This window comes from Oratosquilla oratoria, chromosome 43 (assembly GCF_046742065.1).
Source record: "Oratosquilla oratoria isolate Oo_2021 chromosome 43, ASM4674206v1, whole genome shotgun sequence".
Taxonomy (NCBI): domain Eukaryota; kingdom Metazoa; phylum Arthropoda; class Malacostraca; order Stomatopoda; family Squillidae; genus Oratosquilla; species Oratosquilla oratoria.
Genome location: NC_134819.1, coordinates 25749529 through 25814366, shown reverse-complemented (window position 1 = coordinate 25814366; position 64838 = coordinate 25749529). Strand labels below are relative to the sequence as shown.

The 64838-nt window shown below is 40.6% G+C and overlaps 2 protein-coding genes across 2 annotated transcripts in view; one reads left to right on the top strand and one right to left on the bottom strand.

The window, feature by feature from the left end:
- Positions 1–8409: 8409 nt before the first annotated feature.
- On the top strand, positions 8410–46814 carry LOC143021863 (all-trans-retinol 13,14-reductase-like). The gene is given in 15 exon segments (XM_076179634.1): positions 8410–8449; positions 24811–24984; positions 25097–25227; positions 26621–26765; positions 28699–28831; positions 29688–29850; positions 31301–31340; positions 31343–31420; positions 34298–34392; positions 37201–37306; positions 38882–39075; positions 41765–41879; positions 42162–42322; positions 42746–42896; positions 46466–46814. Coding segments are annotated over 15 exon segments (1866 nt in total). The 5' UTR covers positions 8410–8424; the 3' UTR covers positions 46621–46814.
- Positions 46815–52141: 5327 nt separating this feature from the next.
- Positions 52142–64838, bottom strand: part of LOC143021811 (uncharacterized) — a 217647-nt gene continuing 204950 nt past the window's right edge. The window contains exons 13-15 of the mRNA XM_076179551.1: positions 60035–60085; positions 59831–59926; positions 52142–55264 (exon numbers count right to left, since the gene is read on the bottom strand). Of these exons, the coding sequence (XP_076035666.1) occupies positions 54320–55264; positions 59831–59926; positions 60035–60085 (1092 nt within the window). The 3' untranslated portion in view covers positions 52142–54319. The remainder of the gene's footprint in view (positions 55265–59830; positions 59927–60034; positions 60086–64838) is intronic.

Sequence of the window (64838 nt, the reverse complement as noted above, 5' to 3'; positions counted from 1 at the left end):
GAACATTCAAGTAGTGACTGGCGAATACCACAGTGGGTTGTCGTCTGCCGGTGTCAGGGTGAGGTGTAGAAGTGCAGAGACCAAAAGAGATTGCATCAGGAGGACGGAAATAGACTTGCAGTAAGTGTTATGACTTAAAACTCTTTTGAAATTTTAGGTACACTTGTTTGAATTTCACATCAAACCCATTTCATGAACACTTGATTGTGATACTATAACCCTTCAAGTTCTTGTTATTTTGCAACACAAACAACACTACTCAGGTAGGTGGGGACGAGGTAAGACGATGCCAGTATGTGGGATAGCATTACATAATTTTTTGTAGTTACTGATAGATTAGTTATAGTTGATGTAAAATGAATATGTCCACAGATAATGTGTGTTGCTGTATTTAGTAATTTACTTCCAAATGACCGTGCATATTTTAGGGATAACATTTCCAATTAAATTAAACTTCAAAAATGCATAAAATGTTATTTTTTTCAGCATATGTGGCATTTATTGATTAATACGTAATTTTATCCTCAGGGGTTTTGTGATATTTTATGAACTGCGTAGAACTGTGTAATAACATGAGTGACTAAAGGAATATTGAAGTTTAGTGAATATGTAAAACATTGCATATACTATATAGAATATACATCAGTCAAAAAAGTACTTAGTATTCACATGAGACTTGTATTCATTTTAGCTTGTATAGTCAGGAATTTGAAAGATATTCTTTTACAATTGTAACTTTCTGTATACAATTTAATTATTGGCAAAAGTTTCCCTAACTACATGTTTGTTTCTATATTATGATCCTTAACCAATAACATATTATTCAGAGAGGATTTCCACTTTAGCTTGATTACAATAATGACAGTAATATAAAAGTTGGTTTAATCCTGGTGTTTGTTTCCTCTGAACCAGAGAAACTTGCATAATGTAATTTTGAAATTGATCATAATAGGTGCAGGAACCATGATATGTATATGATTATCATTCTAGGAATAATCTTACTTGGAAGTATGTTCTCCAATGTCTTCTTTTCTTTAATTTGTTTTGTTCTAGTGTCATGTACTCTCTGACTGGTGTACTGGTAATTGTTTTTCTATTGTAGAGACCTTACAGGTAGTCTGTGGATTATTCAAGTGATTAGGATCATTAACAGATTGTTAAATATTTACCCATTGCATATTAGTGGTTTACAGGAGTAAGACTAACCTCTTCATGTTCCATCTGTTACAAATCTCAAAGTTATAGTTATTATAGACTGAACATTGAGAAGCTCTACAAAAGTAGAGGATAATATTTGGATGGTTCCTAAAGGTAGAAAATGAGTATAATATAACACATGATCCTCTTGACGTAAGAATTAGTCTGTATGGGTGAAATGATATGATGACCAATAATAGATTGAGAATGTTGCTGTGTGATTAAACAAAACTGGGATCTAAAACCATACATCATTGGAAATAATATTTCTTTGTCGCGGCTCGTGCCGCTTAAATTCTTCTTATCGGCTTAAGAAACCTGCACAGCGAAGCTATAGCGATAATCCCATACCACACTCCTGGTCATATGGCCATTTCCCGAAGGTTGAGTGTGGTTTGAATTTTCCGCCAAAATCATCGGAAATTTAAAATTCCCGGCTCTGTGCAGGCATGCGCATTGTCGACCCCACCTCCCCCTCCCTATTCCCTCCCTTCTTACCCGGCTAGCTCGAGCCGGACGTCGCGTCACTTCAATGAGAAATGAAGGCTTCGCCTGTGGGAGGAGGGAGGGACCCTAAATCTGTGCAGGTTTCTTAAGCCGATAAGAAGAATTTAAGCGGCACGAGCCGCGACAAAGAAATATTATCGGCTGAAAGAAACCTGCACAGCGAAGCTATGCATGAGACGAGGACAGGTGGGAGGAGAGGTGAAGCCTGAATCAAACCGTTATTACGTGTGTCTTTCCTATGGGAGACTTATTCATTTTATCACTCAGTAGAGGGGAGACAGAAACGTCAAGTACCCACGCCGAAGAATGTGACATGCACAACATTGCACTGTTCACACAATGCGTAAATTATACGAAATTTGTATCCTGTTCAACGGTTCCTGGCCCCTCCCCACTCCTCGGTCGCCCTTGCCCCCTCCACTTTTTTGAGATGAGAGGGGTGGAGCCGTTTCCATGGCGACACATGGGACAGGGGCGACTGAGTGGTAGAGACACCGTGTCCCCAAGGGAGTCGTCGATGTCCAGTCCCTAGGTCCCGCACCCGCTCCACAGAGTGGGTGCGGAGAAACTCCAGCGACCGGCGTAGGGCCCCCGACCGAAGCCAGGGACGCAACAACCTGTGGAGTGCTGAGGGTATCGGCCCGGGCAGGTCACGCGGGAGAAGCAGTATGCTCCTGTCGACCTCCCGTACCAGCCGTCGGCGCCCCAAGCGGCTCAGTGGAAGGGCCGGGGTCGCGAAGTTGAGGCCCCCCCCCCCCCGCCACCGAAGGAGGGAGGACGTGTGAGAGAAGCACGCTCTTTTGGCGCAGGGGAGCACCCGAAGGACGCTGACTGTGTCCCACTCAATCCCGAGCCAATAAAGTCTGTGTGGGAGCAAGGGCAGACCCGTCCCAGTCCACCCCGAACTCCACGTCCGCCAACACACTCAGAGTCATTGAGATGTCGGCCGATGCACCCTCCCCGGTGGGCAAATGCATCCACTAGCCGTCTAGGAACATGAGTGTGGAGACGCTTGCTTCCGTCCAACGTACGCCTACCACTCTCACTAGTTTCGTGAAGATCCTCGGGGTAAGCGAGAAACCGAAAGGGAGTATGCGAGGCCAAGTTCGTTTCCGAGCGACCTCGTCCGTGGGCGTTAGTCAAGAGGCTTCGTCCTGGGTGAAGACGTTCCCTGAGCGTCTCCCACGAAGACGGGCCTGGACCCTCGGTATGTATCCAACTCACCCCAAGTCTTCCCGCGGGAAGTTCTCGAAGCCCGTGGCGAGCGTCTTCATCCAATAGTGTGCTATGGCAATTTGTGACGTCTCGTCACCCACAAGCGGACTTCTATATGTTTAATACCTAGTGACATCATGTGATTGTACTGTGACGTCACCGGATTGATCATGGCGCCATAGGATCGTCTCGTGACGTCACAGGGACACAAATTGACGTCATAGGACTACATGGTGACGTCAATTTATCACAATGACGTCATCATACCGTGACATCACTGAGTCACAGTGAGCGTTGAAATAAATTTTGACGTGGTAAAATTCTGGACCATCATGACTGTAGATTAAATTAAGTTGAATAGGAAAAGTCATGTTCATTTCGACCTAAGTCACAGTGAGCGTCGAAATTAATTTTAACATGGTAAAATTCTCGACCATCATGACTGTAGATTAAATTAAGTTGAATAGGAAAAGTCATGTTCATGTTGACCTGAGTCACAGTGGGCGTTGAATTAGTTTAACATGGTAAAATTCTTGACCATCATGACTACAGATTAGCTTAAGTTGAATAGGAAAAGTCATGGTCATTTCGACCTAAGTCACAGTGAGCGTCGAAATTAATTTTAACATGGTAAAATTCTCGACCATCATGACTGTAGATTAAATTAAGTTGAATAGGAAAAGTCATGTTCATGTTGACCTGAGTCACAGTGGGCGTTGAATTAGTTTAACATGGTAAAATTCTTGACCATCATGACTACAGATTAGCTTAAGTTGAATAGGAAAAGTCATGGTCATTTCGACCTAAGTCACAGTGAGCGTCGAAATTAATTTTAACATGGTAAAATTCTCGACCATCATGACTGTAGATTAAATTAAGTTGAATAGAAAAAGTCATGTTCATGTCGACCTGAGTCACAGTGGGCGTTGAATTAGTTTAACATGGTAAAATTCTTGACCATCATGACTACAGATTAGCTTAAGTTGAATAGGAAAAGTCATGGTCATTTCGACCTAAGTCACAGTGAGCGTCGAAATTAATTTTAACATGGTAAAATTCTCGACCATCATGACTGTAGATTAAATTAAGTTGAATAGGAAAAGTCATGTTCATGTCGACCTGAGTCACAGTGGGCGTTGAATTAGTTTAACATGGTAAAATTCTTGACCATCATGACTACAGATTAGCTTAAGTTGAATAGGAAAAGTCATGGTCATTTCGACCTAAGTCACAGTGAGCGTCGAAATTAATTTTAACATGGTAAAATTCTCGACCATCATGACTGTAGATTAAATTAAGTTGAATAGGAAAAGTCATGTTCATGTCGACCTGAGTCACAGTGGGCGTTGAATTAGTTTAACATGGTAAAATTCTTGACCATCATGACTACAGATTAGCTTAAGTTGAATAGGAAAAGTCATGGTCATTTCGACCTAAGTCACAGTGAGCGTCGAAATCAATTTTAACATGGTAAAATTCTCGACCATCATGACTGTAGATTAGCTCAAGTTGAATAGGAAAAGTCATGTCCATTTCCACCTGAGTCACGGTGAGCGTCGAAATTAATTTCAACATGGTAAAATTCTCGACCATCATGACTGTAGATTAGCTCAAGTTGAATAGGAAAAGTCATGGTCATTTCGACCTGAGTCACAGTGAGCGTTGAAATTAATTTCAACATGGTAAAGTTCTTGACCATCATGACTATAGATTAGCTTAAGTTGAATAGGAGAAGTCATGTCCATTTCGACCTGTTTTTTTTTTTTTTTTTTTTTACTTATATCGATATCAATATCAATATATATATATATTCATTTATTTATTTATTTTTTATAAAATAATATTGTACAATTCACATAGTGCATAAATTCTATGTAGAATATTGTATCTTGCTCAGCGGTTCCTGGGCCTTCCCCTACCCCTCGGTCGCCCTTTGCCCCCCCTTCTTTTGCGAAGAGGGGTGGAGCCGTTCCCATGGCGACATGGGACAGGGGTGATCGAGTGGTAGAGATACCGTGTCCTGAAGGAAGTTGCTGATGCCCAGCCCCCGAGGTCCTGCACCCGTTCCACAGAGTGGGTGCGGAGAAACGCCAGCGATGCCGCGAGGCCTCTGATGTTGTGGGCGTGGGGGGCATGGCCCGGGTCGGCCTTCCGGTGCCCTGTTGGTGGTGTCAGCTAGCCAAGACAGGAAGTCCAGAACTGTGCTAGCGGAGATGGTCACTATCGCGTGTCTCCGAAGGAAGTCCTGGAATCTCCGGTTGGGAGGGTTGTTGGATCTGGATGACGGTCGGGACCGTAGCGAAGACGCGGTCTGTCGCTTCCTGGTCGAACAGACCACGGGAAAGGGGAGCTGCTCTCACCACGCCCCGGCGAGCTATCTCCGGGGCCGACCGCGCTGCAGACTGACGAGCTGCCAGACGAGCCGCGGTGAAGGCCCTCGCTGCTGGGGGTAGGGCTGATGACGCCATGTTGGCTGTACCCTCTGCCACGGTAGAGAGTGCCGCCAGGGTGTCTCTGCATACAGAAAACACGCGAATCAAATTAGTAGGGCGAGAAGGATCCCGATCCCCGGAGGGTGTAATAAAGTCACATCGCTCAATTGTAGAACGTATAACATATGCGAAGCCGAGGTCGTTTCCGAACGACCTCGTCCTCGGGCGCTAGTCAAGAGGCTCCGTCCTGGGTGAAGACGCTACCCGAGCGTCTCTCGCCAGGACAGGTCTGGACCCTCTATAGATTGAAATATCCCACTCACCTCAATTCTTCCCGCGGGAAGTCCTCAAAGCTCGTGGCGAGCGTCGTCAGCCAGTTCCTCATCATCGCCATTGCCGTGACGGTCGAGATGGTAGAGGCAAGGTCTTGTCTGGTCGAGGCCTCCGTCGTCAGCAACTTAGCCTCCGGTTCACTAAGTTGCTGGGGGAGGGCGGGGTCCCTGCCCGAGTGCCACAAGCAATCGCGCAGGCCCTCCGGCGCGAAGGGTGGTGGCAGGACGACGGGGAATGATGAAGGGATATGCCGTCGAGGAGGAACCGTCTTGGGTTGGTCTTGGGCCCGCTCGAGAGCAGGGATGTCTAAGGCTTTCTCCCCTTTCTCCTGCGGGAACCAGGCGTTTGGGGAGAGTGCTACCGCCGGTGAGTCCCCCGACCTGTCGACAAACATATGCCCATCAGGGTTTAAACGAGGGTTCTCCAGGAGAGCACCTAATGCGTCCAGAGTGTTAGAGGTGGAAATCCTGGAGGGCGTGGAGGCCGGGGCGGAGAGGGGTCGAATCTTATATAGAACCTTAGCCCCCTCCGCGTCGTTGGCCCACTTTAGGATAACGTCATCTCTCCTCCTCCAGCCCTCCAGTAGCGAGTAGTCGGGAGACCAGGCCACTAGCTTGTGATCTTCTCCAAACGAGTACTCCCAGGACCGGGGAAGGTCACACCATGAGAAGGGGTGAACTCAAGAGTCCGTCATGGTAGGAGGATAAGGTAAAGAAGAACTGTAGTGGTCCTCCACCCCGTCCAACCCGACGGACGTCTGATTGGGGGGTTCCTCCTGAGAGGGGCCTTCTAGTCCTATACCTGTCGCCGGCACGGAGGGGCGGAGGGAAGGACCAGGAGGGAGAGTGGGAGGGGGGGCTAGAGCCGTAGGTTCAATAGGAGGTTGCTCTGGAGAGGGGTGCGTTATGATTTGCGCGGTCTGAAAGGCCGGATAATGTGATAGGGCCGATTCAAGGACGGGGCCTATCAGGGACGGAAGGAGGGCAGCCACTTGGGCAGCCAGAGTTCCCTCTCCCCTCGTTTCGTCCCCCGGCTCCCTGCCCTTGTGGGATTTACGGCGAGGAAAAGGAGAGCGAGGAAGGGAGGGTGAGTTGGGGGGAGAGGCTGTGGAGGGTGGGGACAAGCTGAGCGTCCTGGACCTCGGTGAGGCAGACCTCTTTTTCGAGCGAGATTTCCTGCCGGGTTCACGTGAGTGAACTAGGGAGGAAGACGAGTTCGTGGGGGTGCTTGACAAAGCAAGCCGTAAGGGTTTTAAGGACCCTTGATGGTCGGATGTATGGGGCTGCCGAGAGGCCTGAGGACGCTCGGGGACACCATACTCCGTAACATCAGACTCGTCCCCTTGTACTCCGAGAGGCCCAGGTTGTCCACCAACGGAAGTCTCGGAGACATAGGGAGACGGATGGCGAGGGCGAACGAGGCCCAATTCCACGCCTAACGCCGGATCCGCCCACACCAGGGGGGGGGGGTCGTCAGCGGATTTCAATTTCCGAGCTCTGCGCCATGCCTCCCGAAGAAGTTCGAGGGCGGCTAGCTTGGAACGGGTTTTGGGAGGAGCAGCACGAATCTCCTCAACCCGCGCTTTGCACACAACGCAGGCTAGGGGGTTAAAGCCAGCTTGTGAGAAACAAGGGGCATGGCGGGAGCAGGGGTGTCCCAAAGGTGTCTGGACACAACACCGAAGGGGAAAAACTGCAGGAGAACAGGTAGGGCTCCCTACGAGAACACACGAGCACGAGCAGGAACCAGACTTACCGGCATGAAAAGAAGGTGGGTTGTGGAGTGACCGACTCGTCTGGTTCCGCGATTCTAAGTGACGCGACGTCCGGCTCGAGCTAGCCGGGTAAGAAGGGAGGGAATAGGGAGGGGGAGGTGGGGTCGACAATGCGCATGCCTGCACAGAGCCGGGAATTTTAAATTTCCGATGATTTTGGCGGAAAATTCAAACCACACTCAACCTTCGGGAAATGGCCATATGACCAGGAGTGTGGTATGGGATTATCGCTATAGCTTCGCTGTGCAGGTTTCTTTCAGCCGATAATACTCATATTTTCCTTGAATGTGTATTCCATAGGTGGAGAGATGTGATTTTATGCACTCATATTTTTGTTTTAATATGTGACCTTCCATGTTTCAGTATTCTGACTGCTGCTGGGCTTTCATCTATGTGGCATTCATTGAGTAGTGAAAGGGTTGTAGTTATCTTGTTAATTCCTTCAATACTAGATGGTATTTTTCCTTTTATTTTAGCTGCTGCTAGGGTGTGTTGTTCACGTGTCCAGAATTAACTCACAGCTAATTATAATTCATTTACAGCATGGAAGTGCATCTTACACTGATAAGATAAAATCTGTCAACATTGTGAAGGGATAAGGGTCTGTAGATAAGCTAGGATGCAACCAGTCTTGAAAAGATTGTATATAATGGAGATATGATATCAAGAAGATATATAATGGAGATATGCTATCAAGATAAGCCAGGAAAAGTATCATGTAATGACAAAGTCCTTATAGATACAACATTTTACTTGTTTAAACTTAATGAAGCACTTAATAAAGCTTGAAAGTGCAAAATGTTGTATCAAGAAATATTTCATCCTTGCATGCTACTTTTCTTGACTTGCTTATCGGCAATTGCTCTTCTCTTTCAAGATATCAGATTCATTCAGTCACTCCATTGACCCGGGTCTTTGGCTCCCAGGTAACCGGGAACAACCACCAGATTGACCCATAAATCACTCATGGAAGAGATATTGTTTTGTCTAAGTAAGGCTAGAGTGGGACATTGTAGAATGAGTTGTTCAGTGTCTTAGATTGTATCTGGTGCCTCTGTTAATATTGATTTAAGGCTGAATGGTGATCTGAATGTACTTGTGCCAGTGGAGTTCTTGCTGTGGGAAGTATTTCTGGAGAAATCTGGTAGAGTAGGAAATGTGGCTGTTGATTTTTTAGTGCTTGCTTTGTGATTACTAGTTTGTTACATAAAAAGAAGTAAAATAATTTTAGAATATATTCACAGTTGTATGCATCTTAGCATTGTGCGATGGTAAGACCTTTTTGTCCAGGTAGCTCATAAAGTAATGCTTTTTTCATGCATGAGTGACCAAGTTCAAACCCCAGGGGCAGACATGAAAAATTTTGCTGGTAGTAAGGCTACACATAAAAACACCACATGTGGTAGTATGCTGTCACCCTGTCATGCTTGTCTGAAGTCTTGTTCAGACAACACTTGTACAAAGCCAGCCTGACACTTTGCTACCACATATACACTACCTTTACACTAAAGTCTTTTGGGTTAAGGCAGGCTATGCCTGTGTGGCAGGACAGAACACCCATTCAACCCTAGGGTTTCCCCTAGTGTTAACTACCTTGGTGGATGTATTTCCCTAATTGTGATTTGCTATATATCAAGGGCCTCCTCTTAGAAAAGAGGTCGCTAGTCAAGACATGCATCCACTCCCATCCACTACCCACTGTTTCCCTTGCATCCTACTGTAGCTCCTCCTGGATGAAGGGTCATCTCTGTCTGCTGTCCAGTACCTGACTCGGGAAAGGATCTACAATTGTGTGGTCCTGTCTTTCTTCATCAATGAAACTTGGCTTTGAATTTATTATTATTATTATTATGTTTATATTTCTTATTTATTTATTTATTACAATTACTATTTTATTATTATTTTTAGGATATTCCATGAATTGACGCATCAATACTGAAAACTGTTGGTTGATATCTTTCAGGCATGATACTTTTATTCGTCCCAGTGCTACCACTACCCATTTCTCTTACTAATAGTTACTTTTCTGTTTCTGTTCCCCTGTAGTTACTATACAAGTAATATACTTTTTTCTAGTGTTTCATAAGATGGATTAAAAGGAACCATGGCATATAGTCAGTTCAGCAAGGAAGAATGTTAGAGTTGAGTGAATGGAGGGAGATTGTGAAGTGATGAAAGGATGATACAGTCCAGAAGGATAATTTCATATATTTCACAATTAATTTTGAGTGGATGAGGAAGGGTTTGGCGATATGGTGAAGTGGCAGGGGTAAACCAGTTCAAGCCCTGCTGTGGAAGGGCTGTGCCTTGTTGCATGGCTTTTGACACAATCAGTGTGGTAGGGGACAGGGCAATCCTTCATCCCGGAGATGTTGAGGTGAGAGGGGTAATTGATTGAGCAGTATTGTATTTACCTAGTTGTATTTTACGGGAAGGGGAGCTATGCTCATGGTGTCCCGTCTTCATATCTCATTTTATCTAAACTGTTTTTAAAATCATGTATTGTTTTTCCACACACCACTTTCTCATCTAATTTATTCCAAATGTCTATTACTCTGTGAGGAAAGCTGTTCTTTTTCAGATCTCTTCTATAGCTGTCTTTCTTGATATACTTTCCATGTCCTCTTGTATTTCTATCATCCCATTTTATTAGATCCTCTCTATCAATAGTTTCTATGCCTTTCATGATTCTGTAAATAGTTATCAGATCTCCTTTCTCTCTTCTTTGCTCTAATGTTTGTAGCTCAAGTTTTGCTAGTCTCTCTTCATATGATAGTTTTGAGAGTGTTGGTGCCAATTTTGTAATTACTCTTTGTATTCTTTCAAGTTTTGTTATACATTTTTTTGTACTTAGTGACCACATCATTGCTGCATATTCCAATCTTGGTCTTATCAAAGTGATTAGTATTTTCTTCACCATTTCTTCATCCAGGTATGTTTATACCACTTTGATTGTTCTTATTAAATTATAAGTTTCTCCAAAGATCTTGTTTATATGTTTCTCAGGTGACATTTTCATAATAATGACTCCCAGGTACTTCTCATTTTCTACTTATTTTATTCCTTCCCCCCAATTTATATGATCCTATTATTTTTTTTTTTGCTTTTTCCAAATTCCATTATACTACACTTCATAGTATTGAACTCCATCTCCCACTTCCTACTCCATTCCCATACTTTATTGAGATCACTCTGTAGTGACTCACAATCTTCTTCAGTGTTCACTTTTTTAACAGTTTTGCATCATCTGCAAAGAAGCTCATATAACTTTCAATTTCTTCTTCCATATCATTAATATATATAGCAAACATTGGGACCAGGACTGTTCCTTGTGGAACACCACTTATTACTTCATCCCAATTAGTGTTTGTCTCTTATCACTCCTCCCATTTTTCTTTCTTGCAAAAAGTCTTCCATCCATTTAAGCAATTTGCCCTGTATTCCTCCTTCAGTTTCTAATTTCTTAAGCAACTTTTTATGTGGTACTTTGTCAAAAGCTTTTTTTTTTTAGGTCTAGAAATGAACAATCAGCCCATCCATCTCTTTCTTGTATTTTATCTATTGGCCTTGAATAGAAACATTAAATTGGTGACACATGATTGTCCTTGTCTGAATCCAAATTGTCTTGGATTTAGCATGTTTTTTTTTTTTTTCTAAATATTTTACCCATCTACTTTTGATAATTCTTTCACAAATATTTTATATTGTACTTGTTAGAGAGACTGGTCTATAGTTGGTAGGGTCTTCTTTATTTCCTCCTTTATATATAGGTACTATATTTGCTTTTTTTCCAATCTTTTGGAACTTTTCCTTCTTTCAAGGAACTGTTTATTATGCTATGTATTTTGTCTGCCAGTTCATTCCTGCATTCTTTCAAAATCCAGTTTGCTATTTCATCTGGTCCATGCAATTTTCTGACATCTAGATTACTCAAGTGTTTCATTATTTCATTCTTTGTTACTTCTATTTCTTTCATAGGGGGGGGACTTTCTCTTCCCATTCGATCTCATGAGGTTGTATGTTCTCCCTGTAAACACCAATTTAAAATGCTTGTTCATAATTTCTGCCATTTCTATTTCCTCTGTGTATTCAATTCCTTGTCTTAATTTCTCTAATTCTTGTTTATTTTTCAGTTTATTGTTTACAAATCTGTAAAATAGTTTTGGTTGATCTTGACATTTTTCTATGACATCTTTTTCATATTTTCTCTTTTCCTCTCTGCACACTTGTACATATTCATTTCTATAACAAGTATATATTTTCCATTTTTCAGGTCATTTGTCTTCCATTTGGTCCAAGCTTTATCTCTTTTGTCTTTTAACTCCCTACAACTTTTGTTGTACCAGCACTTTACATTTTCTTTTTCTTGCTTTTGTCTTGGGACATACTTTTCCACTCCTTTATAAATTTTTGTCAAAATATTCCAATTCTCTTCAACTGTTGTTTCCTCTTTGTATATTCTTTCCCAGTTTTCTTTTTGGAAGAATTCTCTTATTTAATCAAAATTTGTTTTTTCATACATCAATCTTCCTTTTCTATATTGTTAATTTCTTTTCATGTATTTTTCCTCAGTTCCAGTTCAATCAATATGTGGTCACTTTTACTTATTGGTATCTTATATTCAATCTTTTCCACTATTTCAGGTTCTTATGTGATTATTAGGTCTAGTCTCGATGGTTCTTCTTAATTTCTATGCCTAGTGTTCTCTTGAATCCATTGTGTCATTTATGGTCAATAATCATCTCAAGTAGAACATTTCCCCATGAGTCAACTCCACCCTTTACTGTCATCTCTTCCCAGCAGACTTCTTTGCAATTAAAGTCTCCCATCATAATTATTCTTCCTCCATCTTCCATTATTTCATTTAATGTTATCCTTGTGTCTTCGAACATACTTTTATGTTCACTCTCTTCCCATGAGGCTGTTTTTGGAGGCACACAATTTATTACAAACTTTCTGCTCTTCTTATCTCTGTCTTCCACTTCGATCATAATCATCTCTACTGTATTCTTTCCATATGTGACACTCCTCACATTTATATCCTTCTTAGTCAGGAACATAACTCCAGCTCCTTTTTTTTGTCAGTGTTTCTAATCCAATAATTATATGCATCATGTCCTACACTGTTGGGTGGTAGTGGACCTTTTAATTTCGTTTCTACCATTCCCATTATGTCCGGTTCTTTTTCCTTTAGATAATCATTCAGTTCATTCAATCCTGTTATTGATCCATCTATATTTGTGTAAGACACTCTTAATTTTCTGCTACTTCCATTGTATTTTCTGTTTCCCTTTTGTTTTTCTCTGGTATGGCCCATTTCCTCACTTTCATATTCACTACTCTCCAATAGAATTCCTCTTTTTCTGACTGTTCTGTTCTCGTTTTTTTCCTTAGCTTCATGTCTTTTCATTTTTTCCTCTCTTTCCTCTTTATTCATTTCCTTTTTTATCCATACCTTTTTATATTGTTCACTTGCTGCTAGTTTCCCTGTTTTTGCAAAGAGATTCTCTGCTGTCGTTTGTGACATGAAATTAACCTTAATTGGTCTGGTCTTATCTGTACTATATTTCCCGACCCTGTACATTTCTTCAATTTGTTTCCCGATTTCTGGTTCATCTTCCTGAAGTAATTCTAGTAAACTGCTTACTTTTTCTTTTTCCTCTTTGATTCTTGTGGTTCTATTTAGATTATACTTCTTCCATTCCTAATATAATTATACATTTCTTTTTATCTGCAAAGTCTCTTACTGTATTCTCCTTCTGTCTCATCACTTAAATAACTGTATCTTCAGTTGTTTCATCTGTTGTTTTACTATATCATTAAATGAAATTTTGCTGTTCTCTTGGATTTTTTTTTCCAACCCTGTGCTTCTTTTGCAATGGACTCTTTATTATTCTTTAATTCCTCATTCTCATTTTTTATTTATTTTAACTGTCTTTTTAATACTTCTATTTCTTTAGTTTTTGGTTCACCTTCTCTAATTCTTCCAGTTTTTCAACTCTCTGCGTGATCTTCGTGAGTTCACCGAACCTATCCTCCCAATGTTTGACAATTTTCTCAAGTTTTTCTTCTAGGCTTGCTAATCGGGGAGGGTTGGCTTCCCCCCCCCCCACATTAAATCCTTGGAAATTGTTATCTTCACCTTCCATTGTGCTGCTCTTATCTATATTTCTAATCTTTACATTTTTGTTAGTCCCTTCATCGTCACTAAATTGATCTGGCCCGCGTTTGTTTATATGGCGTCTGCCTGCCTGGACTAAGTCCTCCCCTTCCTCATTCCCTCAGCAATCCCTCCCCTTCTTTTTCATCACCTTCCCACTACACCACGAGCTTTCCCCTTCCCTATAAATACAACACAGGTACTTCCTTGTCGTTGTGATCCTCGAAATTCTTGGATAACTCCGGAGTCCGAACTTCGCTGTCTCTTTGTCCGACGTGTGTGTGTGATAATAATAAATTATACATTTATTTGGCAAAGAATCAATGTACATGAAGTGCAGATAATGACAAGAACACATAGTTCGAAATAATAATTGCAAATTGCCGAGGATAACGCAAAAAAGCATGTAAGCTTATTTCCATCGTGGTCCTCAAATGTGCATGTGTTGAGGTCCATGGGTCTCCAACAAGAGAAACCAGGGACAATGGATTAATCGACAGAATGTGTTGTGTCTTGACCAACCCCCATATAAGGAGGAAAAGGCTTTTGGTTCATATCATTATCTAATTATTGCCTTGATTTTTTTTTTCTCCAAAATTCCTAATAATCAAATTCTAAAACTCAATCAGTAAATCCTATTTGCACAATGGATGCACAAACAAAATAGATATATACATTAAGCAATCCATGAGCCATTTGGAGTCCATTTTTGATCAGACCCCTTCTATGACTCCGCCAATATGTGCTTCGTCATTGCTATAAATTTCACGGTCTCGTTGCTTCCTCCACCTGTCTTCCCCCATTTTTTGCCGTTTCACTTCGCGATGATCTGTCGGCCTCTTGCCCTGTCTCCCATCATCCTCTCCGACTGTCTTGTTTGCCCAATTCCATTTCCTCTTCATTATTGCCTCCGCCATACATTTCACACCAGTCCCCTTAAAATTTTAGTCGTCCTGTCTCTTAGCCTAGCACTGATCTCCAGTCTGCTATGTACTGCTTAGCTTTGTTTCCCTCGCCTTCGACAATTTTTAAGTCTCACACCCGTAGGTCATAGCTGGGATTGTAACATCCCAAGTAACAAGAAATATAAGAGTTGATCATCCTTTGCGTTGAGGGAGCTGTTGATCGTAACTGTAGAATGAACCCAAGGTCCTTGGAATGCATGGGTGACTGATGAGTAATATCCGTAACTTACTGTTGAAGACAACAAATGTTTTACCATAGTTTGTATACACGCCAATTATTTGCATTTTAAAGCACACTATCGCGATATTATATTCTGCCTAGTATTGGATGGGCAAAATCAGCCAAAGCTTGTTTTTGGACCAAGACGTTCGAAAATGGAAAAATCTACTGGCACCAAGTAGTGAACTTAACTTTATATACATTATCTTTTTCTTTTACAGGAGTGGATAGGATAAATATCCTTGTAATGCTGTATATTTGGTTCAGTGATGTGTTGGAAAACTTGGTGTAGATCACGGGTGATGCTTGTAGGCGTTTTTGCACGCGGACGCGGAGAAATTGGCTGGTGGAAGCTTTCCGTTATATTGGTGGAAAACGGGAACGATCACTCTCTTTATTCGTTTATTTCATTCTTTGGTACATTTAGGAAATTTTATTTTCAAAGGTAACACACACACACACACACACACACACACACACACACACACACACACACACACACATATATATATATATATATATATATATATATATATAATCACTAGAACATAATATATGGTGCAGTTCCTTATGGAAAATATCATCTGGCCGTCACCAGAATAAAATTAGCAACGTCATCGGATCTTGTGGGATTTGTCTATTTTATTAATCAAAACAGACTGTGTTTGGAAATAGACTTTTACTGACACGCAGGTACATGTTTATTGTAACGGGGGTCGGGTGTGTGGAGGCGTTCAGTTGACCTGTAAGGCGTGAAAAACGAAGGGGGGGGGGACACGGTGAACGGCCGCGTTCGCTTTGGTCGCGTTGGCTCAGGTATGTGTAGGTCGGCGCCCTCGATCGCGGCCGCTTTCCATGGTTTTCCCTACAAAAGACGTCGATTTAAACTCGCGTTGTACAGTTAAGTATTCCGACATCTCGCTTGTTTATGTTGACATTGAAAAGGTTGAGATCTTGTGGTTGAAAGATTGCCTGCTTAGATGAGAGAAAGTAATTTTTTTTTTTCGTGACTTAATTCCTACGACGGTTTTCTCCAGTTTTACCAGATGTCAACACTGCACGCGAGAAGCGCTGAAGAATCTCGCTGGATCTCACTTCCGCAAGCATGCTGGCAGCGTTTTTCCGAGAAATTTGCTTTACCTGATTAATATTCATACGCAGTTGCTAACAAAATTACACTTCAACTTCGTATTAACAAAAGTAAAATATGTTACAGGCGACACCATAACGATGGGGTCCGAAGGTCGTGGGAACAAGCTAAAAAAAAACAAACAAAAAAAAAACGAATAAATAAAAAAGTGAAAAAAGTCCATAAATATGCGTCAAATCTGGAATAGCTTAGAATATGATGTAGCCCAAGACTTAATTATACATTTAAAACGAGGTATAGTAATTGGTGGAAAAAATACGAGCATAGCTACTTTATTCTTCAATGAGGTAAATACATTCAGATAAATACTGGTGTATATATACTTAAAACAGCGTTTTCCAACATTTTCCGACCATAGCACCCCCTGTTGTCATGTCTAAACAGAAGGATAAAAGAAAGTGAAGTGTACTGCTTGATGATTTATTTTCTCGATTCCTTAGAACTGAAGCAAATTGACTATTTTTGTACAAGAAATAAAAACAAAATAGCATGGGAAAAGTCAAATATGCACAACTGGGTAATCAATGATACATATATCAATGTGATTTTTGTGTGCATCACTTCTCAGCACCCCCTGTAACTGATTTCAGCACCCCCAGGTTGGAAAACTGATTTAAAACTACTCCGGTGGTCGCCAGGGTTTGCAACACCGATGAAATCCACTCTGTCTCGACTGAAAAAAAATCTCGTTAGCCAGAATGAAATCTGTAATGATCACTGTCCTCGCATGGAACTGAGTAAATTGGCCTGGCGTTAGCTAAAATAAAACATTTCATTGCAACACGAACGAAGTAAGTCGCACATTCGAGACGATCGTGGTAAAAGTTGTCCACCTTACTTGAAGAGATTATCGTGTTGAAACCTAGATAGTGTACCAGATTTTTAATTCATTGTTATTCGAGTGGTATATTATAGTTAGGAAAAATATTGCAATTGCGAACTCGGCTTACCACTTAAAAATTTCGCTTTTAATTCCACGATATTCTTGCGTGTTTGTCCTCAAGACTCCTAAAGTCTGTCTCTCTCTCTCTCTCTCTCTCTCTCTCTCTCTCTCTATTTTTTTGTGTTTGTATCGTTAAGAGTGAATAGACATGTTTGTTTTACTGAAATCTCGAGTGCAGCTCAAGGACACATTGACATTCAGACCTTATCTTCGTTTTTTACAATACGTAGTACTTAACAGTAGTTAAACCTGCGATAACACCGAACAGGGGATATGAACGACGTCGAAACCGATAAGGCAGCGTCGAAGGCCTTTCTCTGCTGTGACTCACATGAGAAATATTGTTATGGCTAATGCAAGACGATTTTGTTGTTGTTGTCGTTCCCTAGGCTGTCTGTCCGAGCAGTCCCGTCTCCCCAAGGAATGCCACTGCCGAAACTGGGTTTTCCCACAAATCCTTTAGAGAGTGTATGCTGTGTTGCTTGCGTGCATGATTGTGTATAATGCAGTCTTCCATTATGTGTTGTATGGTATGGGGTGAAGTGTTACATCCTGGGCAGCTGTTCACAATGCGGTCATCCAGCCTCTTATGGTAGCTTAGAAGTGCTGGGTGGTGGCCGCACCGCAGTAGACGATTTTGTTCATTTGTGGGGTGGATTAAGCAACCCCGAGGATTTTATACATATGTGGCAGGAGCTAACATTTCTCCTAGGACATGGTCATTGAAATTATATGACTGTAGCAGACTGATAAAAAAAAAGTTGAAAACTGGTAAATGACAACGAAATTTTATATACGTTTTCAGGATGTATACCGAACTAGGATCCTGATTAAAATACCAGAAAACAACATGCCATAAGAATTTAGTTATTTGGATATATTTCGATGCAATACACGGCAACGTCATCCATAACCACTTGCCATACATGCTGTTAGGCGTCCAATGGTGTTTATGGAAGTCTCACGGGCAGGCCCCCAGTCCATCCACACTTCTCGACCTGCAACAGTCATGGCAGTGCACGAATGTATTTGTAAACACTTGAGCCCATCTGGTAAAGTCTTATAAGTGTGGGCCTAAAGGTCACCCGGCGCCTACGCACGCGAGATAACAACGGAACGGGTGGCTGCTGCTTGGTCTGAAAAAAATTATTATTAATTTTATTGTCACCAAAATGTGGCGTTGAATGATCACGCTTAGCTGTATATCACTGGACAGTTGTGAATCATAATTAAGGAAATTACTGTAAAATGGTAACGAGAAGTACATAGAAGTGGCAATACCCTACTTTACTACAAAACAAGGAAATAAGTAAACTGGAGAAATCTTCAGTGGGACGGTGAGAGTTAGTCTGCTTAATAAGATGAAAAAAGTGAAGTCTGAGAGAAAAAGGCTGGTGTAAAAGTGAAAGTAGCAGCTGATGTGGAAGAATGCGCCGAGGTAGTGAAATTTTATATATATAATATATATATATATATATATTTATATATATATATATATATATTTATATATATATATATATATTTATATATATAATTTTTTTTTCAGTGGTACCATTGCTTGGGTAATGTTCAGAAATACCAAGTAAACATTATCCCATATTAGGTAGTGATATTAATGTACATAAATGAAACTTACGTGCTTAACATAGCAGTTGTTTACAAACAACAATGGAGGTCGTTTTCATCGACTGAATGACGGCAACATATAGATTCAAAGTTAAACTCTAAAATTGTTACCTTGAACAAGTAATGCGTGGTAAACTAAATGAAGAAGGAAAAACTGAAACTGAGGTAACTGGCTCTTGTACGAACAAGGTGAAAAAGAAACCACAAGTAATGAAAAGTCTATGAGGAGCAAGGTGGAGAATGTTAAATGCACCAAATATTGTTTACAAGGTCAATTGATATTAAGTTTTGATGTCACTGTCAGACTGGAAAAGACAAAATTATATTGAAGATTGAAAGGATGAGAAAAAAGTATTACTCTAAGAAAAACAAAATCTGGTGTTCCTGAAGTTGACAATGAGATGTCAAGATCAAGAGTAACCAAATGACGCGCAAGTGGCTTGGGAACTTAAGAAAGAAGATGAAACTTGTGCGAAGTGTCAAGATAACGAGGAATATCATTGCACCCTAAAACACGTTCATCATAAGAACAACGATTTTGACCTCTGGCCAAATCAATTAATGAGCAGAAATGGGCTAGGTGTGCTTATAATCACAAACTTTATGAACACAAGACAAATTTATAGAAATGTATAAACGGCACATGCAAGAACAATGCAAACGACAAACGCATGGCATTAACAGATGTCCGTTATATCAAGAGGAAATATGAAAAATCAGGAACAGAATGAATTATGATTTTTTAAAGAAATATGTTCATAGATAACATGCATGTTTGCATGCACTAGACACGCCGTAGAAGTGTAGATTGCAGTCCAGAAAAAAAAGAGAGAAAAGAATTTACAAATCTGAAAACGTTTCTGTTAAAAATATGCAACGACTTAAAAAGTTTGGTAACGCATGGACACTGAGAATAGGTAGAAAGCAAAATAATGACATACACCATCAGTGACGGCTACAGACTTCTGTTAGGAGGGCGGAAAAGAAACTCCAGATTTTAAGACAAATGCTATCAGTGATGTTCAGATATCAGGGCGCTATGGAAACAGTATAGCAGATTCGATCATCTCCGTTGGTATGGCGGCATTTTGAAAACCTCAGCTGTTTGCTAATACTTATTCCCTATCCAACATGACCTAACCAGACCTCATTGGTAAACAAACGAATAATGAAAAAAAGATACATAATTATACAAATACCAAAGGCTTTTTCCCTCTTACAAGAGAGGTAGCCCCTTCCTCACCCTATTGCCAGAACCATGACGTTGCACGAATTCGTCGTGACCGTTGACGCTCCACGGATCTGATCGTCGTGCAGACCAAGGTCTAAGTAAACAGGTCTAATCGCTGGGGTAGTTCTGCGCAGCTTCTGACGTCATTTAGATGCGTCCATTTTCTCTTTGTGATACATTGAAGAAAACTGTGAAACGCCAAGGAAGACAGGAACTATAATATTTTATATATTATATATATATATATTATATATCATATATATTATATATTCATATATATAGACAGGAACTATAATATTTTATATATATTATATATATATATTTTATATAATATTTGTCAGAATATAAATAATTGAGTGGAGCGGTGCGAGCGAAGGCGACGTCATTTTCGAACGACGGACCAACTTCAACTGACAGCTATAGGACCCGCTAACCCCACTTTGAACAGCCAAGTGACGTTCACGGGCTCGCTGCGCCAACTCCCTCGAAATTCGGTCGGAAGTGGTTAGACCTTATATTCTTAGATCTTGGTGCAGACGATTAGACGCGTGCTCGGCTTGCTGAAGAGGCAAGTGTCGAAGGCTTCCGACGACGCAGATCCGAGATCGGGCCTTCGTTAGGGCTTCAAAGTTTCACAAACACTGCAAGCCAAAGTGTGTGTGTGAAGTTAGTGATTGCGCCTTGATCGCTGTCGGACTCGGTATGTGGTTAAAGCTATGAGAACCAAAAGCAGTTTGGCGTGTTTCTCGCATTGCAGGTTGTTGCTTCCAAGCTCACAAACATTATTTTTTATCTGTCGCTTGTCATCGAAGGATTAATCGTGATTATATCTTTATACGTCAGCTGGGAGTGGGAATGTGGGTGGTATTCCTCTGTCGTTTTGCAGTAGGCACAAATCTACACATGTCCGGTCGTCGTCGTCGTTGTTCTTCATAAACAATCCCTGTCATCAAAGGGATAATCAACAAATGATTTTACCCTTAACAGCAGGGGGAAGGGCTCAACTGAATTAAATCGTTTGGTGGTGATCAGTGACCATTTATGGTATAATGAGTGCGGGATCATAATATTCAAGTCTGTATTTGGACTATGGTTTAAAAAAATCTTCACTTAAGTTACTATCACAAATGTCGTGGGGAATTATGATGAAAATAATCAGAAAAAAAGGGGGAGGAACATGAAAGAAATAACTAAAGGTAGCAATTACATACGTGCACAGGCCAAAATAAATGCAAGTAATACTGCCTTTTCTCCCTATAGGAAGGGTGACAGAGTCGAAGCATGCACCTGTAGTCAGTGCAACGAGAAGTGACCGCTAAGGCGGGGTTAGGAGATTTCCCGGTGTTGCCACATCACAGATAACACGGCCCGCACGGCTCACACACAATGCAGTATAAGGGGGGCGGGGCCAGAGAATAGATGTAGCGGCAACGTCGCTCTCTTGCTCATATGCCATGTCTATGACTAGAGGTTGGAGCTATTTTGAGTCTGTGATGAACCATGTGTTGAGTGTGTCAAGGCATGGTTCATCACAGACTCAAAATAGCTCCAACCAAATCTACAGCAACACTTCTCACCAACTGGACAAAAGAACACAAATACATACCTCATCTCTACATCAACAACACTCTAATACCACACACAAACACACCGAAAATTCTTGGTGTAACATACGATACATCCATGTCATTCAAACAACACATCACAAGCATAAAAAAACAAATGCACACCCAGACTTAACGCACTAAGTCAATCACTGGAACAACATTTGGACAAAACAAAGAAACTAATATAACAATATACAAACAATGCATACGCTCAGTGTTGAATTATGCGAGTCCTGCATGGGCTCCTAATCTCAGTGAGACACACCACAACACCCTTCAAACCATACAAAACAAAGCCCTAAAAACAATTACAGGCTGCACAAATACAACACCTACAGACCATTTACACCATGAAATAAAAGTCCTCAAAGTCAAGGACCACCTCGACATGAGAGGCACACAAACACTTGCCGCAGCCACCACAAACACATTACACCCGCTACACTACATAGCAAAACACCCACACACACCAAGAAACATTAAAACAACACCCAAAGACCTTTATCACGCACAGATACTCTCTTCTCTTCCTCCACAACCACCAAATACCAGCCTCCGGAAACATATTCATAATCATATCACTCACCGCTCCATTAACACACTGAAAGACAACACACTGCTGCATGCCAGACCCCCTGATATCCACCCTTCTGAATCCTCTCTCCCACGAAAGGACAGAGTCCACCTGGCCAGACTGCGGTGCGGTCACCACCCAGCACTTCTAAGCTACCAGAAGAGGCTGGATGACCGCGTTGTGAACAGCTGCCCAGGATGTAACACTTCACCCCATACCATACAATACATAATGGAAGACTGCATTATACACAATCATGCACGCAAACAACGCAACATACGCTCTATAAAGGATTTGTGGGAAAACCCAGTTTCGGCTATGGCATTCCTTGGGGAGACGGGACTGCTCGGACAGACAGTCTAGGGAACGACAACAACAACGTATATCATAACGGATTTGGGGTAGGAAAAAGAAAATGGCAAATGCTGTACAGGAAGAGGGAACACAAAAGACGAGAACACCGTGAACACAACTAGGGGAAGGCATTTGTAAAGGAAAAGTTACATGATTACATTGAATGAATGGAGTCTATTCTGTGTTACAAACTGTTACAGAGTTTATTTTTTACTAAAGGCGCTGGGTACTTGGATTTAATTTGTCCTGGAGTTGTGTAACAACACACGAAATGTTGAAGTTACAATAAGACACGTCATATTAGTCGTTACCCCCGTGTTGTGAAGTGATTGAAATGGGTTTGTGTCCACATCGTGTATTGCGTTTCGTCGACGTTTAATTAATTATCAGCGTTTCTACCGTTGGGGGCAATATAACGCAAGAAGGTGGAGTCATAGAAGTCATAAAGGAGAGAGCAAGGTAGGAGAAGAGAGGAATAGCCGAAGTTAAAACTGATCAGCTTTCATCTCTCTCTCTCTCTCTCTCTCTCTCTCTCTCTCTCTCTCTCTCTCTCTCTCTCTCTCTCTCTCTCTCTCGTGCAGATCGCGAGGATGCATGTGACTGTGATGTAATGGGACACCTACGTGCTCAGATTTGCAGTGACATGATTAATGGATTCAGATATTTTGGAGCGGCATTCTCCCTAACCTATAAATTTGGGGGAACGTTGGGAAACCTGAGTTCGGACAGGCATGCGGCACTAAAGCACATGATAAATATAAATTGCATAAACGTTCATGTATTTTAATTTACAAAATTAATTATCAATTTTCTATTGCTATATCGCACCCATGGGCGAAACTGAACATTAGATTATATATAGAATATATATATATATAGAAATATGTAGAAATATATATATAGAAATATATATATATAGAATATATATATATACATATACATATATATATACATAATATATACATATATATATATACACATATATATATATACATATATATACATATATACATATATATACATATATATATACATATACATATATATACATATACATATATATACATATATATATACATATACATATATACATATATATATATACATATATATAAACGTACCAGTGTACGTTTCAGCTGTGCCCCCCCCGTTCATATTTGAGATATGGTTCCTAAAATAAAATCTGACCTTGAAACCCTCTGCTCCGTCTGTCGAGTGTGACGAATGAACTCCATTAATCAGAGCCCGAAACAAACAGCTCCAACAACCCAACCCGGAAAACAAAGACGTGATCCTTATTAAAATAAAATATTACTGTTCGATGCTAAAGCAGAAAACGTGGAAGCGAACTGACAAACTATATATAACCGCTAGAAATAGAGAGCAACCAAAGCCCGAAATTAAACGAAACGAAACCCAAAACGGACGAAGGGTGCCGAAGCACCTGAAACTGTCACTATTGGCAAAAGCCGGTGTTTCGTAATGCGAGACCCACAAGGTCACAGATGTATTGCCTGATCTTGGCGCTCTTTACTTTTCTTCGACAGGATTAGATATTTAGCAATAGTCCCAGAAGCATATTCCTTATTTTGTACATTTGTGACCAAAATGGTTTGCTATATAAAAAAATGATTTAGCGGGTGATGTAAAGTCTGTTGGACGTTGGTGATTTATTTTCAGGTTCTGGAAATATGTACAAAGGGAAAAAACGGTAAAAAATTAATTGTGCACACCTACGTGATATAACAATAGAAACTTAATTATTAATTTTGTAAATTATAATACATCAACATAATATGCGATTTTCTTTGCGAAAATCATTAACAAAAATTTTGCTAAAAACCAATTAGTACTAACCAGGGATGGGGAGTCGGAGTCGGAAACTAAAGTCCAAGGAAGCCAAGGAATTGTTTTTGTAACAGCGCTTATCATCTGTAGTTGGAGAAAACCCGGTCCACAACGTGAAAACCATCGCCTAACTGACCGTGACTGGACTGGACAGATGGCAGCATGGCGTCCGTACCATATCCTGGCGGCGTCGTTCTTTAGTAGACATGCTTGTAGCAATTTTTTTTTTTGTTATTTCCGCCAAAAAAATGGCATAATTTTTATAATGCTATATCGCGTAGGTGTGCACAACTAAAATAATACCGAAAAGACCCCTGGTGATAAGGGAGAACGTCTTCTTACCTCTACTGCTAGGGCACAGCCGTCGTTTAAATAATGGAAAGGCACTTAGGTGCATGTTGGTGTAGGTTGCTATATGGGAAATGTATTAGTCATTAAACATACATTGTGCAGATACTAGTTCTATTGTACGGGGTTTAGTTACATTATTGGTGGATGTGGCTCGGTCAAAGGTCCTGTTTTTCCATGGAGAGGTGAGCCAGCAGTGTGAACGTAGTGTGGCCTCACGGAACCACCTCTGACTGATCAGAGAATGAACACAGATTGTAGTATCTCACATTTTAGGCCACATGGGCATTTTCATTTTACTCATTAATTTTATTTTTCATTTGCAGCAATGGGGTTAGTAAGCTTGATAACTGCTGTTGCCATAGGGGTAATAGTGTACAAGCTATACAAATCCTTGTGGTCTAAGCAACCAGCACCAAACCCATTTGAGGAAGATGGCCGTCTGCCCCCAAAACCAAAGGAAATTGACCAAAAAAAGAGAGATGACGTGTTAAAGCAAAGTAAGTTCTTATGTTTTTGCATGAAGAGATATATGAACTCGTACAAAAATATATGAGGTAGGTAGATTGTTTGTTACTAGATAGTAACAATTTTGCATAAATTCACTGCCAGGTTTCAATGGTGACAAAGTACCCCAGGACTTGGATGCATTGATAATTGGAAGTGGAATTGGAGGTATGACAACAGCAGCGATTATGGCAAAAGCTGGGAAAAAGGTTCTTGTTTTAGAACAACATGATCAGGTAAGTTCACCCAATATGCTCGATTTTGCTCCATTAGTTAGAAAATTAAAATAAAAGACACGGAACATGTTATACCACACTGGCCCACATTAACTTTTTCCATTGAGCTCCACAGAATCTTGGCTTTATGAGGCCATGAGAACAAATTGAGGAAGACCACATGACTAAAGAATGTGAAGAAAAACATTGTTCAATATAGATACATGAATACTTTGAATAACATAGAAGGTGGTATTGCCTAAGGTAGAACAATGCACAAATTCAAATCTAATTATGATGATTTGAAATCAAAGATGTAGAATAAATTGGAACTGTACATGAATTTGAGACTAAGTAAAATAAATTGGGGAGTAGGAGACAGGACCCATTAAGTATTAGGTAAATTATTGCTGAATGACTTGCAGCCTGACCTGTTGATTGTGGTTGGTTTTCTAGAGGCTGCTGACCCCTGTGAAGAGATTATTAATGGACTGATTAATTGATAACTCTTGAATTATAATTTAATTACACTGTCGGGCCCTGCTGTGAAACTGTACCTTACTGTGTTGCTTTTGATCCAAGCAGTATGGTGGGGGATGGAGTGACCCTTCATCCCCAAGGTGTCAAGGTGGGAGGGAGGGATGGTTGAACACATATACATACATACACATATGTGCACTAATTCAGTGGTCCAAGTTCGAATCCCTCCCAGGGTTGAAATAATTTCAGTATCGCTGGGCTGCAAGCTGGTACTTCAACTCTTAGGCAGGTGTTCACAACACGGTCGTCCAGCCTCTTCTGGTAGCTTAGAAGTGCTCGGTGACCGCATCGCATTCTGGCCAAGTGGACTCTGTCCTTTCGTGGGAGAGAGGATTCAGAAGGGTGGATATCAGGGGGTCTGGCATGCAGCAGTGTGTTGTCTTTCAGTGTGGAAGACTGCATTATACACAATCATGCACGCAAACAACACAACATACACTCTATAAAGGATTTGTGGGAAAACCCAGTTTCGGCTGTGGCCTTCCTTGGGGAGACGGGACTGCTCGGACAGACAGTCTAGGGAACGACAACAACAACAACAACTCTTAGGCAGGGAGTTGGGTGTGTGTGTAAAGTTACAGTATTACTCATAAATCAGTCATATATGAGCTCTGAGCTCTCATTTGGAAGGGTAATAACTCAATCACAGCCAGAAAAAGTTGGGAATGCAATAGGCCAGCCAAGTGGTGTCATGATCAATGTTGCTGTCAACTGGTGTCATGATAAATCTTGCTGTCAACTGGTGTCATATTACACATGCACACATGTTTTATATATATATAATATAGTATGATAGTATGACATAATTCATATGGCAAGTGTGGCTATTTGCATTAAGGACTTGTAATCTCAGTAATCCATTGATTTCCCACAGGCTGGTGGTTGCTGCCACACTTTCATTGACAAAGGATATGAGTTTGATGTTGGCATTCATTACATCGGAGAGATGACATATCAGTCTGTCACCAAGACTTTGGTGGATCAGATTTCTGAAGGACAGATTGAATGGGAACATCTTGGTAAGTAACCTTTTCTTTATATTTCCTTATTCAACATATTCTTTACATAGTGGATTTTAAGTTACAGTAAAGCCTCGGTATTCACAGAGGTTTGGGGTCATAGACCACCGCAGGTAATTCTATGAGGCCCCACCTATCCTGACATTTTACAATTAATCATTCACCCTATGTCCTGCCTTCTCCCTTCTTTCCTTATCAGACATTCCCCTCTTGCTTAATGCCCCCTTCACCCCATCCATCCGTCTCCTCAGTCATCCCCTAGAGTTCACTCCCTCCACCTCTGCCTTCCACACCTCTTTTACTAATCTTTCTTCACTCATTCTTTCCATTTGTCCAAACCATCCCAATACTCTTTCTCCTTGTAACACCTACCATACTTCTCAGACATTTCATCTCAAACATGTCAAACTTCATGTCTTCTCAAACTTATCCTCTCTGCCTCCCATAGATTCCAAGTCTCTGCTCCAGACAGTGCTGTTTGCACAATCACCCCTTCATATAGTCTCCTCTTTCCATCCATTCCCAGATGCTTGTTTCTCATGACATTTTTTAATTCCCCAAGGCATTTACTTCCTTCTCTCAATGTACCTCCAATTCCATTTCCTTTTTTTTGGCCACATGCAATCCCCAAATATCTAAAACTATCCACTTCCTCCAGCATCTCTCCTTTAAGACTTACTTCCATCTTGCTGCTATCCTCTCCCCTTGTACATCTCATCACCTTACTTTCACCCATATTTACCTTCAACTTTCTCCTATCGCATACCTTCCTAAACTCTTTCATTAACTGCCCTGCCACAAGTAGTGTCATCAGCAAACAACAACTGGTTCACCTCCCACTTTTCTCCATTTTCTTTAACCATCTCCAATCTTCTGCCCATTACCCTCATATTTACCTCCCACACCACCCCATCCATGTATATTTTGAAGAGCCATGGCAACATGACACATCCCTGATGCAATCCCATCTTTACCTCTGACCACTCTTTCCATTTCCAGTTCTAACACAGGCTCTACTCTAGTAAAAACTCTTGACTGCCCTTAACAATTTTCCCCCAGTCCCATATATATATCTGCAAAACCTCCCACAATGCCCTCCTGTCTACTCTGTCAAAAGCCTTTTCTAAATCCATAAATGCCAAAAAACATCTGTACCTCTTCCTAATGCTATCTCACATATCTGCTTTACCACAAAACTGATCCTAACCCATGGCTTTCCTTAACCCACTCTATTCCTTCACAATTATTCCCTCTGTTCCTTTACTAATCCAATGAATTAAAACCCTCCCATAAGCCTTCCCAACTACTCTCAATAAACTGATCCCTCTAAAACTACACTTACATTTGTTCCCTTTTCCATTGTAAAGTGGAACTATACATGCACACCTCCAGTCCTCCAGTACTCTAATCTTCCATAAACACACAAGCAACCTCACTAGCCAGTGTACTATTACTGTACCTCCCTTCTTTAGACACTTTGCATGATACCCATCTAACACAGGTGCTTTACCTGCTCTCATCATTTTCAAAACTACTTGCATCTCATCTTTTCTCATTTCTTCATTTTCCTTTCCCTTCACCATCATTTTCTTAGTGCCTCCCACTGCTACCACCAATCCTTCCCTCTCCTCCTCCACATTCAACAGCTCTCTAAAATACTCTGCCCATCTTCTCCTTACCGCCTCCTCTTCCATTAACATCAGTCCATCTGTGCCTTTTACCTTTTCTTATCCACTTGACTCTCCTCCACTTCCCCAATTAACTTCCTTCCAAAACATCTTTTTATTACTTTAGAAGATAATAATTAGGAAAAAGGTGTGTAGTACTTTGTAATATTTACTCCATTGAAACATAACCTTATTTTAGCATGTACAAAATTTTAATTATGTATGTCTAGATAATTTCATCTGAAGTCCTCTGATTTTTACTACAGATGAAGAGTTTGATGAAGTTGTTTTTGCTGAAGAAGGAAAGCCCCTTCGCCGATATCCAGTTTGCCAAGGAAAAGGAAAATGGCAACAGGCTCTACACAAACAATTTCCAGACGAAATAGAAAATATTGACAAGTGAGTCATGTGTGTGATTTTTTTTTTATGTGGAATACACATTTCTAAATGGTTAAGCTGTATGTACTAAATAATTCTCTTTGTGATCCTTTACTCTTGGGGGGTATCTAGTTAGATGAACTGTCTGTCATTAAACAGAACAAAATTAAGTGTTTACCTCAAAATATAATGAAATTGTTACAAATTTATTAAAGCTAAAGGTCAAGTTTGAATACAAGGGATGATAAGAACATTTTCTTTAGAATTTAAAATTATCTTACAAGATTAATTTTTTTTTTTTTTTTTTTTTTTTTCTTTGATTCATTTTCATCATTTCAGTATTTACATTTGTTTTTACTTGTATTGCCTTTCTGTATATTTATTGATCCCATTTCACTCATGGAGAATGCAGGTTTAAAATTGATAAATGGATCCCCAAAATAGTTAAGTCAGTTACGAGAGCAGAGAAAGGCAGCTTCCAACCAGTAAGTTGGATAAAGCACAATGTGAGGACAAAGTCTATTAGTACAATGTTTTGTTCATTCAAGCTTAAGTACTCGATAAAGCTTGAGTGAGCAAAATGATGTACCAAGAAAGATTTTGTCTTCACACGGTGCTTTTCCAGACCCAACATGAGTAGAGCATGAATTGAATTCTTTAAGGTTCATTTAAACTACCAACTGTGTTGTAGTGTGGTTAATGTATGATGGGATCAGATATCTAGATTTACACAAAAATGTTGTTACAGTTACAATATTAAGTAGGTCTTCTTGTATGAAAATGAATCTTTGTAGTCTTTGAAGAGGTAGCATACATAAGTAATATTCAAAGAATATGGAAATAACTAAACTTGTTAACGTAATCATCCATTGTCCAGGTTCTTTAAACAGCTGGAAGAAGTTCGTGCTAGCACAGTTCCAACTGTCCTCATCAAAATGTTTCCACTTTGGCTTGTTAAGATTTTGGATGTCACTGGACTCCTGCGCCTTATCTCTAGCTACTGGACTTGGAATAACAAGACAGTGAAGCAAGTATTGGAGGTAAGATGTGCTCTGCTTGAAAACATGCGAGTGAATCAGAATTCTTCATCAAAAAGCCAAAGAAGTTGTTAAGGAGTAATAATGATAGTTGTTGCTTTGCTTTTATTGTACTTGAAATCCACAGTATTGCACTAGCTGGCAATGGTTCTTGGACTTTCCTATAGATTATTTTGAGAAGTAGCTTTGGGCAGTTGTTTGTGTTGCATTAATGTGGGTTAGTTTCTGTTGCTGGCTAGCAGGAGAGGAACAGTTGCTGTTTGTCAGATTTCCTCATGGGAACAAGTGTGAGGTGAGTGGAATAGTTAAAGGAGACAGAGCTTAGTCATAGGTCAATAAGTTGGAGGTAAATCTTAAAGGTGGGGATTACGAGGATGGATAGAGTGAGAAATGAGGTGAGGAGGAGATGAGTGGTGGAAAGGGAACTAGCAGATATGGCTGATGAAAGAATACTGGGATTGTTGGGCACAGAAAGAATGTATGAGGAAAGACAAAGCAAAATGAGTTTGTAAGGCAGGGGTAGATGAAGTGAACTTGTGAGGAAGACTGAGAATAAAATGGATGGATGGGGTGAATGGGGGACCATTAGTGAAAGGGGAATGTCTGTTGAGCAGAGAAGAGAGAAGACAATAGATAGGTGTGAGTGGCGAATATTTGAATGACTGTCCAAAGGGATTTCTCCTCATCTTTTCTATTTTCACATGAAGGGACGAGGAAGTAGGGTTACCATGGAAATGAAGTGCTGGGGCCCTGCTGTGGATGTGCCAGGTCTTGCTGTATTGGTTCTGATCCAGGCAGTGGGTGGGGGACAAGGATGACTCTTCATCCACAAGGAGCTAAGATAAAAGGGAGATAATGGGTGATGGATAGGAGTGGAAAGGGTGGGGGTGGGGTGCATGCCTGGACTGGCAACCAAAATTATAAGGGGGGACAAGCATTTGGTATATAGATAGTAACACATATCATGTTGATCACACACTTCATCTAAAAAATATTCACACTCTTCCTTTCTGCCTCCCATATATTCTGCTCCATGCCATACCATGGGTACTGTAGCTCCATACAACCTTTATATGGCTGGAAGTAAACCATAGTTGTCAGGCCCTATTGTGGAGGCACTGTGTCTTACTGCATTGTCTTTGACTCAGGCTTTGTGGCAGGGGGACGGGATGACCCTTCATTCATGAGGTGCTAAGTTAGGAGGGAAGACAAATGGATTTTGGTGGGTGTGGGGTGGGCGTATGCTTTAAGTCAGCCATCTCTTTTGTAAAAGGGAGAAGCTTTGATATGTAAGTATATATTAAAATGAAAGAGGATTTTACTGATGTGTTTATACATATTTGTTCATATGTGTGTTGATATAAATTTAGAAAACACCGATTTGAACTATATATTTCCATTCATGCTTGTATGACTTAATTTTATTACTAAGATTTGTTTTGGTTTTGTGCAGGAATTGACCTCTAACCAAGAACTCAGGGATGTGCTGTGTTACAACTTGGTGATTTTGGTACTTTGCCAAGCAGGGCTGGATTCCCCATGCAAGCACTACTCCACACACACTTCATGAGAGGCAAGGATTTTGTTTATTATATCTTTTGTATGTAATTTGATAGCATGAAAGTAATGAGAGTATGACAATGTTAGTTTAGGGTATTCACAGAACTTAATGGAGGAACATCTTAGCAAGGTACTTGTTCTATGAGAGGACAGGGATGAAACAACAGTAATACTGGGAAAGTGATAAGGTGTTAGCTACATGTTTTTTAAGTACATGCCTACATATACCAAGGGTTTTTCCCCTTACAAGGGAGGTAGCCATAGTCAAAAGGCACAATCCCACTCCCACCCACTTCATCCCCATTCACCACCCTTCCCTTCCTCCCTCTCATCTTGGCTCCTCCTAGATGATGAGCCATCTCTGCATTTTTTAAGTAGGAATGAATGAAATGTATATATGTGATGGGATTGAAAAGTGCAAAGATATTTTCTGTTACATGCCTTGTCACCTTGCTTTGCAGGTAATATCTGTTTTGTTTGATGATAATATAATGGTTACCTCAAGTTTCATTGAATGGAAACCCAGAGCACCACAGTAGCTGGCACGTCCCCAGGCCTTCCCATAGCCCTCACTAGGGAGAAACACTGGAGTGTTGTCAGTGTTGTATTAGTGTGGGACCAGTTCATAGTAGGAGGTTGAAAGCAGTTGCCAGTTGTCTGCTCTTCTTATGTGAAAAGGTTAAAGAAATACAGTGAAGTTGATGAAGAATGTGGACCAGGTCTGGAGACTGAGTGCCAGCCCATTGGGGCAGCACCTCCACATGGAGGTGAGGGGGTTGACAGAGTTTCAGGATGCAGATGGTTTTCTCTTATGTTTGTCTTGCAGGACCACCACTTACATACTTGTCAATTGATCCATGACATGGAGACAGTGTAGAAGTAACATTACTAGTTTAAGGTATTGATAGAATTTAATGAGAGAGCAAATTATTATTAGTGTTATTAATATTCAATGTGTACATGGATGGGGGTGGTGCCGGAGATAAATGCAAAGGTAATGGGCAGGGGACTGGAGAGGTTAAAGGCATCCACTCATCCATGCCCATTTCACTCCCATCCATCACCCATTTGTTTCCTTTTTATATTAGTTCCTTGTGTTTAAAGGGTCATCCCTGTCCTCTGCCCACTGCCTGGGTTGGAAGCAATATAACTAGACACAGCAGGGCTGCTTCACTTTCATGGCAACCCCCCCTCTGTTCTCCTTGTACAGAAAATAGAGAAGACAGGGAGAAATCCCTTTGGGCTGCTTCAGAAATCATCCATAGATGACCATTTTCCACTCATTCCTATCCCCTGCCCTCTCCCTTTATTGCTCATTAGACATTCCCCTCTTGCTCATAGCTCCTTTCACCCCATCCATCCATCTCATCCTCGGATGGCCCCTCAAGTTCACTCCATCCACCTATGCCTTTCACACCTCTTTTGTTAATCTTTCTTCACTCATTCTTTCCTGATGTCCAAACCATCCTAGTTCTCATTCATCAGCCCTATCTTGTAACCCCTATCATACTTCTCAGACATTGTATCTCAGACAAAAATTTTCCTTTCTGCCTCTCTTAAATTGCAAGTCTCAATCCTATACGGTGTTGTAGGCACAATCACACCTTCAAATAATCTCTTTGCATCCATTCCCAGATGTCTATTTTTCATGTCTGTTGAGGAATGACAGGAGGGGACAGAAGACAGGGGTGCATGGAGAACGGTTGTATATAGATGATGTGATGCATGAGGTGGAATGGGTGGGGGGTGAGGTATTATTATTATTTTATTATTATTATAGGTTTATTCAACAATATTAAATACAATTAGACATACATATATACATTTTTTTTTTTTACAAAATTGGTAGTTGAAAAGGGAGAGCGAGAAGCAAAGCTTATGGGGAGTTGCTCTCCCTTAAGGAAAAAATTATTTTCATTTATTTATTTTTGTTACATGGTAGTATGGTACATACACATCTATACACATATATACACGATTGTAGGACAACTCGTCCACGGACACCCCGCCCACGGACAACCCGTCCACAAAACCGCAAAGCAGGACAACCCGTCCACAGACACCACCATGGGTGGTCAACTCGTCCACGGACAAGATTTCAAAAAACTTTTAGACAATTATTTTATTACCTTTTTTTAATGATATTTCATGTTATTTCATTAAAATTTGCTTTAGATGATATATTCTGGTAAGTAATAGATGTGTTTATAAATGTTATGGACATGCTTATTTTAACACCCTAGAATAGCTCCAACTATGATAAAAAAATAAATAATCACACCTGTATTCTGTATATATAAATATGTAAATAAAGTTTGATTGTTCTGCAAATTATGTTTATTATTATTAAAAAAAAAAGTCATTGGACGAGATGTCCATATTCCCGTGGACGAGCCGTCCCACCTCCCAGTCCCGCGGACGAGCCGTCCGCGAACGAGCCGCCCGCGAACGAGCTGTCCGTCCACGATATACACACATACATGCATACACATATATACACACACACAATGGCATGCGTCACGACGTCCGCTAACTCCGACCTCATGTGTGAGAAAATTTTGACGCAGCCCAAAGGGATTTCTCCCTGTCTTCTCCTTTTCTGCATGAGGGGACAGAGAGAGGGGTTGCTAATTTAATGAAGCGGCCTTCCTGTGGATGTGCTGTCTTTTGTGACACTGCTTCTGACCCAGGGCAGTGGGCAAGATGCAGGGATGACCCATCATCCAGGAGGTGCCAAGATAAGAGGTTGGAGGGGAGTTGAGTGTGATAGGTATGGAATGGGCGGAAGTGGTTTTTGTGCCTTTGTTTTCTGGCTACCTCCCTTATAAGGGGGAAAAAAGCCTTTGGTATATGTGTTATCATTATTATTAATGATGGTTTCCTGTTGCAGGTGCTTCATACCCAGTAGGTGGGGCTTCAGAAATTGCACACAGTATCATCCCAGTTATAGAAGCTTCTGGTGGTAGAGTTTTAGTTAGGGCTGAGGTAAGATTTCTACCTATATATCAATCTATATACCAAGGGCTGTTTCACCCCTTATAAGGGAAGTAGCCAGGGTAAGACTTGGTAAAGTAACATTAATTAGGTTTACAATATATAGAGAAGTTTGAGGAATGCATGTGATATAAAATGATGAAATTGTTGCCTCAAGTTTTGCTTAATGGAAAACCTGCAGCCCAACAATGGCTGGAAAGGGTTCTCAGGCCCTCTTACAGGTCTCCCCGGGAAAAAAAACTTTGGAGTATTGTGTTGTAGTATTGTGGGACCGTTCCCATGTTGGTTTGGAGAGTTGGGTAGTTTAGTAGTTTCTGCTGTTAATCTTTCCATCAAACATGGTGGATGGTAGTGTGATTAATTTTTGTGGAGTGTTCTGGTAGTTTGGTTAGGTGTTTTGTGGGCTAGTTTCCAAATAGTTGAAATTTTATTGTACAACCAGGAATGACTGAAGATTTCATTACTGTATTATACTTGGGATGAGGTGTTTTAGATGGTTGAGATCTTACTTGGATCTTTAGCATAGGAGTTTCTCAATCTCATTATTGTCCCTTCCATGTCTTTGTTGGAAAAGGGAGGGGTAGCATCTGTAATTTAATTTTTTTGTATTTCTTTTGTTATTGTCATATTTTCTAGAATGGTGTGTTAGATGTGAGAAATGAAGAGGTGAGAAGAGTTGGGTGGAAAGGGAATTTGCATAGAGGGTTGATGAAAGAATAATGGGATGATTTAGGCAAATGGAAAGAGTGAGGAAAGATTAGTAAAAGAGTGTGGAAAGCAGAGGTGGATGGAGTGAACTTTAGGGGAAGACTCAGAATGAGATGGTTGGGGTGAAGGGGACCTTGAGTAAAAGGGGAATGTCTGTTGAGTAGGGAAGGGAGAAGGCAAGAGATAGGTGTGAGTGGAGAATGGTTGTGAATGGACTATAAATTGACTCTTCCTAAAAATATTTCTCATCTTTATTTCCACATGAAGAGACAAGGAGGGAGGGTTGCTATGCAAATGAAGTTGTAGGGTGACCCTGCTGAGGATGTGCTGTGTCTTGTTGCATTGCTTCTGACCCAGGACAGGGATGACACTTTAAACACAAGGAGCTAATATAAAAAGGAAACAAATTGGTGATGGATGGGAGCGAGATGAATGGGTAATGTGCCTTTGCTGGCTACCATCCTTATAAGGCAGAAGAAGCATTTATTATATTGGTAGGTAGATAGTGAGGTTGAATCTTGTTTTGGAGAAGTGTTTGTAGATATTTCTTTAGTGATTATTTTTTCCTTGGGTTGCATCAACTGCTTCATGGGGTGGCAGGGTTATTTTGAGGATATGTAATGGTCTCCAATTATTATTATTATTATTTTTTTTTTTACCATGAAGTGGTCTTGCTGTGGATGTGCTGGGTCTTGTTGCATTGCTTCTGACCCAAGGCAATGGGCAAGATGGAATGACCCGTCATCCAGGAGCCAAGAAAAGAGGGAGGAGTGGTGAATGGGAGTGGAGTATGTGGGGATGAAATGGGTAGGAGTGGATTTATGCCTTTTGACTTTGGCCACCTTCCTTATAAAGGGGGAAAAAAGCTCTTGGTATATGTATTAGCATCTTTTGTATTTATTATTTTTTATTTCTTGTGTGATATTTTAATTATTATAGATGTGCTTTTTTTCAATTATATTTTGCTTTTTAGTTTATTCCTCATTTTTTGTCAGATCTCTATATTTGAAAAGGTTTAAGAATATAGTTGAAGTAGATAAGAGAGAGATCTTAGGTCCAGTCCAGAGGTTGAATGTCAGCCTTTCAGGGCTGCACCTTCTTTTGGAAGTTAGGGGGTTCACAGGTTTTGAAAATGGGTAGCTCTGCTGTCCATCTTCCAGTACCACCACAAGCAGGTACCCATCATTTGTTAACTATGACATAAGAGAGTAGGATGAGTGAGGATATATACATACATATACCAAAGGCTTTTACTCCTATACAAGGGAGGTAGCCTAAAAACAAAGGCATAAAAATCACTTGCACTCATTCCATCCCCACATTCTCCACTCCCATCCACCCCCCCTCCCTCTTATCTTGGCTCCTTCTGGATGATCATCTTTGCATCTTGCCCAGTGCCTTGGGTCAGAAGCAGTGTTGCAAGACATAGCACATCCACAACAAGGCCGCTTCAATAAATCAGCGACCCCCCCCCTCTCTCTCTCTCTCTATCCCCTCATACAGATATGGAGAAGATGGGAGGAATCCCTTTGGGCTGCATCAATTTATTTTTAACACACCTTCACCCCCCAACTCCCCCTCATGCATCACAGCATCATCCATACACAACCATTCTCCATTCACCCCTATCTTCTGTCCTCTCCCGTCCTTCCTCAACAGATATATAGAAAAAACAAAAGAAAAGGAAAATCATTGTGGAAAAAAAATTAATAGGGTTTTTTTAAAGATGATTTAGATGTATGAAGATTGAAGAGAATTTGTAAAAATATTGTATGATTTATGCATATCAAATAGTGTTAAAAAGATTATTCCATCTTTTGGCCTTCGATGAATTTTTATATAATTTGTTCATGATTTTGATTGATGATATGGTTTAACGTCACAAACTCCCCTTATATATAATACAAATGAGTCTTTGAAGAACACCATCAGTTGACATTCTTGAAAATAATATGGAGTACAGAGATAAATGCTTATAGCACCCCATACGTTTTGGGGTTCTTCATTTCATCATAATTTTATTAGGAACTGTCAAAGAAATTCTTCCTTTAACTTTGTGCTTTTATTGAAGCTACTTTTGTGTACCTGCAGGTAAAGGAGATTCTCTTTGATGAAACTGGACAAGTGTATGCAGTTCATGTACAGAAAGGCAATAATATAACCAGAGTTAAAACTCCATGTGTCATTTCAGATGCGGGTAAGTGTGTGAAGTTACATTTTTGGTTAGTACTAGAAGTAATGTTAAGTACAAAAAGAAAAAAAAATCTACATAAAAAATCCCACTTTTATCATTTCCCATCTCAGCACCTTGGGGGATGAAGAGTTGCTTGATGAGAAAAAGGACCTGGGATTGTTGGTCATTAATAATTTATCACCTGATAAGTATATTAACAAGATCTTTGGTGAGATATGAACTATTGTTAAACATTAGAGATATCACTTTATGAACAGAGATGAAAAAAAACTTGTAGAGAATCTGATCTGCCTTAGATGGAATATGGACCCTTGGTGTTGTCCACACACAGATAGGATACAAGATTGAGAGAATACAAGGATCTCTGTCTCTCTCCCTCTCCCTCCCAATCTCATGCTAAAGAGAGGAAGTCAAAGAGCAGGAAAAGGGATAGTAGAAACTAGGAGTGTTCAGTAGTTTTGACTTAACTTCCACCTAAAAATGATCTGATATTCCCCAACTCTCTCCCCTAAGAACACGTATATCCAAAACTCTTCCTACTCTTTTCCTGGCACTATATAGTCCATTAAAATCTTATCTACCACTCTTCCATCCAGCACCCTCTCCCATGTGTACTTGTGCTTGACTTTTTTCCTAAACACTGTTTTAGTTATCATCAACTTTTTCTAGACATATCCCCACCATGAACTCGCCAAACAATTTTTTCCTGGCAATATTGCCCAACACTCCATCAATTGGTTCATCTCCCATAGTATTGAGATGACCACCACTACACTGACATTTCTCCCTAAACCCTCCATGCATTCATTTAAATTTATTCAAAAAGCCTCCCTTTCCTATACACTCTTCTTACTACCAGACCCAATTAGCACTTACAAAAACCCACATCTCCCTTCCCAGTTTCACCTTTGTCTACATTAACTTTGAAGAAACCTTCCACTCCACAACACTCTAATATAGCCACCCCTTCTCTCCCTTGTCCTCTCTTCACTCCTGACACCCTTCCCACTACACTCCCAAACTCAAACTTGCCCAATCCTTTCAACGTAGTTTCACTCAATGCCAACAAATCCATCTTTCTTCTCACAAACATACTGCCTTTCTCTTCCCTTTTAATCTCATCTGTATCGCATCCTTGGTTGCCCCCTCATGTTCACTCCATCCACCTATGCCTTCCACACTTCTTATACTAATCTATCTTCACTCATTTTTTCCATATGTCCAAACCATCCCAATACTTTTTCATCAACCCTATTTCCCAACTTCTCTTCCACCCCTGCCCTTCCTCATTTCTCACTCTGTCCAACCATGTAACCCCTACCATACTTCTCAGATATTTCATTTCGGACACATGTAAACTTTTCATCTCTTATGTTCCATGTTTCTGCCCCCATACAGTGCTGTTGGCACAATCACCCCTTCATACAGTAATGGATATACAGACAACATATTTAATTATTTACACTGGCACCTTGTATATTTGATTATAAAGTTCTTTGAACTTTCATTTTCCAGTCATTTTAATGTAACTTTTTGTATCTTCATTTGTTTATATGTATAATTTCTACCCCCAATTAGGTTTGTACAACACTTTTGAAAAACTACTGCCAAGAAAGATTGCTACATCATCCCGCCTGTGGCCCTTAGTGCAGAAGGCTGAACATGCTGTTGGTGCAATGTCAGTATTTGTGGGATTGGACTGTCCTTTGGAAGACCTAGATATTGCAGTTAAAAAGAACCTCTGGGTCTTCAGTGGAAATGATATTGATAAGGTATGTATTGTCTTGTTTCTATATCTCCACTTATCAAACTTTGCTTAAATTCATTCACGTTGGTGGCCTGGGATATTTCTTCTAATGTGTTTCATATATTGATTCATCAGTAAAGAAATTTGTTTCCTAACATCTTTTACTGTTTTCAATTTTTGCGGAGACCTCTAGCTTTTCTTTCATACCAGATTAACTCATCCTATCCATTTTTTTTTTCTCTTCCTTTCTTTGTTCTAAGTATCAGCAACAACAATCTAAATATCATAACATTATCTCTCTTCATAATCCCCAATGTGATTAATCCCATTTTTTTTTAGCCTCTCCAGCTGTTGCTGGATTCGTGGAGGGCACAGGTATTCTGCAAGAGAGACCAGAGGCAATGGATTGATTGATCTCGTATATCTCATCAGCCAGGCTTAGAATCATTTTGCTTTCCTTTGTATTCTATTTTTCTTGTATTGTGAGGTTTGTGTGTCTAAGGGAGGGTAGAATGCTGGAGGACTGGAGTAGTGCCTGTATAGTTCCACTTTATAAGGGAAAAGGGGACAAACGTGAATGTAGTAGTTTCAGAGGGATCAGTTTGTCAAGTGTAGTTGGGAAGGCTTATGGGAGGGTTTTGATCGAGAGGATTAGGAGAGGAACAGAGGGAGTAATTGGTGAGGAAGTGTGAGTTGGGAAAGGTAGTTGGTGGATCTGATTTTTGTGGTAAGTGTGATAAAGCTTTGGGGAAGGGTAAGGATGTTTTTTTTGGGCTTTTATGGATTTGGAAAAGGCAGGATAGACAGGAAGGCACTATGGGAGGTTTTGCAGATTAGGGAAAAGCTGTAAAGGACAGTCATGAGTTTTTACAAGAGTAGTAGAGCCTGTGCTAGAATGGAAAATGGAGAGAGTGAGTGGTTTGAAGTAAAGGTGGGACTGTGTCAGGGATGTATCATGTCTCCATGGCTGTTCAATGTATGGGGTGGTGTGTGTGGTAGTGGCAAGGTTAATGGGGAGGGGACTGGAGATGGTTAAAGAAAATGGAGAAAAGTGGGAGGTGAGCCAGTTGATGCTTGCTGATGACACTGTACTTGTGGTAGGATGAGAAGGGTCATTAAAGGAGTTTGGGGAGGTATGTGATAGAAGGTTGAAGGTAAATGTGGGTAATAGTAAGGTGACAAGATGTACAAGTGGAGGGGATGGCCATGAGTTGGAAATAAGTCAAAGGAGAGAGGCTGGAAGAAGTGGAAGTTGCATGTGCAGGAAAGGGAGGAGTGGAGGTAGAGGTAAATTGTCGATTGAGAAAAGCAAGTAAATGTCTTGGGGGGGGGGGGAATTAAAAAGCGTCATGAGAAATGGCATCTGGGAATGGATGCAGAGATATTATGTGAAGGGGTGATTGTGCCAACTGCTTTGTATGGGGCAGAAATGTGGAAAATAAAGGCAGAGGAAAAGTTTAAATTTTTTCAAGATATAATGTCTAACAAGTATGGTAGGGGTTACAAGGTTGGATAGTGTGAGAAAAGGAGAGTGAAAAAGGAGATGACAGGGTTAATGAAAGAATATTAGAATGGTTTGGACACATGCAAAATAATGAGGGAAGAAAATTTAGTAAAAGAGGTGTGAAAGGCAGGTGGAGGGAGTGAATTTGAGGGGATGACCAAGGATGAGATGGATGGATGGGGTGCAGGGGCTGAGCAAGAGGATAATGTTGAACAAGGGAGGAGGTAGGGATGGGTGGAGAGTGGCTGTGTATAAATGATAATGTCATGCAAGGAAGGGAAGGCCAGGGGATTGGGGTGTAGGGGGTGCTTGTGTGTGAATTATATTTTGACAGCTTGAAGAGATTTCTACCCATCTTCCCTTGTTCTGCATAAGGGGATGGAGAGGAAGGGTTGCTGATGAAGTGAAGTGGCCTTGCTGTGGATGCACCATCTTACTACATTGCTTCTGACCCAGGGTAGTAGGTGGGATATAGGGATGACCCATCATCCAGGAGGAGCCAAGATGAGAGGGATGAAGGGGTGATGAGGGGAGTCAAATGGGTGTGAGTAGGTACGTGCCTTGTGTGCCTTCCATATTAGGAGGGAAAAGATCTAGGTAGGATTATTTTGTATGATTTCCCAGCAACAGACCATCTCCACTGTATAGTTGGGTTTGTAGTTTGTCCTGTAGCCTCCTGGAATATATCTCTTGCTGGCCTTCTGAATGGTTGCTGCTTTCTTTTCCACTGCTGTCTCTGGATGGAACCGATCTGTGGTCAAGATCTACAAGTTTCTTTTTTTCTATTTCCTATTTCCATCATTCTATTGCCTTCAGGTGTCTTGCAGGAGACCTATGCCTTTTGGGTAACTGATAGTGGCAACTAAGCTTCCCCAGAGGTAACTCAGGGAAGAAATAGTGTGTTGTATGGTAACAGATGGGGTGGGGCAGTGTAAGATGAAATCTTCATTGCCCTCCTCTCCTTTCTCTCTCTCTCTTCTCCCATACAAGTTTCTTGTATTGACGAGTTAAACACCACATGAGGACGGAGCCTTTATTTGTACAACGTTTTGCTTATTACAGCTTTTTCAAGTACTTGAAAAAGCTGTAATAAGCGAAACGTCATACAAATAAAAGCTCCGTCCTCATATTGTGTTTAACTCGTCAATCTTGTCGGCAACTGCCACTTTCATGAAAAAAAAAAAGTTTCTTGTACCTTTTGTTTTTACAGATATCGGCAGATTATATAAATTACACTGTTGAAGAAGCCTTAGATGCACCTATTCCTTTGATGTTTGCCTCATTTCCATCTACTAAAGACCCATATTGGAATGATAAATTTCCAGGTAAGGAAACAGAAAAATTATGTTTTATGTGATGAAAATGAAATCTTGATTTATAGGAAAGAATGCAAAACATAGGAGTGAATGGTGGAAGATCATGAATGGGTGAAATAGCCCAAAGGGATGTTCTCATCTACCTCACAAAGTTGAGTGGATGTGGAGAGGAGTCATCATGTTGAGTGTAGTTGGGAAGGCCTATGGGAGGGTCTTGATTGAGAGGATTAGGAGAGGAACAGAGGGAGTAATTGCTTTTACATGGAGAGTATTACAATTCTCATATCTCAGGTAAGACGACTCTTGCACTTGTGACTCTGATGCCATACCATTGGTTTGAAAAATGGGAAGATGAGCGGTGCACAAAACGTGGAGATGAATATGAAGCACTCAAGAAGACAATTGGGCAAAAGCTGGTTGATCAGACTTGTGACATCTTTCCATCTATTCAAGTAAGTATGGAGGTGTTGAAATTGAGTACCTGTAAGATGGACAGCTAAGCTGTCCATTTTCAAAACTTGTCAATACCCACATGTCCATCAAGAAGGTCTCTGGACTGGAGAGCTGACAACTGGTAGCTTTCAGCCTGTGTTATAGAAGCAATCCCATGCAACAGTTTCTTCCCAGAGAGATCTGTGGGACGTACCATGAACTGTTACCAGCCACTGTGAGGCTGTGGGTTTAGTGAAACTTTAGGCAACAATTAATTCATTACATATCACTATTGTAGAATGTTTTTATTAGAAGTGTTCTGATAGTTAAATATTTAGGCATTTATGTAAGGAGAGGCACCAAATGATGTTCATGTGAATGGATTAAAATAGTGTTTCATTGTGTGTTATTGACATCATTGGAATAATTTCCTTGTGTTTCAGAACCACATAGATTATGTGAATATAGGATCACCATTGTCTAACAAGTATTACATCGCAGCACCAAAGGGCGAGATATATGGTTTAGACCATACAAGCGAGAGATTTTCAGCCTGGTGGACAGCAGTGCTTCGGCCTGAAACAGATATTCCAGGTAATACTACGTTAAGCAGTATTTACTACTGTTCAGATTTCTTTTCCTAATGGTGTAGGATCATGTTATTTATGACTAATTGTAAGTTAGGCAGAACTGGGGTGGATTGAGAGCTGACAGTGTGGATCAATGAGTGCTGGGATGGTTTGGGCATCTCTGTTGTTCTAATATTTAGCACTTACATTACTGTTTCATAGGTGGCATACAACATTAACCTACCACCAACACTTCTCTCACATGCACACACACATAGCACAGGTCTTAAGAGACTGCTCTGAAGACTAGCATATTCAGTAGTACATCAAACATCCCATGACATTGACACACAAGAGGAAATCTTTTCAATGCTAGTCAGTTGCCCAAGGTGTCTTGCAGGAGACCTATGGTTTCCACATAACCAGTTATGGGCATCAGATGGCCCCATATGCCCCTGAGGGAAGAAATATTGTTGTCTTGGGATAAATCCTCAAGATACACAAGACTAGCCCACTTATGCTGAAGTCATCACCCAACATACAATTGGCCTAGTAACAGACTCCATATGTTCAAGATGTAGTCACCACACAGAAGATAAGCTTGCTACTATACACTGCTCATTCATTTTGGACACTAAAAAGTTTTTTTTTTGCAAGTGGGAAGATTCCTTGAGGTCATTGTTCACCTGTAAGAATTTTAAAGCTATAGATTGAACTTCCAGATTTCGTTTAGTAAAACCTTTGTATAATGTGCCCTTATTTCACACCACCACATGGTAGGGTACTCCATTGTGTAAGGTTTCTCAGTGGACAATAAAAATGGTCACATTTATTAGTGCATGTATGTAGTCTGAATGCAACAGATAGTTGTCTTTATTAACAAAAGTGTGTAAACATAATTGTCATATGCCTATTGCTCATATTACGCTTTGACTAGTGATGATATGCATGGGGTAGTTTTGTAAGACAGATCTTTGAGAAAATATCCTACAGCTGCATGTCTTCAGGTACTATCAACAACCTCACCTCTGTCAGATGCAACCAAAAGAGGCTGACACTTAATCTGCTGACTGGGTCCTTGTATGCTTCCTTTCTTATTTGGAACCATACTCTTGAGGCATAGTCAGATGTGGTTCTTGCGAGTTGTTTGTCAACTCTGATTAGCATTTCATTCTGTGGGCCAAATTATGCATTTGCTAGAGATCTCGTGTGTTCAGATTTTTTTTTGCCTTCACAGTGAAGTTCTTGATGTGTGGACTGAAGGACGTGTTTGTATTAAAATGTGATCTAGGCTTTGATTTGTCATGTGGTAGAAGTAGGCCATTAAATTTGACCAGTGGATGTTTCGATGATTCATGGTTGGCTGTTTTGTGTCAGCCACAGTTCTAGTTTGTCAAGGTGGTGTAAGTAATTTTGTAGTTGCTGTGCTGAGCTGTGAGAGCTGTAATCTGCTCTAGGTTTGAAGGTCACTTAAGAATAGGTTGAACAATGCTGGTGATAATAAATCACCTAGGGGTACTCCATTATACAACCTTGTGGTCCTTGATATATGGTTATTCTGAGACGCAGCATTCTTTGCTAGCCAGGAAGTTTGTCAGCCATTTCTTGTCATTGTTGTGGATGTCTGTCACAGGTATCTGTTTTGACAGGAAATGTCCAGTGACTTGACTGGATCTGTCATTCGCCACCATTACTGTTTTGTCTGTGTGGAAGTGTGGTAGGCAGAGATGGATGGAGTGAACACGAGGGAATGACCAAGGATGAGATGGATAGGATAAAAGGGGCATTGAGCAAGAGAGGGATGTCTGATGAGGAAGGAAGAGAGAAGCCAGAAGATAGGGGTGAGTGGAGAATGGCTGTGTATGAATGATGATATGATACATGGAAGGGAGTGGGTGGAGGATGGGGGGGGGGTTAAAGAGTGGTTGTGTGTGAATATTTTGATGCAGCTCAAAGGGATTTCTCCCAGTCTTCAGTATTACTTTACAAGGGGACGGGTTGCAGATTAAATGAAAGGGCCTTGCTGTGGATGTGCCATGTCCTCCTGCATTGCTTCTGACCCAGGAGAGTAGGCAAGATGCAGGGATGAGCTGTCATCCAGGAGGAGCCAAGATGAGACGGAGGGAGAGGGTAGCAGTTTGGGGTGGAATTATGCCTTTTGACTTCGGCTGCCTCCCTTGAAAGGGGAAAAATAGAGGATTTTATATCATTATTATAGGGCAGTGGACAAGGTGCAGGGATGACCCATCATTCAGGAGGTGCTAAGATAAGAGGGAGGGTGGAGGGGTGTGGAGTGTATTCAGGGATGGAATGGGTGGGAATGATTTTATGCCTTTCTTTTTGGCTACCCCCCCCTTGTAAGGGGGAAAAAAGCCTTGGTATATGTATGTATGTATATCATTATTCTTTAGTATTCCCTGAAACTTACAATTTTGCTCAAAATCTTGTGTGTACACTGATATGTTCATTATACATTGGGCGCAGTGTGCATTGTGATGCATAACTTTAGAAATAGGGATTTCCTTTGTACTAATTGCAACTTAATTGGATTAGATTAATACACTGGTGACTATAACATTCCTTCAGGAATTTGTAGTATATACTAACCATTTCATTGAATTTAATATCTGTACTTTTCATTGCTTTAGACTTTCCTTAAATTTGTTAACCTTTCCAAATTAGGAGGATTTCATAACTTATGAGCCTCTCAAAATTAACTTGTAGTCCATGTAGATATTAGAACTACATAGAAATCTGTAATGTAAAGGAAATATTTTACTATGAACACAATTGGTATAATTTGATTGTAGATTCAGATATATAAGTACTAGCTCTGTCACTGGGACTGAACCATTGGCTATGCGACTGGTTACCACAAAGCAATTATGCTACCATTATACTGTGATTTGTGATAATTGGTAGCACAGCCAATAGTTAAAGTCCCAGTGGCAGGCTTATTAATGCATTTGTTGAAACTTCAGTTATTAAAATATTGAGTATCCTATATCCCTTCATTTATAGATACAATGTTTCTGCTGTTACACTTTGTGCCCATTCTGTACAGGGGATTTGGAAACTGAAAATTATCAGGTGCTTCAATTTAAAGGCTGTAGTTGTGTGTTTTACTTAAAGATGACCGGTATGGTAGACATGAAACTGGGCACTGAAGTTTCATGTGCCCTTTATATTTTTGCCTTTTGAATGCTCAGATTTCCTCAATTTTCTAATTTGTGTGGGGTGATTCCATTGCAGAACTTCTTGATATGTGTGTGTGCGTGTTCAGTTTTGAACAGTGAAATATGCATTTTGATGCACGTATTCCCTTTTTCTTTTGACCTCTTCCTCAACCAGGTGGCTTTTTAATTCTGCCGCCAGGTTATATTCAGCATCCCTTGAGCCCTTCAGTAAGAAAGGGGTAAACCCAAGCTGATTAACCCATTCCAATCCATGTTACTTTCCCCAAATTCTGGCTGCCACCAAGCTATTTATTTCAGCATTACATGACCCCTTCAGTTGCCAAGGGATTAATACTTAGCATGTATACACGGTCTTCATTACATCTTTTTGATACTAATTCTATCTATTTGATGGCAGGTCTCTACCTGACAGGACAGGACATTCTCTCATGTGGTTTCTCAGGAGCTCTGTGGGGCGGCTTTTTGTGTGCAGGATCGTTGCTCAACCGCAATCTGTACAATGATCTTGCAGAGCTGCACAAGAGTAATAAATTCAAGGACAAAGGGGAATAAGGACTTACTCAAATTTGCTTAGTGCATGAATGTAAATTGGTGCTAGAGTTTGCATTTTATAGGTCACGGGTAAGTAGCACAAAATTCCTCACTCGTGTGTGCCTTTAGCATGTAAAACTTACCATAGATTTTATTACTTTTTAATCATGTATGACTTGATTATATAGTAAATGATTTATAATATGGATATTTAATATCAAGTGTTTGATTGACCCTATACATTTTCCTTGTACCTTCAGAAAGGTATCCATTATTGTACATTCACAGTAGAAAGTTCTGTTGATTTTATCCTATATTTACAAGCTTGGGTGTTGTATTTCATCAACATTGCTTCTATCCTTGAGAGAGTGTGTCACACTGAAGAGGTGGAGCCAGAAATATGTAATGCCCACAATTTTCATATTTATATTATTCAAAATTACTGGATAGGATGCCCAGCAGAAATTTCAACACACAGGCAACACACAAATACATCCAACCACCCAAATGAAAGAATGCCCCCCTTCACTTTTCATACGTGACCCATCTCCCACTCCCTTCATTGCTCATGCTAATTCCCTGTTCCCCCTTCCTCTATTGCACAACGCTTGCTGACAAAACAATACACAAACACTTGGACCTGTTCTACGTGCCCTCCCATAACCTCCTGCCATCCCAACCCCTGTTTACATCCTTACCCACACCTTTGCCATCCCCTCTCCACCTGCTCTCCTCCCCAACCACTCCTCTACCTTCTAACCCTGATTCTAATCCTTCCTCACCTGTACCATAACCCTGTACAGCAATCTACATGTACAGAACACACATCAATGGCAAAAAACACTGCCATCATACAAGTAACAAAACTGAAAAAAATTCATTCATAATTTCTACACTATCAAACAAGACTGAACCAACAGCAACGGCAGTGGGATCGTCACCCTGATCCACCAATTCATCTGTTATGTGGACACAAGTACCACCACCAAATCCCCCCTCCTTCCCACAGACAGCACCGCTGAAAGCCAATCAAACCAAGTCTGAAAAGGTAACAAAGCTACAATCACAATAGTTAACATTTACACCCCCCCATCATCTTCCACAGTTCCAAGGCTAACCTCAAGAACTTGCCACTGCCTCTAGCCTTATAGCGAGTGGTAATTTCAATGCCAAGTCGTAGTCCTGATATGTCAACTACACTGACATGGACAGATGGTTTGACCTGCAAACACAAATCGAGTCCTTGACCATCATGAATAATACCCATATCACACATATCTCCCATCAAGCCCTCTACATCCACTCCTCTCGTAACATCACCTGTTCCCCCCGTTTAACCACAACAACCTCTCGGAAAGTGGTGAGAGCCCTTGGATCAGACTACCTTCCAATTATCATCACCACCACCAAAACAATACATCCCAGTTGGCCACAGACACATACATCAATTACAAAGGATTACAAAGAAAGAGCATGCCAACAGGACACCTTTTGGTCCATAACTGAAGAGACAGAACAGCAATGAGACTTTGAACAATACACCAATCACAGACAGACACTGCTGTGCACACCTTCAATACAACCATACAAAATGAAGACAAAAAATACATCCCGAGGCAACAAAAAATCACACAACCCAAACTTTACACCAGAAATCCAAAGCCTCATCAGACATGACACAAACACAATATCCCCAAACCTATTCCTCAGAACATAACTGACCAAATACAAGCATTAAACAGAGATCAACAACAAAATACATGAACAAAAAACACTAAATTGGCAAACATTTGTCAACACAATCACAAAAAACACCAAAAAACTGTACAAGACACTCAATAGCATTACACTATCCAATAGTAACAACACTCACACAGCAATAACCACAACAATAGCCAACTTACTCTCAAACAGACAAGCAAACATTCTTAAGCAATTTTGCAAACAAGCCTTGACGACACATCATTCAATGTAAGAAAGACTTCCCTACAGACCCAGAATACACACCCTTCATAATCCATAACCTCAAGCACTCATCCACCTGCAACCCTGACAACATAACATCCACAGAAGACACCTTGGACCACATGGCATATATGCACTCACTAACATTGTAAACTACAGCTATTCACACATCACCATACCCAACATCTGGAAGCGTGGGGAAGTAATCGCAATCCCCAAACCCAAAAATGATCCAACAATTCCTACACCACACAGCCCAATCACACTTACCTGCACCCCTCAAAGTCAAGTCTTGTACTATAACTTGTTACACCACATCCCATTGCTGAATCACATGACCACTACACTATAAACACACTTATGAACCTCTCAAAAAGCTTTCAATGACAGCAATTCAGATAAGCCCCCACACAGAACACTTTTCATAACCCTAGACATTAGTAAAGTTTTTGACACCATCCCGTCACAATCTCAAACAAAATATACTACATAAGACGTGCACAATAATACCAAAAGATGACTGGCAAATTATCTGACAGGTATACCTGCGTCATATAATGACCAAACATTGTATACCACAAAGTTTAAGAATGGCATACCACAGGGGTCAGTTCTATCCCCCATACTGTTTAATCCATACATATATACATATACCGAGGCTTTTTCCCCCTTATAAGGGGGGTAGCCAAAAAGAAAAAGGCATAAAATCATTCCCACTCATTCCATCCCTGAATACACTCCACACCCCTCCACCCTCCCTCTTATCTTAGCACCTCCTAGATGACGGGTCATCCCTGCACCTTGTCCACTGCCCTGGGTCAGAAGCAGTGTCGCAAGACACAGCACATCCACAGCAAGGCCGCTTCATTAAATCGGCGGCCCCCCCTCTCCGTCCCCCCATTGCATAAAATGAGAGGACGGGGAGAAATCCCTTCGGGCTGCATCAAATTTTGCTCACACATACTACCCCACCCCCTATCCCCCCACCCATTCCACCTCATGAAATCACATCATTATCCATATACAACCATTCTCCATTCACCCCTGTCTTCTGCCCTCTCCCGTCCTTCCTCAACAGACATTCCCCTCTTTCCCAAAGCCCCCTTCACCCCATCCATCCACCTCATCCTAGGACGTCCCCTCATGTTCACTCCCTCCACATCTGCCTTCCACACCTCTTTTCACTCTCTCCACATCTGCCTCCCACACCTCTTTTACTAGTCTTTCTTCACTCATTCTTTCCATGTGTCCAAACCATCCTAATATTCTTTCATCAACCCTATCTCCCAGCTCCTTTTCCACCCCTATTCTCCTCCTCACCTCATTTCTCACTATCTAGCCTAGTAACCCCCATCATACTTCTCAGACACCTCATCTCAAACACAGTCAAACTCCTCTTATGTTCCATGTTTCTGCCCCATACAGTGCTGTTGGCACAATCACTCCTTCATACAGTCTCCTCTTAGCATCCATTCCCAAATATCTATTCCTCATTACACTCTTTAATCCACCAAGGCATTTACTCGCTTCTCTCAATCTACATTCTACCTCCACTTTCCCTGCCACATTTGCACCCAAGTATCTAAAACTATCCACTTCCTCCAGTCGCTCTCCCTTAACCCCTTCCATATGGTGCCGCATACGTAGGCGGCATGAGGAGTAAGTGGATACGCAAGGCTGCCATATCGGCGTCTTGATTATATTTATTGTAGTTGCCCCTGCGTAATGACATACTCTAAACCAGTGGTTCCCAAACTTTTTTTATCATTTCCCCCTGCACCCAGGTCAACTATCCAGATTTCCCCCTTCATGTGTAGCAGGGAAAGAGTAGTTAAAATACACTGTGACTATTTACTAATTTATTTTTCAAATGTACAAATATACTGATAAACAGGCATTCTCTCTCTCTCAGACATGAGAAAATCCAGAGATTTTTTTAGTTAGTAGGTAGTGTCATTATTTACCCCTGGTAGCTTCAAATTTCCCCCCCAGGTGGAAATTTCCCCCAGTTTGGGAACCACTGCTCTAAACTGTCTTCATCACATTTTCTATGGTTATCAATATTCACGGGTGATAGAGAGAACGATCGATATAAGCGGTGACCATATTTTATGATGCGAGTATTATTATGACACATCGTACGTCTAGCAGGTAATGCTGCCGGTGAAATTTTGGTCCGTACTGAAGAGGTCACCTCAACCAACAAAGTTAGGAAAGGAGTTGGAGATTTAGTTATAGAGATATCTTTATAATATTTTCATGTTTGAGTATTTTTTTTAGAACAAGACAAAGTTTATGTAAATTTTGTCCAAGTAGTAGATGAACAAAAGGATGGCCCTAAGGTGGGTAACCAAGCAAGATTGCATTTTAGCTACATTGGTTTTAAGTAATATAGTGTTTGATGCAATAATTTAAAGTACAATTACTAATGAATGGGGAAGATTGGAATGGTATACCAGTATACTTCTCATTTGGAAAATCAACCACAAGGTTGCCAATCTGTGAAATCCTTGTATCAATAATGGGAATGTCTTTCAATACCTCTGTATTGTGATTCTCATCAGTACTCGTACTAGAAAGCTCAGTCAATTTAATATGGGGGCAAATTCAACTATTCACTGCCTCCTGCAGATCATCTACCATCTTAGGTTATTTGACTTGCACAGAGTACAGATCCATAACATTTGCTGAATGCTGTATTTTCATAAATCAACCTTCCTAATACATATTTCAAGTCCAAACTTGTAACCAAACCATTTATCAAATTCTCTAGTTAAATCTTAAAGCAAGTATCTTTCCTTCCTTCTGCCTTCTCCTTAGAATCTACCATTCCAATCTTCCCCATTCATTAGTAATTGTACTTTAAATTATTGCATCAAAACACTATATTACTTAAAACCAATGTAGCTAAAATGCAATCTTGCTTGGTTACCCACCTTAGGGCCATCCTTTTGTTCATCTACTACTTGGACAAAATTTACATAAACTTTGTCTTGTTCTAAAAAAATACTCAAACATGAAAATATTATAAAGATATCTCTGTAACTAAATCTCCAACTCCTTTCCAACTTTGTTGGTTGAGGTGACCTCTTCAGTATGGACCAAAATTTCACCGGCAGCATTACCTGCTAGACGTATGATGTGTCGTAATAATACTCGCATCATAAAATATAGTCACCGCTTATATCGATCGTTCTCTCTTTCCCCCATGAATATTGATAACCATAGAAAATGTGATGAAGACAGTTTAGAGCAGTGGTTCCCAAACTGGGGGAAATTTCCACCTGGGGGGAAATTTGAAGCTACCAGGGGGAAATAATTACACTACCTACTAACTAAAAAAAAATCTCTGATGGGTTTTCTCATGTCAGAGAGAATGCCTGTTTATCAGTATATTTGTACATTTGAAAAATAAATTAGTAAATAGTCACAGTGTATTTTAACTACTCTTTCCCTGCTACACATGAAGGGGGAAATCTGGATAGTTGATCTGGGTGCAGGGGGAAATGACAGAAAAAAGTTTGGGAACCACTGGTTTAGAGAGTGTCATTACGCAGGGGCAACTACAATAAATATAATCAAGATGCCGATATGGCAGCCTCGCGTATCCACTTCCTCCTCATGCCGCCTACGTATGCGGCACCATATGGAAGGGTTAATGCTCACTTCCAGTCTACTGCCACTTTCACCCATTGTACATCTCATCACCTTACTTTTACCCACATTTATCTTTAGCTTTCTTCTATCACATACTCTCCCAAACTCTGCCACCAACTTCCTCAATCCCTCCTCCGATCCTGCCACAAGCGCAGTGTCGTCTGCAAACAACAGCTGGCTCACCACCATACATGCATGATATACCCACAGACACCTCAGAAATACAGTTCTTATGCAGATGACAATTACATGCACACACTAACCCAGAGCTGCAGAAATACTATAACCATACCTCTACACAAAACACCTGGTTCAATATAGGCTCAAAAAGCCCCAACCAAATCTACAGCCACACTTCTCACCAATTGGACAGTAGAACACAAACACATATCACACTTCTTTATCAACAACACTCATACCACACACACACATCCAAGATTCTTGGCGTAACATACAATACATCCATGTCATTCAAACAACACATCACAAACATGAGGATAAAATGCACACCTAGACTTAATGTGCTTAAATCAATTACAGGAACTGACCCATTCACATTATATCACTACTGTGTAAACAATACACAGGTGCCACACCTACTATCCACCATCAGCCACTGTCCAACCAGTGTCCCAGTTGTAACTGCTGATGATAGTACATCAATTAAACCATAAATAATTTAATATGCAGTTGCCCCTAAACAATGGCTATTACAGGACCATATTGTTGAAACAATGAAAAATATTTCCACAGTTCCTATACACCGTGGATCAAGTTTGGGTGTGATTATGACATTTGTTTAGAGAAAGAATAGTCAGAACATATATTCACAATAAATTTCTTTGTTTACACTATTCAATATGGATATTGTGAATCAGAATATGAATATGTGAATAACACTGGGAGAGGGCTATAGCCCCACCTCCTCCCCCAGAAATTACAGCCCTGTGATTCCTGTAAGTTAAAGAAAATTATGTCGTGAATCTGATGTCATAGTAACATCGTTTACATTTGGTGTCACATCGCTTCACACATGACCAAGCATATCTTTATAAACTTCAACACTGGCAGAACAAAGACAATAACCAGAGTATAACTTGGGTAGAGGACCTGTGAATAGAGCCCAAGAAGCAGCCAATTTTCTATGTAATTCTAGTCTCAACACACCAGCACTGGACTTGCCAACAATGTCCTTATTCTCATCACGTGTGTAACCAATATAAAAGGATTGGGTCTATTGTAAACAAATATGAAAATTATAGCAAAAGATCCATGCATAAATTCCTTTATTTCCACAAAATAACATTCTGATAAGGGTAGATTAAAATAAATGAATTTGATGATTGGAATAAAATGTCTAATGAAATAAATGCATGGGGTTATTCACAAGGCAATTGGCAAAGATAACAACTTTAGCAGTGCATACCTTCTGTATCAATTTAGTACTCTTGATACATCTTGATTTGTGGGACCAATGATGGGAGTCTGCTTGTGGTGGTCCTACAAAACGGACACCACATGCCACTCTTCAGATCCTTTCAACACCCTTATCTCTACCTGGAGGTTGCAGCCCTGAGTTGGTACAATGTTTCTGTACCAAACCCAAAAATTTCCTCCATCTCCTTCGACTGTCTTACAGCCACTTTTTCACACAAGAAAAGATGGTAAATAGAGGCTTTGTCTCTTCTTCCTCCTGTCAACTGATGACATAAGAACACTAACAAAACACAGACAACAGCCAACAATTTTTTCCCAATGCCTATGGGAGGGTCTGAGGACCATTGTTGACAGTTATGGATCTGTGGGTTTTCAGTCAGTGGAACCCGAGACAACAGTTATCTTGTGTCAGCTGAAAACTACAACTAAAAGGGGTTTCAATACCATCTAAATAACATTATACACCTTATCATTTAATTGTAATCCTTTTAGAAATGAAGTTGTCTGTCTGGACTGATTTATTTGAGCTGCAGTTGGAAGTGGGTCAACACTAATGGACCAAGCAGAATACACCATCAATTTTGCACTTCAATCTAAATATAAATTCTCAAATTATTTATTTAGTCTTTTTTTTTTAGATTAAACACTGCATCTAGAGGAACTACACATTGTTAGCTGACAGGTCTGTATGATACAAGACAAAATTTTCTGTGTTGCTTGATCCTTCAAAAGGAACAAACTGACCCCTGTCATATGTTTGCTCCCTTACTATGTTTTCTTCAAAACAGTCTCCAAAATGTCTAATATTTGGAAGAGGATCAATTGTGGGTGGGTATAATGAAGAACAAACCTGAGTTTCTTGCAGGAAATTCACTTGTACTTCATTGTTTATGCTTCCCAAGGTTGGGTTAGAGTCACCTGGCTCGGCCTGATTTCCGAAGTAGGGTGATACAGTTACAGGCCAGTTATGACCTATGGAAACGTTTTCAGGAATGATGTGAAGTACTGGATTATCTGCATAGTTGAGGCAATTTGTAGTGTCAGAGTACTCCATTAATTCAGAGCCCACTTGAGGAGGAAATCCTGAAAATTCCTCGTAAGGTCGACTGTGATCTACTCCATAATAGCTTTGGTTGTTGACAAACAAAGAAGGTTGGATCATGGAAGCTGAAGGCAGAATAGTAGTTGGATTGATTTCCCTGTGAAAACTAAAATTAAATGCATTCCCTTCAACTGAAATTGAGGGTGTGTGATCTTTTGAGTAGGGCTGTGCAGAAATGGCAGGTGGTCCAGAGGGATCCTGGTGAAATTCAGGTTCATTAAATGTGTGGCCATCAAGTGTAGACCCGTCAAATGCACTGCTGCATCCAGCAGATTCAGTTATGGGAAAGGAGAAACCTGAGTATGTGTAATCTGGTACACTAAAGTCTAATAAATTTGGTTCTGATGGAGCTGCACATGATGGGCGAGGATTCAAGTGGAAGGTGGGAGTTTTCTTTGGAGTTGGAAGAGAGTTTTCGAAAACTGTTTTCTTAGAGGGAGTAGGAGCACTCTCCTCGATGTCTGCCTTTCTTTTCTGACCTTTATTGACACTTTCATAAAACATCTGAAAGGAAGTGTGGAGAAAAAGAAAGCGAAATAATATTCACCAAAACTTAAAAGTATCATTCTTATTGATAAAGTTTAATTTTAAAATGCTTTTCAAACAAATGTTTCTAATGTAGAACTTACATATACCAAGGGCTTTTTTCCCTTTACAAAAGCATAAATCCACTTCCACCCATTTCATCCCCACATACTCCACACCCATTCACCACCCCTCCCTCTTCTTGGCTCCTCCTGGATGACGGGTCATCCTAGTATCTCGTCCACTGCCCTGGGTCAGAAGCAATGCAGTAAGACAGCACATCCACAGTAAGGCCGCTTCATTTAATTGGTGACTCCACCCCTCTCCATCCCATCATTCATATATATATATATATATATATATATATATATATATATATATATATATATATATATATATATATATATATATATATATATATATATATATATATATACATAAAAGAGAGAGAGAGAGAGAAGATTGGGAGAAATCCCTTCAGGCTGTGTCAAAATATCATTCACACATACTCCCTCACCCCTCCCATCCCCCACCCACTCCCTTCCATGCTGCAGAGTCATCCATACACAACCATTTTCCATTCACCCCATCTTCTAGCTTCTCCCTTCCTCAGCAGACATTCTCAATGCTGCTTTTACCCCATCCATCCATCTCGTCTTTGGTCGCCCCTCATGTTCACTCTCTCCTCACCTCTTTCCAGGTGTCCAAACCATCCCAATACTCTTTCATCAACCTTGTCCACCAATTCTTTCCACCCCCACTCTCCTCCTCACCACCTTGTTTCTCACTCTATCCAGCCTAGTAACCCCTACCATACTTCTCAGGCATCTCTTCTCAAACACATTTAAACTCTTCCTTGTGTTCTGTGTTTCTGCCCCATATAGGTAGTGCTGTCGGTACAATCACCCCTTCATATAATCTCCTCTTAGCATCCATTCCCAAACGTTTTAATTCTCATTACACTTTCTAATCCTCCATGCCATTTACTTGCTTCTCTCAATCTACATTCTACCTCCACTTCCACTCCTCCCTTTCCTGTTACATTTGCCCCCAAGTATCTAATGCTATCCACTTCCTCAAGTCTTTACTTTAATACTCCCAGTTTACTGGCATCCTCTCCCCTTGTACATCTTATGACCTTACTTTTACCCACATCTATCTTCAATTTCCTTCTTTCGCACACCTCAAACTCTGTCACTACCTTAACCCCTTCTCTGATCCTATGTAGTGTCGTCAGCAAACAATAACTGGCTCATCTCTCATTTTCTCCATTTTCTTCGACTATCTCCAATGTAACGTAGAACTTTCATACATACATACATATACCAAGGCTTTTTCCCCCTTCCAAGGGAGGTAGCCAAAAAGGGAAAGGCATAAAAACACTCCCACCCATTTCATCCCTACATACACTCCACACCCTCCCTCTCATCTGAGCACCTCCTGGATGACGGGTCATCCCTGCACCCTGCCCACCGCCCTGGGTCAGAAGCAGTGTCGCAAGACACAGCACATCCACAGCAAGGCCGCTTCATCCAATCGGCGACCCCCCCTCCCCGTCCCCCCTTGCATATAAGGAGAGGACGGGGAGAAATCCCTTCGGGCTGCGTCAAAATTTACTCACACATACTACCCCACCCCCCCCGCCCATTCCTCCTCATGCAATCACATCATCCATATACAACCATTCTCCACTCACCTCTGTCTTCCGTCCTCTCCCTTCCTTAACAGACATTCCCCTCTTCCCCAAAGCCCCCTTCACCCCATCCATCCACCTCATCCTAGGACGTCCCCTCATGTTCACTCCCTCCACATCTGCCTTCCATACCTCTTTTACTAGTCTTTCTTCACTCATTCTTTCCATGTGTCCAAACCATCCTAATATTCTTTCATCAACCCTATCTCCCAAATCCTTTTACACCCCTGTTCTCCTCCTCACCTCCTCATTTCTCACTCTATCCTGCCTAGTAACCCCCACCATACTTCTCAGACACCTCATCTCAAACACATTCAAACTCCTTCTCTCTTCTTCTCTTATGTTCCACGTTTCTGCCCCATACAGTGCTGTTGGCACAATCACTCCTTCATACAGTCTCCTCTTCGCATCCATTCCCAAATGTCTATTCCTCATTACACGTAGAACTTACAAGAACAAAATTATTTTTCATAGGTACCATTTTTCTGAATATGAGGAATGGTTGCAAAGAAGAAATAAGGAAGCATATAGATGGAACTAAAGTGTAAAGCAAGGGTGCCAAGACTGTTTGAAAAAAAAAAAAGGAAAAAAAGCATGAAGAAGAAAATAAAGAAAAAAGAGTTATAGAAGCTGATAGACAATTGTTAATGGAAAAGGAGGCTGTGAGAGGGTGATGGGCAATTTATTTCAGAATTGCTGAATGTAGAGGACAGGTAGGTTTTGACTGGAAGTGGGAAATACTATGAAATTCACTGTTATTAGTAAGAGGAAAGAGTAAGTACAATTGATTGATTTATGGAGTTTTTGGCTCGAAGGCCAAGTGCGAGTAAGTACAATTGACTGGATGGATATCATGCAAAATGTCTGACAATTGATGAAGTATTAGGATGTGGGCCAATCCTTGTCTATGGGATGGAAATGTACAGGTAGACTGGATTACTGCATACACAGCCCCACTATACAAGGAGGAGGGAGTCAAGTATGGGTGTTTTGGGTAAAGGAAAAATCATTAAAATGTGGCTGGTAAGGTGTATGGATGTGTTGATTCAAAGGATTAGGAGGGGAACAACACCAATAACTGGAGAAGAGTGGTGTATGATAAAGAGAGGATAGGGTGCACAGGTAAATTTCTATGGTAAGATAAATAAGGAAGTGGATTAGGGCGTCATTACTTGTGGCAAAGGTCAAGGGTATGGCAGTTCAAATCCTGCCACTGACAAAGTTGAACCAAGGGCATGGTTCATTAAATTACACACTACAAAGTCTTCTGTGAGGGACACCATCCTAGCCTTCTGATGGGAGGAGTTTGTGATGTTAAAACATATCAATACAAATAGGTAAAACGTATTTAGCAAAAAGGTTTGGACATTTTTCTGAACACTTGCGGACTTGGAGAAAGTGCATGGCGAGAAGCAGAGAAGTTTTATAGAGAATGTTACAGATATATGGCCCAACACTATCAAAAATGTTGTATGAAGAAAGATTGTCAAAACTAGAACTACCACCTCTGGAACAAACAGAGGTGACTTGTTGACCACCTAAAGAATTATGAGAGGTGTGGAAGTCCTCAATAGAGATTACAGATGCTCCTCAACTTACGTCTTAGTTAAGTTCCGAACGGCTGAACGTAATGTGAAAATGAACGTAAGTTGTTACTGTACGTTCCAGTAATGTATGACCGTTCATACTGTACTATACATCCATAAATTCTATTACCGTATCTTATAAAATACCCCTAAATCATGAATTATAAACATAACACTGTAAAAAAATAACATTAATTTCAAATAAATTAAATTCAAGCAACAAAGTGAGATGGTGGAGAAGGAGGAGGAGTAGGAGGCAAGGCACGTTCAGTCTGTCGTTTGTGCCACGTAAACAATGGGCACAGCATCATGCGTAAGTATCGTTTGAACGTCTCGTACTACGGAGAGTGCGCTAAACTCAAAAATCACCCCAAATTTTTTTTTCTACAGTCCGTTCAAACGTAAAATAAAAAAAACGTAAAACGAATGAACGTAAGTAGAGGAGCGTCTGTACTTACTAAATTGGGATAAGAGAAACAAGGACATTGAAGGAAACTCAAAAAGGACAGTTATAAAAGACCTGGAGAGAGAGAGAGAGAAAAAAAAAAAAATAGCTTTCCCCACAGTGGTGGCTGTATGAATATACTAGACAAAACAATAGTGTACAAAAACAATACAAGAATTTAAGAGCAAATTAGATATGGCGAGATACAGGGATGGGACACCACGGGCATAGCTCCCCTTCCCATAAGATACAACTAGGTAAATAAATACATTTATACATACATACATACATACACACACACGCACACACTCACCTTCCATTTAACGGACAAATACATGCAAGGACTGGTCTGTTCTTATCAAATGTAACAAGAACAGACTGGATCAGCAAATATTAGACAAATGACTTGTTGGCAATTTGGTATGGTATACATTTATTGCTTTCTTTTACTGTGCCTGAAAAATAATTTGGTAATATTGAATTATAGATTAGTTTTAACACAAACAACAGGTAAGTATGAAATAAACAGAAATAAAGTTCTTTCTTGGGTGGCATAGTGCATGTATAGGTTGATGTATCCTTGTTAAGTATTGCACAGCACCAGATGAATGACTTTGATCAGACAACTGTATGCAGCAACAGACAATTGGGCTATCATCTGGCTTCATAACAGATGGGATTTTTTGTCTGCTAAATTGAGGATCCATTGCATCGGGCTCTGTTAAATGGAAGGTCAAGTGTGTACATATTATATTTACACACACACACACACACACACACATATATATATATACTATTCATTCTGAGCTGCAATTACTTGCCTTGACTATGTGCGAAGGGATCCACGGCAATGCCTCTAAAAGCTCATCCAATTCAAGAGTCAACAACTTCCTCAAACTCAGTGCTGTCAGCATGATCTTTCCAAGAATTATGTTGATTAGTTTCAGCATTAACACTGAGATATAGCAGTCATGGAAAATATATGACAAAGGTAAATATAACATGTGCTCACTATAAAAACTTACCTGGCTTGACAAAGGATTCAGGCAAGGAAATGATGTGAGGAACTTTTCATGCTGAAAGGAAGCAATATATATAGTAAATGATAATGGTGATACAAAGCATAACTAATTCTGCATAAGTGCTTATTTATAACCTTTTCCCTTCCATTTCCTCTCCTATCATGTGATGAAAGCTAGACAAGAAGGGTTGAAAGAAATACTTCCCTGCTATTCTATCCCCATGATCCTAGAGGTCCTATTATTTGTTCACACATGCCCACTAAGTTTTAAATCATACTTCAAGTCACCAGCACTTTTTTAAAAGTGGGGCTAGCAGCACAAACCATTGTTCTTGTATCCCATGTAATTCACCTTTCATCTCTTATTACAATCAATCCATTGCTCTGGTTCTCTTGCAAGACCTGTGGACCCTGGAAAAACAAGGCCATGCCTACGACTACCAGTTTAACCTATGAATTACTCAATGATAAGAATTTGTAGACCATGTGCCTTCAAGTGGTGACACCAAGGCTACAGAAGGAGGATGGACTACCAAATGTAAGGAATCCCTGGAAGTACTCTTTACCAGCTTCTGCCAAGAGCAGTTCAAAACAACCTTACCTACACCATGAGGTGGACCTCAAGGAGGCTGCCTGGTCTGATTACACGTTCCCATATTTCCTATTTCATAATATCTGATAGATTCTATCAACTTTGCTCCTGTGGTCCATTATAAATAAAAACACCTGTATGTTATGGCTTGACAGCAATAACCTGATTGTGTAACTTACTTTCCGGTATGCAGGTTTATGTAATAATGGCATGCAACACAGCACAAGATTGAGGGAATTTCCAGTCCTGTTTGTGTCCATCATCAACTGGGAGCATACACCAAGGTGAGGATGTGGCATCAGTAGACATCACTTCACTCACACAATGACACTAATCCCCATAATTTTCCTGGTGAAGTCCCCATGCAGTTACCCTTCTCATTCCAAACAACTCTCAGCAGGATCAGTCATCTGCCTTAATCATGAATTCTTTGGATGTTCCCTTCATTTCTTCCACCAAGGGTTGTCACTTGTGGAGCGAGATAAACATCAGATTAAAATGCCACATGCTCAGAACCGAAGTTGACATACACGAATTACACAACGACAACGATGATGAAGATGATAATGGCAATAACGAAGAAGAATAAGATAAACAACAAGAATAACGAGAAAAATAAGAACAAGAAGAATAATCTGTTCCTGGCTTGTAATCACTGTTACTTAGGTTCCAAATAAATAGAAAAAATGCTATTAAATAGTTACAATTTTTTGTAAAATTTCTAGACTAGCCACTAGCATTTAACTTGATAAAATTTTAGAATTGCAGTAACAGCAATTTGTCATTTTGAGTGTAATTGGTGGAATTTGGTGCTAAAACTCTTTCAAAATTTGATAACTATAGCCAGAAGTACCCTACTTATCTTATATGTGTATGATCATTTACCATGTTTATAAATCATACTTTCAGATCTGAGATCCATATTTTTTGAGTGCACATATTTCTATATTTTCAGATGGTTTCAAGGGGTTGCCAACCCCCCCCCCCCCGACTCCTTCTGTTATATATGTGGAGAGTATATAGGCAAAAAATTCTCCTTGGAAACGTTGAAGGTTTGTGAAGCCTACCAGAAATACTTTGGGATGCCAGTTGGGGATCAGGACAGGCCACGGGCTCCTCACTGCTGTTGTGAACAACAAGAAGATGCTGAAAGGATGGCTGCGAGGTGCAAAAAAGGTCCCTGAAATTCTCCAACCCATTGGTCTGGCTAGACCCAACAGACTACTCCACAAACTACTTTTTTTTTTGCATGGTGGATGTTAGCAAATGGCAGAAAGGAATGAATGCTGCTGTTGTGCATTACCCAGATCTCCCATCATCAATTGCTCCAATTCCTCACTGCTTCAGATATTCTGTGCCAGTGCCACCTGCTCCAAGTGAAGTCCAAGACAAATATTTTGATGAAGAGGAGATGGATGCCGAGGACTTAACTTACCTCCCCGAGGTACCAGAGAAAGTTCCTAACTTCCCAAATCAAAAAGAAGTAAATGACTTTGTCAAGGATGTGGGTCTGACCAAGTCCAATGCAGCTATTCATCTCTGGGATGAACCAATGGAACTTGGTCAAGGAGAAGGTCCACATGACAAGTCAGGGAAGTTGGCATGAACCTTTCTCAGGCTTTTACACTCTTAGGGATGGTCTCTGCCTCATGATGTGACTGGACTATGATGTTATTAGGGTGCCGTTTGTGCCCAAGGAGTGGTGGCTCTTCATGTACAGCTCTACCACAAGTTCCCAACGCTGCTCCTAGCCCATTCAGTCTGCCTGAAGGAAGACTACTACAGTGTGAAAGTCCTCCTGCAAGCTATGCAATACAACTAGAAAAATTGGGAAATCACTGGACACTTAAAATGGTGTCTTTCCTCCTTGGTCTCCAGGGAGGCTTTATTAAATTCCAATGCTTCCTCTGCCTTTGGGGCAGCAGAGCCACCTCTGACCACTACAACACGAAGAACTGGGAGCAGTGAACAGAATTTGTAGTTGGGAGCCACTGGTTGATCCCAGGATTGTGCTCATGCACCACTGCACATTAAGTTGGGGGTTGATGAAGCAGTTTGTGAAGGCTCTCAACCAGGAAGCAACCACTTAAGTACTTCAAGTTCTTCCCCAAGTTATCCGAGGCCAAAATCAAAGGGAGGAGTGTTGTTGGACCTCAGATAAAGGTGCTTGAGTCTACCTAGTTCTTCAATAAGCTCAGTAAGATTGAGAGATCATAGAACCATTTCAAAGCAGTTGTCAAGGGCTTCCTGGCCATCCACAGAACTGAAAACTATCAGCTGTTGTTGCAGGATCTGGTTTAGGGTTTTGGAGCCATGGGATGCAGGATGTCCCTTAAACTTCACATGCTGGACACTCACCTGAACTACTGAGAAGAACAAGGAGAGTGATTCTAACAAGATGTGAAGAGAGAGCAGAGGTATCAGGGCCACTACAATGAGAAAATGATGGGGGATCAGGGGGCTGGTGCAGGAGTGCGCCCTGGACTACAACTAAGTCCAGGAAATTCAGTCATTTCTGACTTTAAGTTTCTTTATAACTAGTTTGTTTTTGATAAACTTGTCATAAAATAAATATATACTTTGTCAATTATATGAACCAATTAAAAAAAATATTGAAAAATATGAAAATTTCTATATTAGTCCTGATCACAAACCCAAACTTCTGATTAAATGATAATGTTTTTTCATAATAATGGGATAGAGCAAACCAGGAAATAACACTTAGAACTGGGGAGCAAAAAATGTCACACATTGTTATGCTGGCGACAGATCTAGGCTCAGTCTCACTGAATAGTTTCTGGTCTTATACAAATAAATTCCAGTGATACCCACGAGTCTCCTAAGGTACTTGGTACCAAAGATGTTGAGATGCCTCTTCAAGTCGTCAATCAATGACTTTTAGTAAGTGGACTCTATACACACATATACCAAAGGCTTTTTTCCCCCTTACATGGGGGTAGCCAAAAAGAAAAAGGCATAGAAACCACTCCCACCTATTCCATCCCCTACATATTCCACTCCCCTCCACCCTCCCTCCCACCTTAGCACCTCTTGGATGGATTCTAGCTGTGATGTAAAGTTTGTATGACAAATATGTCACAATTGTTTTGACCGAGTTTAATTGGACAGTAGTCACTGATAGTAATCAGGAGGTGGTGGCTTGCTAGTGTGTATTGCAAGTGTGATACCTCTATTATCTATATCCGTGTGCTACATCTTACCATTTGCTCTGAACTTGTTCTTTGTGAGTTGACGTCAATATACCAACTACCTTACTAGTGATAATTTTGTAAATGGGGTATTGGAAATAACTCATGTTGTATACTTGTATATTTTTATATATTTTCTTAAAATAGTGTTACTGGCATCAATGTCCCTTCGAAATAGCTATGGTATGATATCCTGGCAACTCATCTAGAGGTTTCTGAAGCCATTCTAAAATGTTACTATATCTAGTTTATGAAGTTAAACAGCTTCAGCTGCCAGGCCTTGCTGGGGAGGTGCTGTGTCTTGCAGCATTGCCTCTGACCCAGGATGGGATGGTCTTTTATCCACAAGGAGCCAAGTAATGTTAAAAAAAGTATTGGATGGGCAGTGGCGGCGCCAGGAATTTTTAGTTGGGGAGGCTAAGGGGGGGCTGAGCAAATTTTTGGGGGGGCTAATAGTAATATGATAATACACATATATTATCCTCATTTCAGAAAGGGAGGGGGTTAATGGTTGGGCTAGCACCGATGACTGACAAATCTTTAGCCCTGGCAATTAAAAATTCCACTTTATAAAATTATTTCAATGAGTGTTTTAAATTTTCAATTTGCTCATTTCAGTTGGGGGGGCTAATGGGGGGGCTGGACACTTTTTTGAGGGGGCTAAAGGCCCCCCCCACCCCCCTGGCGCCGCCACTGTGGATGGGTGAAGAAAGAGGTGAGGGTGTGTACATGGCTACATGCCTTTTTTTCCTGGCTATCTCCCTTGAGAAAGGGAAGAAACTTTTTGATATATAAATATATGTTTATTCCACTAAAGATGTAACACAGTCTATTATATATACATGTTTCACGCATACATACGAACACGCACTTGCTATACATGCAAATAACGATGTGCAATACAAAATGTAATTTCTGGTTATCAACAATGTTGACCAGATTATTAGCATTAAATCATAAATGTGCACCAACTTACACTGCTCATGCAGGACGACACTTATCATTCT